This window comes from Amphibalanus amphitrite, unplaced genomic scaffold, assembly GCF_019059575.1.
Source record: "Amphibalanus amphitrite isolate SeventyFive unplaced genomic scaffold, NRLGWU_Aamphi_draft 000555F_arrow, whole genome shotgun sequence".
Lineage (NCBI taxonomy): Eukaryota > Metazoa > Arthropoda > Thecostraca > Balanomorpha > Balanidae > Amphibalanus > Amphibalanus amphitrite.
In genome coordinates, this window is record NW_024882049.1 from 153082 (window position 1) to 224836 (window position 71755).

The 71755-nt window shown below is 49.3% G+C and overlaps 2 protein-coding genes across 3 annotated transcripts; one reads left to right on the forward strand and one right to left on the reverse strand.

The window, feature by feature from the left end:
• Window positions 1-2220: 2220 nt before the first annotated feature.
• Window positions 2221-7196, reverse strand: LOC122393821 (uncharacterized protein K02A2.6-like). 2 transcript variants are annotated; one of them, XM_043390220.1, is made up of 2 exons: window positions 6837-7196; window positions 2221-5575 (listed from the first exon to the last, which is right to left on the reverse strand). In XM_043390220.1, the coding sequence occupies exon 2, from the start codon at window positions 5217-5219 to the stop codon at window positions 2697-2699; it is 2523 nt and encodes an 840-aa protein (XP_043246155.1). In that variant the 5' UTR covers window positions 5220-5575; window positions 6837-7196; the 3' UTR covers window positions 2221-2696. The 2 variants fall into 2 exon arrangements, with proteins under 2 accessions (XP_043246155.1, XP_043246157.1); XM_043390222.1 differs by having other exon boundaries at window positions 6787-7196.
• A 13769-nt stretch (window positions 7197-20965) lies between these two features.
• Window positions 20966-54106, forward strand: LOC122393823 (dynein axonemal heavy chain 1-like). Its single transcript, XM_043390224.1, has 23 exons — window positions 20966-21398; window positions 21825-21912; window positions 22379-22628; window positions 23140-24669; window positions 35494-38205; window positions 38517-38687; window positions 38943-39044; window positions 39303-39484; window positions 39827-40012; window positions 40345-42717; window positions 43032-43170; window positions 43407-43666; window positions 43927-44123; window positions 44348-44400; window positions 44580-44810; window positions 47308-48030; window positions 48265-48471; window positions 48687-51500; window positions 51680-51784; window positions 52052-52368; window positions 52519-52696; window positions 52993-53145; window positions 53377-54106. Exons 1-23 carry the CDS (start codon window positions 21239-21241, stop codon window positions 53800-53802), a joined length of 13557 nt encoding a protein of 4518 aa, XP_043246159.1. The 5' UTR covers window positions 20966-21238; the 3' UTR covers window positions 53803-54106.
• The last annotated feature ends 17649 nt before the right edge of the window (window positions 54107-71755 follow it).

The window sequence follows — 71755 nt, forward strand, 5'->3', positions numbered from 1 at the left end:
CACAGCCATCGAGGAAATCAACAGGCTTACGTCAGATAGATAGATCCGGAAGAGCATGGATTTATCACAGCAGTTTCGCCTTGGACGTCCTCTCTTGGGATTTGTGAACACTTGTATGAAAACACATTTCAAAGAGCGATTCTTTTTGCACTATCACCTTGCGTTTCATCAGGTCAACACTTATAGACGGTTCGTCGAAGTGAACCCTCACTTACTCTTACTTCCCTGAAACCACAGTTCTTCGGTATAATACGCTGCTGTCGCTTGCATGCAACCCCAACTCTCCACACCAACCAGAGATACTGGTAGCTGCGGCAGTTGAGGATGACACCAGTGAGCTCTGATTTCACCTGGTGATTCGGTCACCCACTCCCCCACCCTTATTTGACACCGAAAAGGCCCTCAGCCCATCCCAGGACCCCGCAGGCTGATCGGCGCGAGCGTGTGGTTACTCGTGAGGTCGTTTCGTCCCACAGTCGCGCAGCGCGGTGGGAAATCAGCATAACGCAATTGAAATTCTCGACGTGGTGCTGGGCGATGATCGGTAATGGCTAGGACGAGCAAGCGACGCCAAGGATGGCTATCATGCACAGATAGCAGACATTAGCGGCAGACTACTCTGGCCACGACCTTCTCTGCACGGAAACGCTGCGTCATCGTATCTGCATAATATTTGGGGGTTCAGTTTTGTTTATCCGTCATGACAGTCACCAACATCGATAGTTTCTTATCATACGTATCGCATCGCAGAAGAGGACATTAGCAAAGCTATTCAATTGGTGGCCGGTGGACTAGGATAACCTGCATCTCGACTGTTGAGGTACGGCAAAAAAAGGGACAGGGATGTCTGTTAGCAAATATATGTACTGTAAATTTCACTATAAAACTGTTGCTTTACACTTTAAAAATGTTTAAAACTATTGTGTGTCGTTTCTCCAAACCCACAAATGGAAAAAGCACAATCAAGTGATGGTGCCACAATCTCAGATGCGTATAAGCTAAGGAAATGTTAACGCTGTTTTTTTTTTTCTTTTTTCATACGAAAAGTAATTCAGTGCTCACTGCTCAGTAAAAAAGAGAAATGAATCTGAAATTCGCTAGAGTATCGACTAATAAGCTTTGGAATTTAATGAAATTCTTTGCTTTTCTCGAACACTTTTCTGATTTGGATGCATACAACCTTTGCGGAGATTTCGTCAGCCGTCACTTAGCCCTCGCCGGCCGAGGGGGGGGGGGGTGCCGCCCCCCCCCCATAGGGTTTTTTCGTGATAGCTCCGAACACGCTGGCGATAGAAAGCTGAAACTTGGCATACCTGACCTTTGATCCAAGCCGCATCTTTTGACATCAACCGCATTTTTTGGTCAGGTCAGGTCACTGACCTATGACGTCATAAGTGAACCTCTGCACGGTCTTCAGATGTCGCAACTTCGCAACGCCCTCACTGCCAGAGGAAATGTCACAGGGAAATGAAACTTGCAGGATCTAGTATCCATTATGAGTCTCACAACTTGTATATCTCGGATTTTTCCTAAAGGTCATATGAGGTCAGGTCATTTCCGTGACCTAACCATTATAAGTCAATGGGGAAAAATTCAAACTGCTATTCTGGCGCCGGGAACGATCTCCAACTATCTCAAGCACACAGAATCGTGATTTGATGCACTCCTTGCAAGGTTAGATGCGTCACTTTTGCAATGTTGACCTTCCGTGACGTCATTTATGACGTCATCAAGGTCATATTAGTTTTTCGTCAATAACTCCCGATCAAATTGAGCTAGCGAGTCGGGAAAGCCACCAATGGACTCAGGAAGACCTGCCGAATCGAATGATATGCGACATGACCTCTTTCGACCAACTTCGTGACCTGGGGGTGCTGACCTGACCTTGACCTAAGGTCAACACCCTAAGTTGACCTGACCCGAACAAAAAGTATATCATTCGACGCGCCTGATCAAGGCGAACACGATGCTGCCAAAATCGCGGCTCTGCGGCCGTTTTTTGCGAAGTTATTCACCAAAAACTGAACCGTACCCTGGGGCACTTGACCTGACCTCAGAGGTCACCGGTTGACCTAGGACCTTAAAATCGGGTACCAATCTCTGCGTCTCGTAACGGCGCACACGCTCGTTTTTTCCGCGACGCGCTAGCTCCACCAGGGGCGAAACGGCGAGGGGGGGGTGTTGTGCCCTCGGGGTGGGGGAGGTTTGGACAAACCTGCGTCCGCCTCACTTGCGGTTTATTCCCCCACACACACAACAGAAAAACACATGGCACTATCTCGGCCAAGGTCAAGAACGGAAGCGCTCTAGAGGTGACTCGACACCTCTTCGTCCTTACGACCCAAAACAGTTGGCAATCATAAAGAGAGGGGGTGAACAGGTTATGCGAAATAAAGGATCGAAACTGAACAAAGCCATTTCGAACCAAACATATTACTAACTAAGTGTCGATCGTAATATAAAATCATAATCACCGCAACGACCAACACTATCAACAAAGGCGTAAAACTCAAACGATAATTGCGCGTCCGCGCCAATCGGCTGCGCGGTCAGCGCCACTAAATTAGTTCTCGCCACAACACCACCCCTCTCTTTAATGGGAAACACTCCCGCTTCTTAAGCCTCCCACTATCCGCGGAAACCATTACACTCACAGCTATCAAACGTAACTTACGATGATAGCCCAATCCTAAACGCTACTCGCCCGGAGTGAACCGATCTGGGCCTCTGCGACCCCGCCTGCTACGGCGGGGCCCTGGCTCACCCGCCGGGGCGGTACACTTTGGGGTTGGACAGCGGCTGTGAGCAGGACTTCTGAGTGCCGAGGAGCGGGTGCGCACTGGCGTGGGGCGGGGCTCAGGAACTGGATAAGCACCACCGCCGGGACCACCCCGCGGCGCGGCCGCGTCCTCACCTTCTGGCCGGCCGGGCACCAAGCGTCTAGCGTGGACACGCTCGCCGCTGGTGAGCCGGTAACTTACCGGGCCAGTCCTCCGGCTGATCTGCACGGCCCTCTGGCCCTCCACACGTCCACTCACCGGCTGTCGGACCCGAACCCAGTCGCCGACGCGCCAGCGCGGGGCGCCGGTCGACCCCCGGTCATATCTGGCTTTGTAGGCCGCCTGATACTTTTCGTGTCGCGCACGAAGCTCACCGCCGGTGTCCGGCGAGGAAACCTCACCTGGCACGACGTCCAGCAACGTCCGTGCCTCCCGCCCCCGCATCAGCCGGAACGGCGTCTCTCCCGTACCTGCGTGCGGGGTAGCCCGGTACTCAGTGAGGAACCGCCTCAAGTACTCCGAGCGCGGCTCCCGGGCCAGCCGGGCCGACTGGATGGCGTCTTTTACCGTCCGATTCAGACGCTCCACCATGCCGCAGGACTGCGGAGAGTATGGTGAGCTGAAAGTCTGCTTGACCCCCAGTCGGGTCAAAAAATTACGGAGTTGGGCAGACCGGAACGCTGGACCGTTGTCGGAGACCAGCTCCAACGGCAACCCCTCGCGGCTGAACACCGCCTCCAGGAAGCTGATTATAGACGCCGCCGTCGCGTCCCGACACAGCGCCACCTCTGGCCACCTGCTGAACATGTCGCACAAGACGATGCCGTACCGCTCGTGCTGGGGCCCCTGCATGGGCCCAATCACATCGATCATGAGGCGCTGCCACGGACCGTCCGGAAGAGGAATCGGCTGGAGAGGGGGCCGCTCCTGCCGCACGTGGCCGTCATGCTGCGTGCACACCTCACAGCTCCGCAGGAGGTCACGTACCTCCTTGTCCAGCCGCGGCCACCAGAACTGCGCGCGCAGGCGCTGCTTGGTCCTTGTCTCACCTTGGTGACCCTCGTGGGCGTTCCTCAGGACGCGCTCACGCAGCGCCGCCGGCACAACCAGTCGCTCGCCGCGGAAAAGCAGCGGTCCGAGCTGGGACAGTTCGTCTCTCACCTGGTAAAAACCAGTCGCCCGAGGATCGACATCCCTCTGGCGAGGCCACCGTCCGGCGAGGTACCCCCGGATCACGTCCAGACACTCGTCTGACGCCGAGGCGTCCCGCAGCTCCTCCTCCGTGACTGCTGCTGCTAACGACAGAGCCGCGATCTGGATAGAATCATCATCAGGCCACCAGGTCTCGGCGACCGGCAGACGGGACAGGCCGTCCGCCACTCCGTTCCGCTCCGACCTGACGTACTCGACGTCGAACGCAAACTCCAGCAGCCGGGCCTCCCACCTCGCGACTCGCCGGCCGACGCGGTTGGAGCCCTTGACACCGAAAATGGTGCAGAGAGCTTGGTGATCGGTTCGGAGGGTGAATCGCCGACCCCACAGGTAGTGGCGAAACTTCTCGACGGCCCATACACATGCCAGCGCCTCCTTCTCCACTACCGAGTAGTTGCGTTCGGCCGCCGAGAAAGACTTCGAGGCGTACGCAATGACCCTGGGCTGACCCGAGGCGTCCATTTGCGTCACGCACGCACCGCAGCCGACGTCACTGGCGTCAGTGGAGAGCACCGTTCGTAGCTCCGTGCTGAACATGCACAGTGCTGGTGCTTCGCTTATCGCGTCCTTGACGCGGCGGACCGCGCTGGACAGCGCCGCCGTCCACTCGAACTGGTCCGCCCGGAGCGCGGCCCTCAGCGGCTCTACTGCGTCCGAGAACCGCGGCAGAAACCGCGCATGGTACCCTACGGCACCGAGGAATGCGCGCAGGCTCTTTTCGTCCCGCGGCTCGGCCGCCTCCAATAACGGCCTGATCCGCTCCCGGTCGATGCGGACACCAGCTGACGAGACCAGATATCCCAGAAAGGAGAGCTCGCTCTGATTCGTCACGCTCTTGGGCCAGTTGACCCGCACCTTGTGGGCATCGAAACGCCGCAGCACTTCCCTCAGACGGGCGTCGTGCTCGGCCTGGGACGGCGCGTGGACCAGGATGTCGTCCAGGTATACCTCCACGCCTGGCACCCCCTCCAGCATGGACGCCATCACTCTCTGGAAGCACGGCCCGGCGCTCGCGAGGCCGAAGTTGACGCGCCGGAACCGGTAGAGTCCCTGATGACTTATAAAAGTCGTTAGGTCTCTGCTGTCAGGATGGAGCTCCAGCTGGTGATATGCATCCTTTAAGTCCAGCCTGGAAAAGACCTGAGACCCACTCAGGCGGTCAAGGACATCTTCGATCCTGGGGAGCGGGTAGCCATCCGTAATCACAGCTTTGTTGACCCGCCTCATGTCTACACACAGGCGGATGGACCTATCCCGCTTCCTTCCCACCACAAGAGGAGAGACCCAGGTAGATGCACTGACCTTCTCAATTATCCCTTGCTCCTCCAGCTCCTTGAGCCTGGCACTCACCTCGTCCAGCACTGCCAAGGGCAGCCTCCGCAGGGGCTGGCGCACTGGCGCCACCCCTGGGTCGATGGTCACCCGGTGTTGGTAGCCCAGGATGGCTGGCTGCTCTCCTGACGGAGAAACAGGTCCAGTCGGAGAGGCAGGTCCGGACGGTGAGGCAGGTTGACCGGCGTGAGGGCTGGCAGGTTCGGCTGGCCCGACGGGCGAAGGGACTGGGCTGGCATGACAGGACGGGTCTGTGGACACAGAGCATACACTGTCACCAATGATGCACACTTTGAACAGTTTCATCATGTCCAGGCCCATCAGAGCACGACCATGCGGCACAACATACACAGTTACATCATGACACTCCCCCCTGCATGACACATTTACACTTTTTACCCCTAACACATCTAACACACTCCCCCCATATGAGCACAGGCGCTCTGCTGCTGGCTCAAGGGCCCCAGGTGCCAGGTGTCTGGGGAGGAGGGACACTGGGGAGCCAGAGTCTACCGTGAACACGACCTCCCTCCCCTCCACCTGGGCTGTCAGAGTCATTGGTGATGCCCCGATTGCCAGCACTTGAACACTGGACACCACTCGCTTCTGGACACAGTGCTGGGCAAAGTGATTCACTTTCCCACATTTGGAGCACTTCACATTGACAGCAGGGCAACACTGGTCCCCTCGCCTGTGTCCAGCACGCCCGCACCCCCAGCACAGGCTACTGCTACTCCCTGCCGGCCTCTGCTGCTGAGGCTGTTGCTGATGAGTGGAGACCCGACCAGCAGCACGGGTCCTGGCCCCACCACGCTGAGGCCGCCGACGCTGCTGCTGCTGCTGCTGGACAGCCTGAACAGGGACTGGAGCAGCTGGTGTCTCCATCACCCGAGCCTCACGTTCAGCCGACTCAAGTGTGTCACTGATGGTGAGGGTGCGCTCCAAAGTCAGGTCAGAGCCCTCCATAAGAAGTCGCTGTCGCAACTTGGAAGAGTTAGTACGCTCGATGACCTGGTCCCTTATGAACTCGTCGGTTCTGTCACCATATTCACAGGAGCTGGCCAGCTGGCGCAGTATCGACACCCACTGCTGGACTGTTTCCTCAGTTTGCTGCACCCGGCTCCTGAAACGGTAACGCTCCACACACACGTTCTGGCGAGGAGCGAACTGGGCCTCCAGGCGCCGCCTGGTGAAGGCGTACTGGTCCTCGCCTTCCTGCTTGACAGCAGCTGGGAGGGACTCGAAAATTCGCTGCCCCTCCGCCCCCAGGCACGTGAGAAGGATGGCCTCCTTGCGCGCAGCTGAAAATGAGCCGCCGCCCACGGCCACCAGGAAGTTATCGAACATCCTTATCCACCGCGGCCAGGCCGTACCGGGCTCGGCGCCGGCCGCCGGCAAAAACGGCGCAGGGGCCACCGAAAAATCCATGGCCGACAGTTATCACGGCCGCGTAAAAACTTACGCCTCGTCGCCACTTGTTGTGCCCTCGGGGTGGGGGAGGTTTGGACAAACCTGCGTCCGCCTCACTTGCGGTTTATTCCCCCACACACACAACAGAAAAACACATGGCACTATCTCGGCCAAGGTCAAGAACGGAAGCGCTCTAGAGGTGACTCGACACCTCTTCGTCCTTACGACCCAAAACAGTTGGCAATCATAAAGAGAGGGGGTGAACAGGTTATGCGAAATAAAGGATCGAAACTGAACAAAGCCATTTCGAACCAAACATATTACTAACTAAGTGTCGATCGTAATATAAAATCATAATCACCGCAACGACCAACACTATCAACAAAGGCGTAAAACTCAAACGATAATTGCGCGTCCGCGCCAATCGGCTGCGCGGTCAGCGCCACTAAATTAGTTCTCGCCACAACAGGGGGGTCGTACCCGCCCCCCACCCCCTCGGCCGGCGCGTATGTAGAAAACCAATAGGTCCGGCGAGGGTTAGGCCAGCTCATTATCCTTCTCCTTTGTTCTTCTCCCCTCAACTGACTGAAGCCTCCATAACTCCCGAATTCGGCAACCACGGCATATCAATCTCTGCTCCCTCTACAGGCATTTGAATGCCCCTGCTCGGTGAGCATCCGTTTGTCGCCGTCTGGCACTGCAACCTTTTGACCAGTGGTCAGGGAAATGGTCAGGTCAGTGGTCAAGCCGTCAGTGGTCACCACTCAGTCAGTGACGCCAGCGCATCAATCTCTCACTGTCTGACAGTCAGGCGGCGCGCCGCGCGGCGGCAGCCGGCGCTGCTGAAGCGCCGCAGCGCGGCAGTGCGGCGCCGTGCGCGTCAGGGTCGCGCGGCGGGAAGGGTCCTCCTGTCGATCTGTCCGCGATAGGCTCGCCACCCGCGCCGTCCGCACAGCACCTGGCTCATTGGACGCCGACGAAATGCAAAACTGCCCTTTGTGGGACGCGTCTGAGCCCCCGGGAGGTAGAGGGTTGAAAAGTGAGTGGTTTGTTTCCCTCTCAGCGGGACGGGAGACGTCACTGATGAAATGTCACCGGTAGATGACGGTGAGTGGGAGATAAGAAAACAAAGCATGGTCCTCAGACGGATTGGAATGTTGAGCGTTCCGAGGCTCTCTGAAGATTTCAAATGATAGTAAGTGAACCGCCGTCCTACCGGTTACCCGTGGTGCCCTCAAAATATCAAATGCCCTCCATTTGAAATTTCGCAGCACTGCATGACCTACCTCATTTAGTGATGACCTAAGCGATTGTTTATCCATTTCCTTCAAAACTTGGGAATACAACCCTCAAATAGATTATAGGTTGATCTCCATACTGCCGCCCCTGTTACCAGGACACAGCAATGAACGCATCCAGCAGGTTTCATCGCTTCATGATACCTACCATATCTAGATGTGAAATGTGACGGGCACACCCAGGAAACCACGCTCGCCACTGCCAGACCGTAAATATCAACAAACGCTCATATCTCTTGGCTCTGACGGATGAGCATTCAGTAACGGTTCGGATGGTCGGAACTCGGAAGAGCAAAAGACCGTCGTGAGGTCCGTATTCGGCCGGCCAGAGCCACCGGGCCCAGTGCTGACACCTGGCGGGCAGAGGTAGGGACACCTGCTGGGGTAATTTGAAGGGCCTATCAGTGCTTTTCCCGAGACGCTAGCGGTTCCTGCGCTAGTCGTGACTCGAGAGAGGCTAGGTCAGCTCAGTTCAATAATCAAGGTTCAACTGGACCCCTGTCTGGTTATCGGTTGTTGGCTCAGGAGATTGTTCATCAGCTAGGAGGACGGTGCGACGACACTTGCCACCACCGGTACCACCCTATTCCGGCCTTCTTTAGCTGTCCTCAGTTCTCACGTAAAGTTTAACTAGCTGGCCCGAAAAGAAGGGACTCATTCGTGATTTGAGTCTCATGACTTGCTTTATAGTAAAAGCAGCAGTTTTTTTCGCAGTTTGTTTTAATTCCGGCAAAGCGACTTCTGCGTTCATATGATGATATATCTTCGCCTCACCCTATGCTCCCAAACGCATTGTTTCGTCTTACCTATTGGCTCTCGCATTCCATCGACTCAAGAACGGCTCAATGGACTTCCAATGGAAACTATTCGCTGCATACCTGACTTTACTCAGATTTATTGAACCGACCAATAATGTACGAGTGAGGATTGAATGGTATTTCAGACAAAATGAGTTGTCAGAACGAAAGCAATGGATTTAGAGAAAAAGGAGTGAAAGAAGTGGTTGAACCATTGCAAATCTTTCTGGAAGACTATCAACTGAGTGTAATTGAGCTTAAATTCCTACGAAGCGATTGGGTTAAGCATAACTATCTACTTAAAGTTATCTACTTAAAGTTAGTTCAATGAAATATAAGCATCTCATAATGTTTTTCTACACACAAGTCTTCGTACGTTGTTGCCTCGATTGTTTTTTCGTTACATCAAAAACTTCAAGACCTTCAAAAAAAAAAACAAAAAAAACAATGCCCTGTCCGACAGAAGCACTAGGCACTGCAGCCTGGAATTTGCAGCATGAACGAGTTTAGATTGGCGACACTTGAAAAAATCAACAAATGAATTGTGATTTGTGCAAATAAAAAATAAACAAATAATTTATGAAAGGCAAGGATGGAGAAAGTAAAAAAAAAAACGCACATGTGAAGTAAAGCGGTCTAAACTTATAGGTAGTTTTACATGGAAGGCAGCGACACGATACTTCTCAGTTCTCATCCATCAACTCTTAAGAAAATGTAATTGAATTGTAATTGAATTGAAAATGTAATTGTAATTGAATTGACGTCCTTACACTAGCGGATCCAGCAAGGCGGTCTTGCATGCACCCTGCGTGGTCATGCTCATAGGTACCCCCAAAAAAACTTTTCCAAATTAAAAAAAAAACAAATCAGATTTCGATTCCCTAAGTTACAAGCTTTCCCTCATTAGAGTTGTTTAATTTTCGTTTTATTGTTGAAAAACCGCAAATTGTTGTCGATTTCGGGCGCAACGGAGGAGGAGGGGGGCATTTGCCCCAACTGCCCCCCCCCCCATCCTCCAGTAGTAGCTTAAGGCTCACGTTTACAGCTAAACATTTCCGCTAATGTGTTCAGCATTCGTCATGACTTATATTATGTTTGGCTATAACAGGTGAACTTTTTAAAATGTTAGCGCCATTAGCTGGTAGCAGCGTTTGCCGAACAACTCAGAAGACATAACCATGTTGCGCTTATGCACTTAGGACAGTCGATGTGTGCACTTATTCGTGATCGGAAACACCAGACCGTTATGGTCGTTTCACGCTCCAAGGCTTTGAAACTGCTCAATAGTATGCTCATTCAGCAGTTGCACCTGAAAGCAGTGCCGACGCACGTTTATAGGCCATGTCATAAATAGCAGTGACAATGGCAGTTACCTATGGGTCATCATTTCGAACAACTTCGGCCATTGGAGCCAAATAGTTTGACATTCAGTGTGCGCTGGGACTGATTCCCGTCGCATTGTGTTGTGCCGCCTGCCATGGTGATGCCATCAGGCAGGCAGACGGACGTTTAGGAACTGCTCGGGTCGTTCAGTCGTCAGCAGCAGCACCCTCCAGTCGTCGATGTCATGTCCGGAAGCTCCGGAGGCCGTTTTTGGCGCCTTCACCAGCTGCTGAACATGTCGCAACCCCTGCTGACCATGCCGCTGCCACAGCTGTTGTTGGTGCTGCTGCTGACAACCAGTGTTACCGTCCAGTTCACAGTTCATGTGGACATTGAAGCTGACAATGACGTCAACCGCTACCGCTTGCCGAAGGAAGAGAGTCAGATGCTAAGAACCGGTAAGATCACCCTGCCCGTCGAGGCGTACCTCTTCGACGACATCACTCTCTCCCGAGAGAATGTCCACTTCATCAGGAAGCTGACAGGCGTCAGAGCATGCGAATGCCGTCACCACTGTCTGGCCGACCCGACTTGCATGCTGTACGTGCACGAGAGGGAGGGAGACATGTGCTCGCTTCATGACTTCCTAATGCCTGAGGAGCCAGCGAATGCTTCAACAGAGGGGCGCACTGTCGGCCGGCGTCGCGGCATCAGCTGGCTAGGTGCTCCTTGCTCCAACAACGCCTCTTGTTCTCTCTTGACTCGTAACGCCGAGTGCGGCGCCGACGGTGAGTGTGTCTGCAGTCTTCCAGGCTGGACGGCAGCGCACAAGACTCTCTGTCGGCCCGACGGCTACTGGAAGACGAGCGGTCCGCTGAACGACACACAGCTTCTGGACGAGGTGGAGGCCGCTGCGGAGATCGGGTGTGCTTACTCTTGTCGGCGATCGAGCGATTGTTGGGCGTACAGCTACAGCGAATCGTCACTCCGCTGTCGCAGGTTCGCTGCTGGAGTGCTGACCGACCAGGAACAGGATGTCGGCACCATCTATGCCGTGTGGGTGTTCGGCCGAAAGTACGGAGCGCCGCCCGAGGGCTACGAAACCGTGTCCGGTCGGTTTTTCCGCTTGTCGCAACTCGTCACCGGCGATCAAGCAGCGGAGGCGTGTCTGGACATCGACGGCGTCCCTTATCCTGGTGACGATCCTCAGCTCATGACTGCGGTGGACCACCATTTCCAGTATTCGCCATATTGGGTCGGACTGAGCGACCAGCTGACTGAGGGTCGATTCGAGGCAGCAGATGGGGTCCAGCGCAGGATTTATTGGGCCAACGGCCAGCCAGACAACAGCAGTGAGGGCGACATCCAAGACTGTGTCTCCTTCTCCCACCTCGATAAAAGTCTGCATAACGAGGCCTGCTACTCCGAGCATCCGATGCTCTGCGAGTACATCGGGCCTAACCTGCTGACGTCCCCTCCGAGCCCGCCCCAAGAGGACCCCGCCCGCCAGCTGACCTGGTGGACGTTCGATCTGCAGGAAATTCTTCAGGTCAGCCGACTGCTCTACCTGGCTGGCAACATGACGGAACGTCTTCAACTGACCGAGGTTTGGATCGGACACCACGCTCATGCAGTGAAAGACTCATCTTCAACGCTCTGCTTCAGGCGTCAGGGCGCAATGGCTGCTGAAGGCTTCTCCCTCAGACTGGCCTGCGAGGAGCCACGTGCCGGGCGGTACCTTCACGTGGGCCAGCGACCAGGTGGAGATCCCCTCTGGAAGAGATTGGCCATCTATGGCAACTGAGCCGACGCATAGTTAAGGCGGCCTCAGCGGTGGGGGAAAATATGGTCTGGCACGCTGCTCATAGATCCATGAAGCATGCAGCTGGTAGAAACTCTTCGGGAGCTTCGAGTTGCGCCGCAAAGCATCCATCAGGCACTTTGTAGTTGACTTAAGCATTTTATTCGAGTTGTAATAGAATTTGCTTGAAACATCACGCAGTTATCTCCACATAATAGTTTTTACCATAGATAATATGAATCATGTTACTAACATGAATCATGTTATTATAACATGATTCATGTTATCCATGCTTTTACACATGATGCAAGCGACAGATTGTGACATATCGTCTAATGGTAATCGTGCATGACTGACTTTCTGTGCTCACCAAATGATTCGTCTACTGGACTATGGATTGAGGGTCGCTCCAGCTCAGAGGCTGTTGTTCAGCTTTGCAGTCGCTAAGAAGGCTGGACAAATTTCACGTCAACAGTAATTTGCTATAACTGCTCTATCAATCCACAGAATAATCGAGAGGAAGTACGATCGAAAAGGAAAAGAACTGTTGCCGTCCCAAAGCGACAAACAATGCACATCTCACTTCCTGATCTTACCCCTTGATGTACAAGTTCACGGGCAGACCGTGTATCACCGACGGAATAGTTGAATGGGGTTTCGTTTTTAACACCCAAATAAGATTGCAACAAGGCATGATATTCAATTAACGGTAGCAAATAACGTAAGACGTTAACGTAAGGTTATATGTGTCGCTGGGAAGAGAGAGAGAGGGCGGTCCTGGTCACCTGATATAATGGGTGACGGCTCAGAAAAAAAAAATCCAGAAGTAATTACAATAGATCATATGTAGAGTGATGCACGTCACACTTTCGTTGACGCCCGAGCGCATAATTCATCGTACATTAGCACGTTTGTAGTAAAGAGCCAGTAGTCTACGAATATAGGTATTAAAAAAAAAAACAATTAGAAATGAATAAGCGGACCGGTTTCGTCTCTCAGACTTCTTCAGCGCTTTTTCAGAAACGTATAACAAGAAAACTAGCACAGTGACAATCGTTTGAAATAAAATTGGATTCAGTAAGAAATAATAGGCATTGCTGAGCAAGGATACCTACTACCTAAAAACACACACAATCTACCATCATATTTCAGTGGTTACTGGTTATGCTCTTACACCAAACACGTTTTGTGGAGAGTATAGCGTTCCATATAGCGAACAAGGCTCACTCACTTATTCTCCAATGGCTGTACCATTATTGACAGCTATGAAGCCAGCGTTTTTATTTCTTGCACTTGGATTATCAAATGGTATAAGGCTTATCAAATAATTTGAGGTAAGTATTCAAATTTCAATCACATACTTGTGCCACGCAATATTTATCGTAAAATGGCACCAGCACGCTAAAGGCCTAGTACTCAATTGTTTGGCATGAACCGTCACATAGCGTCCCTGCATTCCTAGCCATCAATGTATTTTCATTTATTATTTTGCTCGATATATTATTATTATGCTATTATGTTCGGTGTAATATCCAAGGATAATCGAATGTGGTTGCGATATTTAAGTAATCAAAATGGGTGTTGGGTGATAAAATAACGCTATTGAGCCCCAACTCTCATTACCTTTCCCACAACTTTTGTTCATCAATCTTCTAAAAAATTTTGGTCGAGCTGTATGTCCTCCGATGCCATCTCGTCGTTTCGCTTTTAAAATTGAAATTAATCTAGCTGAATAAAAGGTGTTTGTTGTATACTGTTGCCAGACGAAGGGAATCGTGCCAACTTTTAAAGTTCCATGTCAGGCGGTGACCTTTGAGGTTATATCAAGTAGGCGGCGGAACGGGGAGGGCACCAGGGCACCGTGCCCCCTTTGATTTGGGCATTTCAACATTAGCCCTATGGGCGTTGCATGGAAAGAATGGGACCAAAAGTCGGCAGTGCCCCCCCCCCCCTGAAGGTGTTCCGCCGCTACTGATATCAAGGACCTAAATTCGGGATTCAGTTTTGTTTAACCCTCGCCCTGGCAGGGCATTTTTCATAACACGGCCTGGCAGGGGGGGGGGGGTCGAAGCGACCCCCCCTCGCGATTGGCTCCTATGGCACCTAGAAACACCAAATTTGGAAGGTAGGTGGGCCCCCTGGAGTTCTCGCCCCTGTGCAAATTTTTTTTGCTCTAGGTCAATATTTAGGGGGGTTTTGGGGCATAGGCGGCGGAACGATTTGAGACAAGGGGGGGCACCATGGCTCAAGGAGCCAAACCTAGGGTACCCCCAAATCCTGTTTTCTCATCGGATTTAGGCCACTTATTTTTCGTCACAGCCCTGACACGATGATTTTTTATTTTATTATTTTTTTTTTTTTACTAAACGAAAATGGCAGTTCACCCCCGTATGCAGGGGTGTACCTAATTTTATATCTCTTTGTGGGGGCACACTGAAAAAACAAAATGAGAATGGTTACGGATTGGGTTTCATGTGAAACCACAAGGTGGTCTATATAGTGAAATGGTGCTTGCTTGACCTCATTTATTAGGGCTGTCCGAGTCTCCTGTTTGACAAGCCTGATAGTTGGTCTCGTTTTGAACAGCGTTTGAAGCATCATGGGTGCGACTCTTTTTAGGACTAACCGTGAGAATGTTTGCCGGTCTCATCTCATATCCTGCGTCGGTGTGAGGCAGCGTGGTGGTTTCAGATAAGTGCAGTCTCTGGACTTGTTTACATACAGCGCATTGTCAGGCGCCATTTGCAAATTGTGTGCGTTGGTGTGCGCTGCGCTTGGAGTTATATTGTTATAAGTAGAGACATTCTTTAGCCTTATATAAAATATTGTGCATGATAACAGAGGAAACAACACACTTGCTCATCAGTCATGATCAGAAATCTTTTAATCTTTCGCTACAGTAAGATTTCGTTGAAATCAAGATTGGAAGGGGAGATGTCATAGTGACTTCGGCTTCTGAAGAAGGTAACGATCTTCCCGACCTCTACAAATTGAAGAACCAAGAGACAGTGGCGGCCGAGGAATTTCGCTCTCTAGGAGAAGACGTTTCGCACAACCGCGCGTTCACCACGGTGTAGCGGCGGCCGGGGTGAGTGACGAGTGTTCTTTGGTTGGGGACTGCAGCGCGGCACGACGCGACTGCTTTCGCCGCGCCCATTGCAACTGCATGAACTAGCTTTGTGTTTGGGAGGGCTTGGGCCTTTTGTGCCCAAGCCCTTTTTTTGGGTCGGCAGCGCGTGGCACGACGGGACTGCCAATTGTCTCCGCATATATGCTACTGCACTGAAATTTGTGTTTGAGAGGGCCTGGGCCTGTGTCGACCGGGCCGGCAGCGCGCGGCACGACGCGACTAATACGAGACTAATACATTTTGAGAAGAAAACATGGTTGTATTTTGGGCGGCAATATGGCCGCGCGGCAGGGCGGGGCTGCGCGGCCACATTCGAGGGTCCAGAAAGAAGGCTCGTAACGAGAATGGCTTGAGTTCTTCTATGAGACCATTTTCTGGTCTAATCCAATGGTGGCTGATGTTGAGACAGTCCAGCGGTATTATCGTAAACCAGAACGTGGTTTCATCCAGCTCAGAGTTTCAAAAGAGAACACACTTTGAGCATTTTGGAGACCAGTTTTGTTTCTCCGTGAGACCACTGAATGGTTTCGCGATACCGGTTGCTAAGCTCTCTAAAAGGGTTTCAGAAAGACCGCGCAGAATGGCTCAAAAAGTGTGGTCTGATTTGAATAGGGGAAAAAAGACCGCTTTCTGGTCTCTGAGACCAAAATTTGGCTGACTTTTTTTCAGTGCATATGCACCCACAATCCTGAATTATGCCCCCACAATGATGAAAAAGCACCCACAAGTCTTTTACAAGGCTGCAAGCGTCCTTTCGAAAGCACGGTGCCCTTCGCATGCTCTAACGGTGTCCTCCTGACCGTCTCGCGTTCATGGAAAGCGTTTTTAATCACTCGGCGCCCTTCTGGGAGAATGGCGCACTTTTGACAGCACCGCGCCATTCTCATGGTCTAACGGCGCCCTCCTGACCGCCTCGCGTCCTTAGGTCTCTGTTCACCGTGCATCCCTCGACTATTCGGCGCCCTTCTGGCCTCTCAGCGCCCCTGAACCACATATAGCGTTTTCAATCATTCGGCACCCTTTTACGAGAATGGCGCCCTTTTCATGATCTCAAGGCGCCCTCGTAACCATCTGGCGCCCCCACGTCCCCACCAACGTAGCACTACTGACTGTGCGGCGCCCTTCTGGCCTCTTAGCGCCCCTGGACCACATAGCGTTTTCAATCACTCGGCGCCCTCCTAAGAGAATGGCGCCCTTTTCATCGTCTCACGGCGCCCTCGTAAGTCGTAACCGTCTGGCGCCTCCACATTTGGTGCCCCTCCTACTGGATAGCGCCTCTCTACATATTTTTTACGTCCTTCCGGACTTCCGGTCAGTTTCCACTTTTAAGCGTGTATTTGCTTAGTCAGACACGTCACTTGAAGCGCCATTCGGCTAGCAATGTTATCAAATTCGGTGTTAATTTAGGCTCCCACATAAAGAATATCTATCGCGCCCCAAAACGGCCTGGCGCCGGGCGCCCCTACAGCTGGGCACCCACAATCATTTTAGGAAAATTACACCCCTGCCCGTATGTGTGGTTAACTTTAAGCTGATCCTCAAGTACTCAAGTACTGAAGTCCTCTCCGTGGCCGAGTGGATAAAAGCGCCGGAATTCGACGCCTAGCCGGAAGTGAGAGCCCGGTTCAAGCCCCGGTGCGGGCGGCCACATTTAGCTCCTACGTGTAATGGCGTGCGTGTCTGTGGCAGGGGCCGCACAGAAGCCAGGTAACGTGAGTGAGCGGAGGGGACCGTGTCCAATCGTGAGGGCACGTTAAACGTTCGGACAAAATTCTGCCATACAACTGGCATTGCGCGATCGGGTGGTGGGGTCAGGGTCAGCACAACAAGCTATGCTTAGTGCAGACTCTGATTCCTCAAATCCGCCCATTCAGCCATTCGGACTAAATTTTAAAAAAGTACCTATGTGTTTGTCTCTTCCTTATTGTCGTTTGATAAATTCCATTTATCCTACATGTATAATTCCCAAGAAGCCATCGCAATACTAATCAGTGGCGAATCCCAGGGTGGAGGTCACATGGGTCATGACTTAGGGCCTGGGGTCACCACATGCCTGCCAGGAGCACCACAGGCCTGACAGCCGACAGGGGCACCACAGGCCCGCCAGGGGTGCCAAAGGCCTAGCAGGGGCACCACGGGCCTGTCAGTGGCACCACAGGCCTGTCAGGAGCACCATCGGCCTAGCAAAAGCACTACAGGTCTTCCCGAGGCACCACAGACCTGCCAGGGGCACCAGAGGCCTGTCAGGGACACTATCGGCTTCGCAGGGGAACCACCGGCTTCGCAAGGGCACCATGGGCCTGTCAAGGGCACCACAAGCCTGTCGTTGGCAATTTAGGATTGTCAGAGGCACCACAAACCTGTCAAGGGCACCTGCGTTGTAACAGGGGCACCACAAACCTGCCAAGGCCCAGGGACACCACAGGCCTAGCAAGGACACCACAGGCCTGTCAGGGGCACCACGGGCCTGTCAGGGCCCATGGGCACCTAAGTCATGTCAGGGCCCACCGTAGGCTTGTCAGGGGGCAGGGTAGGTAGGTACCACAGTCTTCCCAGGGGCACCAGCGGCTTAGCAGGGGCACCAGTCATCACATGACTAACCAAAAATAAAGAAAAAAACTGAAAATAGGCCGGCACCACCAAAATAAAGTGGCCGAAATCCGTTGAGGTTTTAATTTTGGGCATAGGTAGGGGCACCACTTCGATTCATGACCCTCTCCTTGGAGTTTTCCCGAATCCGCCCCTGGTACTAATACATCAAATTTAAGGGGGGCACCTTGCTATTGGTGCCCCCCTTGCAGAATTCAAGGGGGGGCACGGTGCCCCGGTGCCCCCCCCCGTTCCGCCGCCTATGTTTTGGGGGGTATAAATGTAAAAATTTCGCTAAAAACAGGTCAAAAGTTTTTCGCTTATAACTTTTGATCTAATTAAGATAGAGCAAAAATAAAAGCACCAGTGAACTCAGCACGTCAAGGCGCGTCGAATGATATACTTTTTAGCTTGCTTAAGTGTACTTAAAGTTTTTCTTAAATTTTAAGTAAACTTAAATTAATAAATTAAGTTAACCCGGCACCGCCTGGGCTATTTCCGTACCCACATCAGCCTGGGGGGGGGGTCGGATCCGACCCCCCCCCCTGTTATCTCGAGAACCAATGGTCGTATCGAGCCCCGCGAGGCGGCGTTCGAAAGGTCTCTACGACACCTTCCCAAAGCACTCTTAAGATTTTAAGATTGAGGTCAACTTTCGGGTCAAGGTCAGGTCAAAAGTCAAATTCTGGGGTTTTGCATGATTAGGCTTACGGACAGCGGAATCGACAGCTGCTGCTCGAAACTCACCAAAAATGACCTCAAAGGCCTAGTGAAGGTACCATGTGCGTATAGGGGTCATACTAAGTACGGGTCAAGGTCAGGTCAGGTCACGAAAGGTCACGGTTTTCACTTTCTGCTACATGGGCGTGCGACACATGTTTTATGGCTTATTTTTCACGCCGAATCCGATGGTAATGGTTATATGTGACCCCAAGTCACTGTGCTTGGTGATAAGTGTGCATTGAAAGCATAAAAAGTCGTTTATACCATACATAACTAAGAGAGGGCTAAGAAAAAAGGTCAATTTTTCAACTTTTTATTTTTGACATAAAAATACACTTTTCTAGACGAGCTTTGTCCCAGGAATCTAGTGGTGCCATTTGTTTTGACATGCGATGTTCAGAAGTGCCTCTAATTCACGAAAATGCTTATGACGTCACCATGCCCTATGCATATTGGAGCTATTTTTTACAATTTGGGGGTCAAAAATCAAGATAGAAAGTTGAAATTTGGGACATCTAATGTTCTAATAGAGCTCTATAACATATATTCCGTTTTTTTTGGAAATTCTCAAAATTTTGGATTTTATGAGCTGTTTTCCCAAAAATATAACTTTTTGAATTTTTAGGGGTAAAAAACGCATTTTATGGAAAATCCGAGATAGCCGTTTTAAAGAACTCGTTGAGCTGCATCTATTCATGTCATTAATTTGCAATATGCTTTAAACCCTGATTTTTGGCGATTTTTTAAACATTTACCACTTTTTGACTGAAAACGCCATGTAGTTACATCACTAAAATCGATATATCTAAAAAAAAATTAAAAAAAGATTCTTCAAAATTGCACAGGAGACGTCAAATTGATGGGGGAGAAGGTATGCCAAGTTTCAAGTCGATAGCGTCAGCGGTTCATAAGTTATTCAAGAAAAACGGAGGGGGGGGGGGTCGGATCCGACCCCCCCCCAGGCGGTCGCGGGTTAAAGTTAACCAAATTGCATCATATCGCATATCATGCGATTCGGCTGATCACCAGGAACACAATGATACCATTTTTTAAGCTCTAGCGTCATTATGTGCCAAGTTATTGGCAAAAACGTCATTTGACCTCAGTTGACCTCATTTGACCTGACCCATGGATAAGTACACCAAACAAAGAAGCACCAAGTGACCTGCTGTTAAGTACTGTGGTTTCAAAGCACCAAAGTGATAGAACGAAGCGGATATCTCCAGTATTTTCCGAATTTAGTATCTTCCCATAGGCCTAACATTACGACGTAATGACCTCTAACTGACCTCAGGTTAGTGACCTCAAAAAACCCGAACTATATGTTATACAACTCGGTGACCTTAGCACATCCTGAAAGTTTGAAGGAAATCAGTGCAAAACTGTGAGTTGGACAGGTGCAAAAAGAAAATTGAAATTTGACCATGACCTTGTACCGGTTTTTCTGACCTGGTGACCTGACCCAAGGTCACCCGGACCTGAAATTTTTCAGGTCATATGTAAAAAGGTTGCTCCATAGGCTGTGCCAAATTTGGCGGCGCTGCGCGCCGCCGTTTTTACGCTATCTTTGAAAAACCTTAGGGGGGGTCGCATCGACCCCCCCCCACCTGCCAGGGCGAGGGTTAAAAAGGAAAATGGTCACAGAACAGCACGTTTGCTAGTATCGTACTCGTGTCATATTCAATCGCGTCCTTCGTCGACTGATCTACTTTTTATGGGAAATACGTTTATTTGGACGAAGTTCAAGGCTGATGGCTAAATCGACGTTAGTCAAATCACAGTGTTGATATGAGAGGTCGTGGGTAACATGGTTAACTTTGTATTCAATGGTTTTAATAGAAATTATAATGCCAACTTTTATGACATATCCTAGAAGTTGATTTCGAAATCAAATATTTTCCCTTCCAATGTTGTGCTTAATGATGGCGACACTGTTTTTAATGAAAAACACGGAACAAATAGTGAATGGACGCGTTTCGATTATTAAATCTTCATCAGCATGACATAATCACAGACAAAACAAGATATAGCACACAAACATTCGAGCTCGTCACAGTGCCATCGTCTTGATTTAAAAAAAATTCTTGCATATGACATATTCACTACTAATCCACCTGTAGGAGAATATCCACCAGGAGAAATGGCCTTTACTTTTCATTGATTATGATCATTCAATTTCTAAGATGTTCAAAAGGTGCCTCGGTAAAACTTTTCCAGCGCTGCCTTGTGCCAAGTCTCACTGTGGTTATTTTTGGAGGCACGCTATTATTAAATGCTCACCCTCCCCCACCCCTCTTCAGTCAATGACTTTCGGCAAGCTTTCGGCTGGCATTTACGTTATGCGCAGGTCAGCAACCCAATATATATTATGCAGATAAGCAGGACAGATAAGGAACTACTATTTCAATAAGATGGAACAAAATACTTATATTTCACTGTCAGGGCATCGTAAACGAATATCTATTGGTAGAGCTGAAAGATCTCCATACGTTACATGCGCGAGCGTTCAAACGTCTACGTATGGTCAGAATGGAAGACCCGGAAGACCTATGCAAGCAACTGCGCAAGACAGTCGGAGAGTGAAGCTTATAAAATAACCCACGCCGAAGAGGAATGGAAATGCAATGGAAACGTTGGAAAAGTCGCAGACAAGTCATGTGCGTTTTCGAAAACACCAGTCAAGCCGGCCTTGGTCAAGTCATTAGCTTGATGCCGTCTGCATAATTTAATGTTTTGCGGTGTGTGACGAGTGTTGCCATTGAAATGAGGTAGGCAGGTTGAAACAAGCCAGGGTAATGCTTATACCCATTTTGACGCAATCTGTTTAGTTAAAGTGCGGTATCATGGAGCATTCTTATTTTTCGGCTCTTGTTACTGATACAAATGCTAAAAAGGAAGACCAAGATGACCCTTATTCTAAAACAGGAGCATTTCAACACCTTCAGAAACGCTGGGAAAGCAAGGTTGAGACAAGAGGCGCATTGGCTGAAACATTTCGTTGCAGTAAGTACTTGGACATTGTAACAACTATCAATTGATTTATGCATTTCACCACACGCTGATTGCTAAGGTCCCGGAAAAAGAATTAGATTTTAGGATAATTGTAAGATCTTTATTCCATCAACATTAGGTAAATATATATTACAACTGCCTATAATATATTTTTACTAGATTTTAAAGTCACTTGCGATCACGAGATGAACGTTATTGAAGTTAATATCGTTATCAACTCTAGTGGAATTTGACATAAGGAAAATATCAATAATATTAAATTGCTTTGAGCAAAAAACGTGCAAGCTACCAATTACCTTCGAAACAGGTACGATAGAAAGTGTATGTTTTTTTTTTTTTTACAGAATATGCTGCCTTAGAAAATAAGGACAACCCAAAACCTGTAATATTTACGTCAATATTTTGTACACTTTTCAGAGGACGACAATGTACATCCCAACCAAGATCTTAACGAACAGGAGAGTGACTTATTTCTGGGAGAGTATGTCACAGACGATACTATCAAGTAAGTAGCAATATTAGTACCTTTTGATATTTCAAATCACGATATCATTCGATATCGTGGTTTCTTGAACTGTTTTTTGTTTTGTATCCCGATATCAAGTTTTGTTGATTGTTGACTAAAATTTTGAAATTTTCGCCACCAGCTCTCTTTGAATTTAATTGGCTGTCAAGCAAAAACCTATGTGAGCTGGTAGCCATGTAATAACTGTTCGAGCACATATTCACCACCTAACACACTAATGAAATATCATCCACGAACGTCATGACATTTTCAAGTTATGATGTTGACAGATATGCTACGAAACAGTGTGCAGTTTGGTGTTTGCTGTTGTGATGTGGTGCCGTACGTAGCAGCCCATGCCAAATATAAACATTTGGCGTTGGCTGATAAGAATAATGATAATGCGTGATGTAAGTACGCTTTATGCCAGCCATATGTAATATGATTCCACCACTCCTACCACCAGATACTTCCCGGAGAGTTCGTTCCGTCCGAAGCTTCAGATGGCCTACCAAGTACCTCCCGGTTCGTGTCCGAGGCGGGTGGCCGTCGAGAGGCGTCGCCGTCAGTTTCTCTCACAGGACATCGGCCAGCTTCTGCAGGAGGCTGGCGTCGACACCGACCTGCTCACCCCGGACCTGAACTCGCCGACCGACCCGTGCGCCGAGCGGCCGCCGCCGCCCCGCATCCTGCCAACAGTGACTCCTCTGGAGGAGGTGAGAGAAGGAGGTCGTGGGATGGTTTGGTGAGGGGAGAGGCGCTGATGAAAAGGACACTGGGGTGGCAAACGAAACGGGTAGGAAGTTGAGGAGGTTGAAAGTAGATGAATTATGAATGAGGCAAAAGCAATAAGAATGTAAGCCACCACATACATGCTTTTTGCAGTTAAGGGTAGGAGAAAGATACTGCCGGGGCTTATGAGGCGCGTCAAGAATGAACCTGTGTAGGAGGGAAAATGAGGCTTTTAAAAGGTGAGTTTTAGAAAAGCAAGGGAGAAATGACGAGGAATAGAGAGGGAGAGAAAAAAGCAGGGAGAATAAGAGAGAGGTGGAGAGAGAGAGAGAGAGAGAGAGAGAGAGAGAGAGAGAGAGAGAGAGAGAGAGAGAGAGAGAGAGAGAGAGAGAGAGAGATTGGAGTGCAGAGTGGAGTTACAGACGTAACCCTTGAGTTCGAAGTCTGTGAGCATGAGAACTTGAACATGCAAACCACTTAATGCCGTGTTCACAGGTGATGGCTGGGATGCTTGCTGATGGTGGAGTGGAAGAGGAAGAAGACATGTACATATCAGACGAGGAAGAAGAGGAAGAGGAAGAGTACTACAGTGGTGAAGAACTGCCCGAGTTCGGAAGCGACGAGGAAGATGAATCCAACGTTGGCAGTGTGAAGCGACAGTCCATGTATGTTCCCAGACGGGGTAGTCGAAGAAAGTCGCATCGGAAGTCCGTGAAACCACCTACCGGACAGGCCGAAAAAGAAAAGGAGGAAGAAGAAGAAGGGGCTGGTGTCGCCGACGAAAGGGAAGGCTCAGCAAAGAGCAAGAGCTCCGACAGCAAGGAAGGTTCAGTTAAGAGCAAAAGTGATAGTAAAGGTAGTTCTGGTGGAAGCAAGCGATCAAGCAAAGAAGGCTCAAGTCAGAGTGGTAGCAAACAAGGCTCCGCCAAGAGCTCTGGCTCTAGCAGAGATGGGTCCGCGAAGGACAAGATCAAGGACGGTAAGTCAGCGAGCCGTGAGGGCTCCGCAAAAAGCAAGCATTCCAGTTCATCAGGATCGGCGAAAAGTAAGCATTCTGGATCAGGAGGCTCGGCTAAGAGCAAAGGGAGTAAGAGTTCTGGCGAGGGATCAAGTGGTCGAGGATCTGCAGACAAGGAGGCATTGGCCTCAGACGAAACTGGTGAGAAAGAAGGAAAGGGTCGCACCAGGGGAAAGTCTATTCTGAAGAAGAGAAAAGAGTCGCATGGCTCCTCCCTCATCCGTAGAGCCCCAACTCCGAAACGATTCTCGGTTGGCAAGAATTTGGCCATCGAGGTGTACACGATGACCAGGGACGATCCACTGCGCAAGTCACTTGCTGTTGAGGAGCTCGGCAAGGAACATCCAAAACCTCCATCGGCCGGTCCCGAAGAGCAGTCCGAGAGAGCCGAGCTAAGTCCGGCCCTCGACGAAGGCGTTGTAGAAAACTTAAGCGACATCAGTGAAAGCGATATCGACAGCCTGGAGGAGTTTCTTGGACTGCGACGGATGCAGGCGCTAGACCTGGAGCCGGACGCCAACGCTCGCACGGCACGCACACTGCCTCTGCATTGGTTCGACGACACCTCCTTCGACGACAGGCTGCCAGAGGAGTGGCTGACCATCGCTGTCGAGAACGGCTTCCAGCACCCCGTGCCGGTCATGGCGTTCCTGCCGAAGGAGAAACAGTCGCGTCGACTCTCTATGGTCGTCGACCCGCTGTCCAAGGCGCTGACGGCTCGACACATCATCTTCACCCTATCATCGGGACCGCACGTCTGGACACCGGCGGCAGTCATCGGCTACCACCCGGCGCGAGCTCTCTACATGCTGCGACGCATCGACGTCCGCGAGTACTTCCTGCTGCCGCGCATCTACGTCATGTTCTGCGCGGAGGACCCAGCCAGGTTTTGTGAGCGCGTCCAGGCCGCTGTCCGTCTGCGTCAGATCATGCAGGACCTGCTGCGGTATCACCTCTACGTGGACTGCATGCCCACCTCCTTCCTGGGTCAGCTCAACATCGAACAGGTAGGTGGAATGTGTCTTGCTCTTTTAGCCGTATGATGCTAAAAAGGAGTGTTATGTCACTTTTTGGTAGTCATAGGCGCGGGAGCCGGGGGGGGGGGCAGTGGGGGCAGCTTGCCCCCCCCCCCCCAACTCTGGGGCCGTGGGGGCGGTGTCCCTACAGCTTTGAGACGGATTACCACACTTTTTTTGCAAATGTTTTCTTTTTTGTTGGAAAAGACGAGGGGTGAAAAATAAGTGGCCTAAAACCGGTAAGAAAACTAGATTTGGGGGTACCCTAGGTTGATCTCTATTATGGTGTGCCCCCAGTCGGAAAGTAGTTCCCGCGCCCCTGTTGGCAGTTTCTATAACGGTAGGTAATGGATTTACATGAAATTTAATTAAAGATTGTTAGTAATCTTCTTAGTTGTTAATCTTTTATCTTACAGCCTGACCGTTGCGTAAATTCATTTTTATCTGGGTGGAATATAGGTAATGGTCGATATTCAGCGATCGGCGATGGGCATTTTTTGCAAATGCAAGAACATGATTAGCTCTAAATGTATTCATGACATAATTAACATTCAACTGAAAGTGTACAATTTTCTGCGCCCTAAGCAGGGTCATGAACTGTAATCTGTCAGAGGCAGTGGTGCGTGTCAACCATTTTATTGTACCTACCTACGTTCTTACGCTTCCACGTTAAGTTCAAATTTGTTGGTCCCGTTGCAACAGCTGGTGGCGTCAGAAAGATGAAATATATACATAATGCTTCGATTGTTCTGGTCATAACAAATGAAAAATCTTCCGAACCTACCAATGGCGCCACAGGCGGTGAGTAATGGGTTAGCAAAATCTAGTAAAACTAAACGATTCCTTTTTGGTTGCTATTTTTACAACGCGTTATCAGATTTTTTCTCAAACCCGAAGATGCGCCTTTACAGGTTTACTTCAAATGATACTAATCAATATTTTTGTTTTCAAAATGGTAAGGACGTAATCAATTTAATGCCTTAACCCTATTCCTGGCGGGGGGGGCCTCAGGAGCCCCCCCCCCTGAGGTTTTTTGGTTATTTCTCCCAAACGCGTTGAGCTAGGAAGCTCAAATTTTCTGACTTTTCCTAAAAGGCTTCTCCGCAACATGTCTGAAAATTTTGAGTTGATCTGACCTCAGGTCAGGTCACCAGAGGCGGTTTGGTGACCCTACCTCAGAAAAGTTTGCAATCACGCCAGAGCTAGAGTTTTTGACCGATCAATTTCTTCTCTTCAGGGTTTAGTTAGGGTACCAGTATGTGCCATTTGTATATCTCGGAATTTTGATATCGGTGACCTAAGGTCAGGTCAATTTCGCGACCTCCCCATTATAAGTCAATGGGGGAAAATCAACTCCCTGTTTTTACCACTAAAACGGGTCGGAATGGCCCCATATACCATACATGACTTCATATACGATCAACCTTCACTACCTTGAGGTCTGTTTTGCTGTTGGGCAGCTGTGAGGTCATGTGACGTCATCAAAGGTCACCAAAGGTTTTTGGCCAATAACTCCGTACAGGAACAAGATACAGACGCGTGGATGGTCTCATTGTGTTCAGCTCGTCAAGACGCATCGAATGATATACATGATGACCTCGAGGTCACGTGACCTGAGGTCAACCTTTGACCTTGACCTTTCGAGGTCAACATATATATCATTCGATGCGGATTGACGAGAGGATCACGATGATGCCCTTAGTTTGTTCCTATCTTGACTAATTCGAAAGTTATTCGAAAAAAAACTCTCTCCATATCTAGTGCCGCCATTTTGACTTTTTCGACCCCTGTGACGTCATCTTTGACCTGACCTGAAAATGACCTTTGTAAAAATTGTAGATCTTGGCCGTGCGTATCCGATGCCGTTTACCGCTTGTCGCTATCTTGCTTCGTTCTCGAGATCTCAGGGGGGGGTCCGAATCGGCCCCCCCGCCAGTTTCTTGTCCCGGCGGAGCCCGCCAGGAATAGGGTTAACCCTCACTGGCCGAGGAGGGGCGGGGGCGGGTGCCGCCGCCCTAATTGTTTTTTTCGCGATAGCTCCAAACACGCTGGCGATAGAGAGTTGAAGCTTGGCATACCTGACCTTTGATTCAAGCTCAGGTCAGGTCACTGACCTATGACGTCATAAGTGAACCTCTGCACGGTCTTCAGATATCGCAACTTCGCAACGCACTCGCTGTCAGATGAGCTTTCACAGGGAAATGAAACTTGTAGGATTCATTACGAGTCTCACAACTTGTACATCTCGGATTTTTCCTTAACCCGCGCCCCGCTGGGGGGGGGGGGGGCAGAATCTGCCCCCCCCCCTCCCGTTTTCCGCCAATAACTTCTAAATGCGTTACGCCAGCGACGTCAAACTTTCAGTACTTTATCACACATCAATTTGACACGTGCCCTGAAAATTTGAGCGAAATCCATTGGAAATTTTTTGAGAAATTGACGTTTTAGTCACGTCATGTTCGCCATTTTCGGCTCAAAAACGGCAAAATTTCAAACGCCGCTTACATTTTCATTTTTAAAGGAATCAAGACGTTACAAAAAGGTTATACGTTATTCTACTTTGTCTATCAAATGGCTATCTCGTTTTTTTAAAGTTTGGATTTTGGCCCAAATTATTTAAAAAAAAACTGACTTTTTGGGAAAATAATTATTAAATCCAAAATTGTGAGTGTATCGAAAAAAAAAACGAAATATATGTCAGAAAAGTGGTCTATGTGCACTTACATACTAATTTTTAGAAGAGTTGGTTCAAAAATGTGGGAGTTATTCAAAATTTTATGACGTCACGACACACAAAATTTTTGAAAAATGACTTTTTTGGAAGTTCTAGACCTCGCACGGAAAGAAAAAATACTTAACCTGACCTTGACCTGACCTCGACCTGGACTTCATCCAGAGGTGGTCCATATCACTTATTGAGTGTGCCTATTGAATTCTATGAGTAAAATGACCCATAAAACATGTGTCGCACATGCCCTTTTCTATATTTTGTTTTTGGTGACCTGACCTGACCTGACCTGACCTTGACCTTGACCTTTGAATGACATTGTATGCAACGAATATTGTCTTGGTAGTCTAAGAGCACGTTTTGGGCAATCAGTCTCAGTCCATTCTTCGGCAACTACGGTGCAAGGCCGATACTGTAGAAACTTGCATTTTGTACCCTTGACCTGACCTTGACCTGACCTCTGACCTACTTAATAGAGCACTTCATGGGCCGGATAAATCCGTTATCCACGGATAAATCCGCGGACCGGATAGGATTGGATTCTAAATTTGTTAAAAAAGAACGGATATGGGCGGGCCGGATTTGGGAATTGAAGGTTGAACCCGGATCAAAACGGATCAAAATTTTAACATTCAACATTGAAGTTAAAAATTAGCCTAATGTGTTAAGCGGCAGCAGAGGTTTGATTAAAGTAATAGGCATCATTTTATGACACTCACTTGTCACAAGACTTGTATGGCTGTCTGGTCCCTTAGATTGAATTTGTTAGTCCAGTTTTGGGTGAAACCAGTTATTGGTGAAACGGATTATTACGGATATTTTTTGGAAGTTTGGCTGCAATACGGGCCATGGGTGGGCCGGATTCTGATATTCAAAGAAAGGCGGATAATGGGCGGATCTGGATATGACTTGCCGGATATGGGCCGGGCCGGATCCTAAAAAGCCTATCCGTGAAGTGCTCTACTACTTAAGCAAAAAAATTGGGCTCTTAAGATCCGCCTTGTTGAGAGCTTTCGATTGCCGTTTTTCCCGTTTTACTACGATCATCGGTTCGGAAGTTAGACAGGGGGGCAGCATCTGCCCCCCCCCCCCCAGCAGGGCGCGTATGGCTGAATAGCCCAGCAGCGGGGCGCGGGTTAAGGTCAGGTCATTTTTGTGACCTCACCATTAGGTATAAGTCAATGGGGAAAATGAAAACTGCTATTCTGGCACCGGGAACGATCTCCAACTATCTCAAGCACACAAAATCGCGCTTTGATGCACTCCTTGCAAGGTTACATGCGTCACTTTTGCAATGTTGACCTTGTGTGACGTCATTTATGACGTCATTAGGGTCATATTAGATTTTCGTCAATAACTCCAGATCAATTTGAGCTAGCCTAGCGAGTCGGAAAAAAACACCAATGGACTCAGGAAGACCTGCGGAATCGAATGATATGCAACATGACCTACTTCGACCAATTTCGTGACCTGGGGGCGCTGATCTGACCGTGACCTGAGGTCAACACCCTAAGTTGACTTCACCCAAACAAAAAGTATATGCTTCGACGCGCCTGAGCAAGGCGAACACGATGCTGCCAAAATCACGGCTTTGCAGCCGTTTTTTTTTTTTTTTTGATACGCTTTAGATACGCATTAGATACGCTTGGCAGCTTTTGCTGCCAACGGACAAAATAGCGCCGCATTCCTAAACGTTGCGGTGAACTTTCAAAGTTCTCACCCGAACGGAAGACCAAAACAATGCACGTCATGTGCGCTCCGAATTATTGATCGAGAAAGCGAATGTGCTGAGAAATAAACAATTTATCGCGGGGCTTGATCGCGGGGGTGCAAGGGGCGCGCGATGGCGGCCGTGCGGCGGACACCAAAGAAGTCAGTTGCGAAGGTGGTGTGAATAAATGTTACCTTTTTATTATTGATTATTGTAAAGAAATGTGTGATTATCAATGGGAAGAGCTTAGGTGCGACATGAATTTCTCTAAGTATCGCCAGTCGTGCGTTATATTTAGGTGGCAGCAAAAGCTGCCAACCGTATCTTACGTAGTCAAAAATGGAGCAGTTACGTCCTTTTTGCTATGCCATTCGTAAGTGAGCAACCATGTCTGGCTTTATGGCTCATAGTGTAATGCCCCAGTTCTTTGCCTTTCCAAAAATGGTCATTACCGGGGTTTCTGCTATTTATTCTTGTCTGCAGAGCATTGCATACCAACACACTACCAGTCGTGTAATGTACTCCGCCATTGCTGAAGCAGGGACGTTGAACGGAGTGGTGCGGACAAACTGTCATCAGAGGCACCATCCCTCAAGGGGCGCGCCGTCGCCTAAGGGAAGGTGGTGCCGTGGCTCTATAGATGAACGGGAAGAGGGGCGCCTGCTAGACCTGTTGGGGCGCCTTTGAGGCCTAACTATGGGGTCGCCCCCGCCCCGCTCGCGCCCCCATGCAAAAGAGGGGCGCCTACGAAGGTCATGGCCATAATGGCGCATCTGCACGAAAGAGGGGCGCCTGCATGCCAAAGAGGGGCGCCTATGAAGCCCAATGGGGCGCCTCTACGAGAAAGAGGGACACCTGTAAGGTCTATAGGGGTGCATGTAATGCCCATAGGGCACCTTTATGCGAAAGAGGGGCGCATTGCATATGAAAAAGAGGCGCATTGCACAAGAAAGAGGGGCGCCTCTGAGACCTATAGGGGCGCCTTTGATGACCAAATGGGCGCTTACATGGGACAGAGAGCCTATAAAGCTTAACCCGCGCCCTGATGGGGGGGCCATTTTGGCCCCCCCCTGTGGTTTTTCTTAAATAGCGAGAAAACGGCGGCGCGCAGCGCCGCCAAATTTTGGGTACCTTACCGGACATCAATTTGACACCTTCACACAAAATTTCAAGTCACAGGTCACCTCAGGTCAGGAGTTATTGAGGTCAAACTGAGGTCATGTTCGAGTAAAAATGAGCAAAAAACATGACATCTTGAAACGCTCACCAATTCTACAGTTCACAAGCAATTTTAAAGTTCTTTATGTGGTTGTGTAGAGAAAAGACGGCGCTACAAAACTGCTATCTCGGATTTTTGACATTTTGGGATTTTAACCCCCAAAAATAAAAAAATGATTTTTTTTAGAAAAACTCAAAAAATTTCCAATTTCTTTTTCGAATTTCGTAAAAACCGGAATGTATATGATAGTCCTTGCGCTCTTTGATATACATACCAAATTTTAGATCGATAGCTCTTTTTTTGGCCAAGTTATAGCGAAAAAACTGTTAAAAATTGATGACGTCAAATTTTTGAACTCAATTTTTAGCCATTCTAGACCTCGTAGCGCAAAACGGAGACCACCATTGAACTCCCCGTGACGAGCTGCATCGAATCGATACCCATTTTATGCAAAAATATCAACTTTGAAATTTGACTTAATTTGACCTGACCTTGACCTGACCTTGACCTGACCTTGACCAAAACGTGACCTAAGCTGGCCCTAAAGTCTGTCTGACCCACATAATCGCATTTGTCATGTAAAATGGACCATAAAACATGTATCACACGACACTTTCATATTGTGACCCCCCAGTGACCTGACCTCTGTGACCTGACCTGGTATCAGTGACCTCAAATAGCAAAATATGTGTTTGAAGAACATATCCCCATCGATGATTTTCAATGAAATGCATTTTACACGATTTTACAACGCATTTCTTGAAATGCCTGTAAACGGTGAAAATTCGACCTTTGACCTGACCTGTGACGTCATCGGTTTGACCGAGGTCAATGAAATTGGGTCACAAGGTAGTTCCCTGTTGGGGCTATCCAACACCGTTTACCGCTTGTCGCTATGTTGCGTGGTTCTCGAGATCTGAGGGGGGGGGGCCAAAATGGCCCCCCCCCCCATCAGACCGCGTTGCTCGGCAGACCCCATCTGGGCGCGGGTTAAAGGGACGTCCTCCATGTGAAAAAGGGGCGCCTGGGACTTGAGCGCCCTTCCGAGCTGTCCGAGGTCGCCGGAAAGTTTGTATATGTCCAGCTCCTGCTGCACTATCCTCCAAAATAATTCGATTGGATTTAGGCCAGGACTGTTCCCTAGCCAAGTGTCCTTCCCCCAGATATCGGACAGACGGTCCTGTCACCGCCTAGTTCCGGAAGATCGATGAGATTGAGTACCGTCCAGCATGAAAATGCTGTCCGACCTGCGGGACACCATGCGCCGTTGGAGCACGGGGTAGTGGTCTTTTAACCCGCGCCCTGGTGTGGGTCTGAGCCACCTTCGCCCTGGTGGGGGGGGGCCAAAATGACCCCCCCCGTCTAACTCGAAAACGAAGAGGGCTAGGAAGACGCGGAAAAAAGCAAACGAAAGCCCATAACAAGTACGTTCGAAAGTATTTCGGTCATTTTTTCGCTAAGGTCAATATTGAGGTCGCTAGAGGTCATCATAGGTCAAATTTCAGTGTTTTCGGTGTTGCCGGACATATTCCGCTGTAGCTCGGAAACTAGAAGAGCTAGAGAGCCGCGGAAAAAAGCAATCGATAGCTCTTTTCAAGCTCTTTCGCCAAGGTTCGTCAGATTTGACCTCAGCTCAACGGTTTGGCCTACAGAGGTCATGCAAGGTCAACTTGGCAAATTTCGTTGAAAATGTTTTTAACTATAGCATGCATTCACGAGAAAATAGAGAAACGATTCATGCACCATCGTGCTTGGCTCGTCGAGACGCGTCGAATGATATATAGTTTGACCTCGAAAGGTCATTTTGAAAATTTGACCTCAGGTCAAGGTCATGACCTTACCGAAATAGGTCATGCTGCATATCATTCGATCCGCATTGACGAGACAAACACGATAAACGTCGAATGGAGTCTCTATCTCTATTCAATAACAAGTAAGTGCAGAAAAACCGCTGGTGACCTCTGGTGACCAGGGAGATGACCTAGCGTGACCTCAGCGAGGTCACAAGCAAATGGTTTCACATGGGCTGTGATTTGCTGACCCAAGACACTTCAATAACGAAATATAGGAACAATCACGCCCGATTTAGCTGAAAAACAACTACTTTTCGATTCTCCCATTGACTTATAATGGGGAGCAGCGATGACCTGACCTGACCTTAGGTCACATTTATAAAAAATCCGAGATAGCCATTTTGTAGAGCTGGGTGACATCTTCAAGTACTGTAAATTTTACATCGATCGGATAAAAGCTGTGCCTTTGAGAGAGCTTTGAACTTTTTTAGAGGTGGTGTCAGTTTTGGTGACCTTGTGACCTGACCTGACCTGACCCGAACCCCCCAAAAAAGGACATGATGTAAAAATGTTGAATAAACAGCTATACAAAGTTTCAGGGCGCTAACTCAAGTGGTTTCTGAGTTATCGCTGAAAAACCACAGGGGGGGCCAAAATGGCCCCCCCCCACCAGGGCGAAGGTTAATGCCAAATACACGCTTTTTCAGTATGTTTTCTAGGTAGTAGTCGGGATCGACTTCGTCTTTTGCTAGATCACGTCCAGCTGGTTCAGCTCAGGCCCTGCTAGGACATCGTGATCGTTCGACATACCATTGCGGCGAGAATTTTTCGCAGAAGTCTGTCGGAACTTGAGCCGCGTTTTCAGACCATACTCGTTTTGGGGGTCCGTGTGGTGAAACCATTGAAACGGAGACTCGTCGCCGAACTAGACCCGCTTCTACATACCTACCTACTCCGTTTCCACTCTTCTACCGGCCAGATTCTCCGTTTCGTGCAAATCTGAGGGCTCTGGGCTTGCTGATTTTCGTTATTTTGGCCGCACCAATAGTCAAGCGCCTTCAGTCCAAGGGCGTTCCTCCCTTATCAATGGACAACATTATCCGAGTGATCATTATGAATAAGACTTCAGATTCTCCGCAGAATGGTCAGACTTTCCAGGCGCTTTCTTCATGACGATCTTGGCGACGGTTGAGACGCAGGAGGACCATGCTGATTGGGGCTTATGCGTGACGCTACTTGTCCCTAAACTTCTTCCACCAGCGCTTGTTGGTGAAAACGGGGGCTTAGAAGTGTGAGGCAGTGTCCTTCCATGTGTTGCCACTTGCCAGCTTGGAGCATGCCAACAGCGCAACTACGAACCTCTGAACTGTAAAGCTAAACCTTCATGCTTAGACGTTCAGTAAATGCGCCGTTCAATCATGGTTAAACAATTACCCATGCCAGTGACCCCCATTGGTAAAGGTCAGATTTTCAGATAATCTCCGCTTCAGAGAAAGACTCAGGGACACAATTCGTTGAAAGGAACGCGATATTTAAGAGCACATTGGAAACACGCCAAGTTGCTTTAAATAAACGGTCGACGGAAGTCATCAAAACCTTCGTCGCATCCTGTATAATATTTTGTGGGGAGGGGAAGCGCGTGTGAGCTGAAATAATGAGAGAAAGAACATGATCTCTCAGAACGAGCTGAACTGTTAGCTGAGGTCTGGATTTTGAGTAACTGAGTTCATTATTCTTGAGAATTATTGGCTACGGTCGTTATTTGCAGGCTACGGTCGAATGGAAATCTTAACAATTACACATATTCAAGATCATATCTGGTACGTAAATAAAATAGTTCGTGAAAATTGTACATGCACCAACAGGAGACACTCTGTGGCAAAGGTTGTTGGTATCGAAAGATCATTTCCTCGCAGTTTTGATATGTTTGTGCTTTGAAATGTGACAAACCACTCCATTTTTGACTATGTAAGATACGCTTGGCAGCAAAAGCTGCCAGACCGGAAACGTACACTTCCGGTTTCGTGATCTGGCTAAAAATGCACATGTATTCTCCTTAAGGGTGCCTGACAAACATATGCTAAAATCGCAGTGAAAGTCGACAAAAAAAGTTTTCGGCTCTAATGGGTTAAGTTATTTACCAAAAACGGAATTGTACCTTAGGGCACTGAAAACGGCGAGGGGGTCGTACCCGCCCCCCCCCCTCAGCCTATGCACCTAGTATGAAGAAAACCGATAGGTCCGGCGAGGCTTTATTGAAACTTTTCTGAATCAAAATTTGTTTGATATGATATACCTACATACGTGTACACTCCGCGAATTTACTTAGCTTGCGCGTTGGCGTTTATACGAACTTGTTAACATGCCTTTAAGAGTTTTTTGCGGTCCTTCTAGTGACCTCTATTATAAGCGTAATGGGAGTTGACTTGAGTGTCGTTTTTAAAACTATTCCTCAGGATGCGTAATTAACGTTTAAAGTTTTCGGAGTTGTAATGGGTCGTTATTTTTTAATATTCTAGCGGCAACTGATAGCTTCCTAACCCTCGCCAGGCGAGGGCCTTTTCCATAACACGGACGGCGAGGGGGAGAGGGTAGGTACGACCCCCCTCACCCGCTATTGGCTCCTATGGCACTTAGAAACGCCAAATTTACAGGGTAGGTGGGTCCATAGGAGATTTCGCCCCTGTGAAAGTTTGGTGACTCTAAGTCAATATCTAGGCGGTTTTGGGGGTACCTATGAGTGCAAAAATTTGGCTGAAACATGTCAACCGTTTTTCGCTTCTAAGTTTTTACCTTGTAAAGATAGAGCAAAAATAAAAGCACCAGTGAACTCAGGACGTCCGTGCGCATCGAATGATATACTTTGTTACCAATTTAAGTGAACTCTGGAATTCAGTTGCCGCTATGCTAGTCCAATTTTCCCCTGACCTTGTACCGGTTTTTGTGACCTGGTGACCTGACCTGAAAAGACTGTGACTTCAAATTTTTAGGAAAGGTGCATAAAGGTTGCCCCAGAGGGTATGCTAAATTTGGCGCCGCACCGCCGTTTTTACGTTATTTGCGAAATACCTTAGGGGGGTGCATCACCCCCCTCGCCGGGTGAGCGTTAAATCAATACAAGGAAAACTATTCAATGATTCCCCGGTCATAGCTGGCTAGCTGCCACGAATAATGTTGCAGATGGGCAAAAAATGCACTTTTTTGCAAAGATTGTGTATTATTGCAAAGCATGTTCGCACATATGGAATAGGAAGTATTGGTTTGGTCATGCTTTGATTTTAGGTGAAATGATAAGTAAACTAAGACTTATTTATCAGCCGAATAGTTAGTCTCGTCCCTGAAAATAATAAACTCGTTTTTTCAGGTAACTCGGATCATGGGATTCCTTCGCTCGACCCCTGGGAAGCCACTGAAGGTTCAAGAGTGCAACGAGCGCATTTTGAAGCTGCAGGACGAGCTGCAGCTGGACTTTCTGCGCTATCAGAACCGTCTGATCCTGGACACGGCACTGCATCGTGACCAGAAGCTGCGTGAGATCGTCAAGCTGCGCCCTCCGCCGCAGGACAACCCGCTGCAGGGTCAGCGCGCCTTCGACCGCAACGGGGTGTACCACATTGACTTCGCCGAGACCTTCCGCATCGTGAAGGTGCTCAGCATCCTGACCCAAAAGGAAGCCATCTTCGCTATGCAGAACGTCAACATGGAGTGTCTGAAAGTGCGCGAAATGCAGATGTTCGTGCTAAAAGTGGCAAAGCCTCTCAAGATCGACGACTTCGAGACCATCCAAATGAACCTGCATGAACAGGTCCTAACCCACCTCCAGACTCTGTGGCTGGCACGATTCAGAGACCACCTCCACAACAACCTGCGCGATGTGGGTAAGGGTTGGTTTGATCTGTTCGTGGCAAAGTGGGAGATCTTCTGCATGTCAAAACTATGCAAGATCCTTGCTCTGATTCGCGTCATGATGCAAGACTCTCTCCGGTATCTGGCAAGAGACTCCTGCGCTGCACTGGTGGACACCATGGACAGCACTTGCGGCAAGTTCTTGTCCTGTGAAGAGAACTTTGAGTGGGGCGAGGACTTGGTGCAGCACCCGATGATCGGCCCAGCTCAGCCGTTTTTCTACGTAGAGCTGCAGATTGACTCAAACGGGCCTCTGTACTCCACACCCATGGAACGGTTCGTCAAGGTGATGCTCAACGTGTTCGAGCATGGTGTGACAGTGACACACGACGTGCCACCACTCGAGCCCCTGGTGCTGGACAACATCTTCTGGCCTGACCGCACGCCACTCAGCTCCATAGGGCTGATGAATCCAGAGATCACGGTCCTGAGAGATCGTCTCAAGAAGACCATGGAGATGATCGCCATTCCCATGAAGGCGTATGCCAAGGCATACACCAAGTATGAGTGGATCTACAACTTGGATATCCCGAAGTACCTGGCAGAGAAGTATGATGAAGAGGCAACCGCACAGACCTTCCAGGACGATGTCGCAGTGCTCCGCGACGACTATGACGAGGCCGAACGAGCGCTCCCATCTCATGTCGTCATTGGACCGTTCTACGTGAACACAGACCTGCTGCGATCGGCTATCCTGAAGAAGAAGCAGGCTCTGATCGATGCCACACTGGATCATCTTGCACAGATACTACTCATGCAGGCCGAAGAAGTCAACCGTGCTTACATGAAGATGGTGAGCAGGATGACCACGAAGTGCTCCAAGATCGAAGACGTGACTGAGCTCAGGGAGTTCATGGACACGGTGCCAGAGCTCGTTCGCGCTGAGAAGGACAACACGATTAAGTTCATCAAGGACTATGATGTGCTAGACTTCTTTTATCATCCTCTGTCTAACAGTGACTTTAGTGCCAAAGGTGACATGTCTATTTGGCCATACAAGATCGAAGTTCTACTCGAAGAAACCACGGATCGTCTGATCGAGGAGGAAGACAAGTTTAAGGAGCGTCAGCTACAAGACCAGGGGACGCTAAACGACAAGATAGACAACCTCACCATGCTTGTAGCCGGAATGACGGCCTTCAACGACATCACCAAAGCACACGAGGTCGCTAACGAGGTCAGGCGAGTCTGGAAGCAGCTCAACGAGTGCAAGGAGCAAGGCCAGCTGTTGAACCAGCGACAGAGACTGTTCGGCATGGACTTGACTCCATATGACAATCTCGCAAAGCTAATCAAGGACTGTGAGCCATACCGTGCACTTTGGCTGACTGCGAGTGACTGGCTGCGCTGGCAGGAAGCCTGGATGAACGACCCTCTCCAGGGAGTGGATGCCGAAAGCATCGAACGAAACGTGACAGAGGCGTTCAAGACTATGCACAAGGCCATCAAGAACTTTGAGGAGATGCCGGCAATCATGAAAGTAGCCGAGGAGATTCGTGATGAGATCGAAGCGTTCAAACCTCACATTCCGCTGATCATGGGTCTCCGCAATCCGGGCATGCGACACCGTCACTGGGAGAAGCTCTCCGATCTGATCGGTATCAAGATCGTGCCGAAGGCCACGCTTACCTTCGCAAAGTGTCTGGAAATGGGTCTGCAGAACTACACGGACCAGATCGCCGAGGTAGGTGAGATCGCCGGGAAGGAGTACAGCATCGAGCAGGCGCTCGACAAGATGGAGTCAGAATGGAGAGCGATGGCGCTGGAGTTCCTACCCTACAAGGACACTGGCCTCTCGATCCTCAAGTTCAGCGACGAGGCCTACCAGTTGCTGGATGATCACGTGGTAATGACCCAGTCGATGGTGTTCTCACCGTTCAAGGCTCCATTTGAAGAGCGAATCGCCCAGTGGGAGAAGAAGCTGATGCTGGTTCAGGACGTCTTTGACGAGTGGGTGGCCTGCCAGAGAGCGTGGCTCTACCTGGAGCCCATCTTCAGCAGTGATGACATCAGTAGGCAGCTGCCGGTCGAGTCCAAGCGGTACAACACCATGGAGAAGACATGGAAGAAGATCATGAAGAAGGCCCTAGAAAACCAGCAAGTGATGGAACTCTGCCCCGATCAGAGACTTCTGGACAACCTGAGGGACTGCAACAATCTGTTGGAACAGGTCAGTGGACGGTGCATGCACACATATCGCTGGTGACCTATCTAACTTAACGCACTGTACCTACCAAGCCAAGCCCAGAGTGATAGGTGGCTTTGAAGTTACTCACTCACTTGTCAGTTTATTGCAGTCTGAATCTGTCCGAGCGCTTTGCAGCTTTGAAATCGTAGCCTTATATATATCTGAATGAAACGTGCATGATTTACGCATTTTCACATAAACTCTACAACATACGCACACGAAGATGCGTTTGGCATCACACGCACCATGCATGCTTTCATGTTATATAGCAATGTTTTATTGTTCTTCCACAGGTTCAAAAGGGACTGAGTGAATACCTGGAGACCAAGAGGATGGCGTTTCCTCGGTTCTTCTTCCTCAGCGATGAAGAGCTCCTGGAGATTCTCTCGCAGACGAAGAACCCCAAAGCGGTTCAGCCTCACCTCAAGAAATGCTTCGAGAGCATTTCTCGTCTCACCTTCGAAGTAGGTGTAATTGCACATATGGCTGAATGTTTTAAAAAATTTACGCACACAAGGAGCACATATGCAAAATAAAACAAATGTATAAATGACAACCAATGGAGACAACAGATGAAAAATAGGAAAGTTCTGAAAAAACTCACACTGTTTGCTTTGTCCATTTTAGACGTGTGTAATGTACATGGAAGCACATTGATCTTTATGACTCACAGCTCTGCTTAGTGCTTACCCTGGGACATCTCGCGTAATCTTTTCCAGGAAGATCTGCAGATCACGGCTATGTGCTCAGCAGACGGTGAAACGGTGCCCTTCCATGAGCCGATGTATCCTCGGGGCAACGTTGAGGACTGGCTTCTGATGGTAAGATCTTCTCTTGGCCCCTTCCTTTGTATCGTGAAACATCAGGCGTCGCTTATGCTTGAACCTGAAACACGTTTTGATTATATTGGTGACGTAGTGCAAGGGGAGCCTGTAATTGATCACTGAGATGGTTTATAAGTGAGCAGGAGCGGCGCTGGATCACTGTCTCCTGCTTCAGTCTTGAATCACAATGCTTATGTACCAACTTTACCAACACAGTACTATATATAGCGTATTACTATGGCTCCTCCATTTCAGGTGGAGTCAACGATGCGCGCCTCGCTGCGGGCCCAGCTGGCTCAGGCACTGGAGGCCTACTCGGAGCCCCAGAGGCCTGAGTGGGTGCTGAATTGGGCTGGACAGTTGGTGATCGCGGGATGTCAGAGTGTGTGGTCAGCCAACACGGATCGCGCCATCGCTGCCGGAGCTCTCAAAGACGGGTATGAATAAGTGTGACTGAGGATAACGGTACTGAAAGACGGGGGAGGGATGTGGGCAAGGGTGCAAGCGGTAAGTGCAGCGCGGGCTTGATATGGCACTGACGACGCAAGTTGAGTTGACTAGCTTCTTATCATGGCTGCAACGTCCAAGTTGTAATCATTAGTGTCAATGCATATGCGCATTGCTAAATGTCAACTGAACTTTGAAGTACTATTGAAACTTACCGAAGCAGTTTACTTGCCCTTTGACACTTGCAGTAATGACACCCCACACTGAGTGGTCCACTATATTTTTCAACACAATTATAATTGACAATTATAATTGTCTTTCTGTGTTTTCAGCTACGAGCTGCAGCTGGAGCAGCTGGACGACCTGCGGAACCTGATCCGTACTGACCTGACGGCACTACAGCGTAACATCCTCTCTGCGCTGATCGTCATCGAGGTGCACGCCCGAGACGTCGTACAGGAGATGGTGGCCGACGGTGTCACGGACGTCAACAGCTTCTCCTGGATCGGACAGCTCAGGTAGCCATATCAATTTTATCTCAGATCATGAATATTGTTGTCTTGCATTTAGCCATTCAGGCCGTTCCAAAACCAGATATCACTGCCTCACAGTGATATCTGGTAACGGAAAATATTCCATTTATACCTATAGACTTTACAAGCGGCAATGCATCTGATTATTCTGTGTTCAACTACACCGTGATTATCCCTTCATATTATCCAATCTATAGCATGCAAAATTATGCCTAACTGTAGCCATGCTATGTAAAACAACAAGTGCTCATGTTTTAGGACAAAACATGCGAGACAAACGCACGCTAGTATCATACCCTTTGTTTCAAATCCCACAGGTACTACTGGATCGAGGAAGACCTGCGTCTGAAGCACGTGAACGCTGAGTTCGGGTACGGGTTTGAGTACTTGGGCAACACTGGACGTCTAGTGATCACACCTCTGACAGACCGTTGCTACCTGACGCTCACCGGCGCTCTGCACCTTCAGTTCGGCGGTGCGCCAGCAGGACCGGCAGGTACCGGCAAGACTGAGACCACCAAGGACCTGGGCAAGGCAATGGCCGTCCAGTGCGTGGTCTTCAACTGTTCCGATCAGCTGGACTTTATGGCCATGGGGAAGTTCTTCAAAGGTCTGGCGGCAGCTGGTGCCTGGGCCTGTTTTGACGAGTTTAATCGGATCGACATCGAGGTGCTGTCGGTGGTGGCACAACAGATCAGCTGCATCCAGAAGGCGCTGGTGGCCAAGATGGATCGCTTCCTGTTTGAGGGAGTCGAGCTGCAGCTGAAGCCGACCTGTTCCGTGTTTATCACGATGAACCCCGGATACGCAGGGCGCACAGAGCTGCCTGACAACCTGAGTGCGCTCTTCCGGCCGGTGGCTATGATGGTACCCAACTACACGCTCATCGCTGAAATATCACTGTTCTCGTTTGGCTTCAGCAACGCGCGGGCGCTAGCCAACAAGATCACGAGCACGTTCAAGCTGAGCTCAGAACAGCTGAGCACCCAGGACCACTACGACTTCGGCATGCGTGCTGTGAAGACGGTCATTGCCGCGGCCGGAAACCTGAAGCGGCAAAACCCCACGATGGGCGAAGAGCTGATCGTCTTGAGGGCGCTGAAAGATGTCAACGTTCCCAAATTCCTACAGGAGGACCTGAAACTCTTCACCGGCATCATCAGTGATCTTTTCCCGAGAGTGCAAGAGGAGGAGATCAAGTACGATGAACTAGAGGCATCTCTTTTGCGGGAATGCAAGCGGAAGAACCTGCAGCCAGTGCCCACCTTCATCGGCAAATGCATCCAGCTGTTTGAGACAACTATGGTGCGTCATGGTTTGATGCTGGTTGGACCTACCGGCTCAGGCAAAACACGCTGCTACCAGGTACTGCAGGGAGCCATCAGCCGCATCAAGGGCAAGTCCGGTCCAGACGGTCTTCCCTTCACGCCAGTGCTTGTGGACGTGCTGAACCCGAAGTCCATCACGATGGGACAGCTGTACGGAGAGTTTGATGAGATGACACACGAGTGGACAGACGGCATTCTGTCGACGCTGATTCGTGTGGGCTGCGCTGCCGAGAGTCTGGACAAGAAGTGGTACATGTTCGACGGTCCGGTAGACGCCGTCTGGATCGAAAACATGAACACCGTGCTCGACGACAACAAAAAGCTGTGCTTAAGCAGCGGCGAAATCATCAAGCTGGACGCCACGCAGACGATGATGTTTGAGGTGGGTGACCTGGCCCAGGCGTCTCCAGCCACTGTCAGTCGCTGCGGCATGGTGTACCTCGAGCCCAGTGGACTGAGGCTCAATGCCCTCGTCGAGTCTTGGCTAAGCACGCTACCTGACTCTATGAAGCCGTACTGGGACACACTTCGCTCGCTGTGTGACTCTTGGTTGGAACCAGCTATCGCTCACATGCGCGCCAACACGAAAGAAATAGTAGCAACGGTGGACTCGAACCTGTGCGCCACCCTGCTGCGCCTGATGTCTGCCAACTGTGCTGTGCTCACGAAGCGGCACTACTCAGTGGAGCGCCTACAGAAGGTGCCGCCGCTGGTGACGCCCTGGTTCATGTTCTCACTCGTGTGGAGTGTGTGCGGCTCCTGTGACAACGCCGGAAGACGTGTCATGGATCGCTGGGTGAGGGATAAGATGGCGGAGGAAGGCCAAGAGCTTCTCTTCCCGGAGGAAGGACTTGTCTACGACTACAGGCTAGTGGACGGAGGCATCTTCAACACGGATGTTGAAGAATCGGCCATCGAGCCGCCGCGATGGCAGAACTGGCTGGCAGACGGGATTCAGCTCTCCCTCACCCCAGCCACGCAGTTCACAGACATCCTCATCCCAACTATGGACATTGTGCGAAACGCTCATCTGATTGGCATGTATCTCACCAACTCTATGCCGGTGCTCTGCGTGGGCAACACCGGCACCTCGAAGACGGCCACGGTGAGCGAGAAGCTGATGACCGGCATGCCGGCCAACTTCCTCAGCGAGTTCATCACGTTCTCGGCGCGAACGTCGGCCAACCAGACGCAGGACCTGATCGACTCGAAGCTGGACAGACGTCGGAAGGGACAGTTTGGACCGCCAGCCGGCAAGAATCTGGTGTTCTTCATTGATGACCTGAACATGCCGGCACTGGAGACGTACGGAGCACAGCCGCCCCTGGAGCTGCTCAGACAGTGGGCCGACTTCGGCGGATGGTGAGCTGCTGTTTTGGGCATTTTTTGATATTTTTCACAGTCATTACCGCCTTACATCAGGTACTATTTTTTTTCAAACGACAATGATGAGATGCAAACAACGCTCGTGATTATGCCTGCGCCGCATCCCAACAATATAAGTCGGCGTATTTTTGTAAGTCACTCAAAAAGCAATTATTTCAGCGAGCGAGTTGAAATAACTTCATAACAGATAATTTAGCCATTATTACAGCGACGCTTGGGTAGCATAAATGTGTTACAGTGTCTTGACTATGTGTATCACTTTGTTTTTAACCCAAACTTAATATTGTCAGGTACGACCGAAAGCAGATCGGCGATTTCCGTACTCTCGTGGACGTGACGTTCATCGCTGCGATGGGTCCTCCGGGTGGCGGACGAAACCCCGTGTCCGCTCGACTCCTGAGGCACTTTTGCACCATTTCCTTCCCAGAGGTAGGCATTAGCAGCTCATCAGTATCTTCTCATATAGCTAGAGCGTTTTCTTTCCTTTTTGTACGTTTATCAAAATCGCTGTTTCCAACAGCTTTTGATTGACCCGAACGATTGGCGCCATAAATATTTTATCATCGAATCCTTAGATTATGTTTCGGACTTTTGGTATCCAATTTTTATCTCTCGTATGCGCATTATAAAACAAAAATGAAAACATGCCGATAATCGCTTATCAGGTGGAGGATGAGAGCAAGTGCCACATCTACGGCTCGATCCTGAACGTGTGGCTGACTCAGCTGCCCAAGCTGGACGGATGCGGCGCTGACATCGTGGCCTCCAGCGTCGACATGTACGCCCAGCTGACTGCGCAGCTGCTGCCCACGCCGGCCAAGTCCCACTACACGTTCAACTTGCGCGACCTCAGCAAGGTGTTTCAGGGCATCTGGATGGCAGCCGCCAACAAGATCGAAGATCTGCCGACCATGCTACGACTCTGGTGAGTGATCTCAGCTGGGAGTTTACCTTTTCTTCATCAGCATGACTCATCAGTGAGCGCTGCTGATATTTGGTTGTCACCACTGGTGAAGAAAAACTTGTTTATGCAATGCCTTGATCTTGGAGATGACGTCTAATATCCAAGACATATAACCTATATCGGGTCCGTATTTTTACTGACAATTATTCTTGCCTTATTTTCAATGAAAAGCTGTTTTTGAGCTTATGTAGTGAACTTTCTGTTTCTTTTTTTGTCACCAGGTACCACGAGACTTGTAGAGTATTCCAGGACCGGTTGGTCTGTGACGAGGACCGGGATTGGCTGGACCAGCTGATCCGAGGGGAGATTCAGGAGAGGTTCAAACTGAAGCCAGACGAAGTGCTGAACCACGACCCCATCCTCTTCGGAGATCTCATGTACCCCAACTCGGAAAAGAAGCCATATTCTGAAGTCACCGGTAAGGACGTAATCTGAATGCGTATCAAACGATTGTTTGGCATTCAGATCCATTGCAGCAGGGGAAGTATATGCTAGGGAACCCTGTAGATTGTAGATCCAACGTCATGTTGGCCTTATTAGCTTTTTGCGCATGGTGTAAAAGTTTGCTATTTATTTTATTACTAGGTACAACAAAAACGCTAAAAAACAATGACAACAACCTTTGCTGATATTTTTTTACAGACCACGTCCAGCTACGCAAAGTGCTCAAAGACTACATCGATGACTACAACCAGGTAAGTAAAAAGGAAATGTGTTACTAAACTATTCCAACCCTGTCTCGGGGCCTCCCAGCTCGATACAAATTGTTGTTTGCCTTTTTTAAGAGTGTAGGAAGGATATTATTAGCCAAGAGTCAAGCATGATGCCAGCACCAATGATTTGTTTGTCGACAGCTGCTCGTTCTTTTCTGCAGATAAGCAGCACGCCGCTGGACATCGTCTTCTTCATGGACGCCATCAAGCATCTGTTCCGCATTTCTCGCGTGCTGCGTCAGCCGCGCGGTAACGTTCTTCTGCTGGGAATGGGAGGCAGCGGTCGTCAGTCTCTGACCCGCTTCTCCGCCCACATCGCCGACTGCAACTGCATGTCCATCGAGCTCACCAAGACGTACGCCGTGCCAGACTGGAAGAACGACCTGAAGGAGGTGAATAATGTAGCATTGGGCGATTGCATCTGGATGTACTAGGCGACATATCTTGAATGCTCTGTTGTGGTTGTATCCGATTCATCGGGTAAACGATAATTACGAGCGAGCGAGCGCAGCGAGCGAAGCGAGTCTTTTCAATATAACGGAAAAATCTCAGTATGAGCGGCCCGGCCCGGCCTGTAACGCTTTTGAGAGGCTTAGGATCTCAGCAACCGCTGGACCGATTGGCCTGCGGTCTTTTTTGCTGGGTAGCCCCATCCCTTCTACCCCGTAATTGACTACTTTTGATACATCTCAGTGACCGTCGTGGCACGTGCCACGTGAAAAGTCAAGGGTGTTCAAGCTGCTTTGCAAAAGTAGTGATTTTGAGAGGCTCGTATCTCAGCAGCCGCTTGGGCGATTGACTTGCGGTAATTTTTGTAGGGTAGCAGCATCCCTTCTACCAAAAATAGAATACTCTCGATGCATGTGGGTCACCCCCAGTGCACGTGCTAAATACAACAATAAGAGGTGTCAAATTTGTTCCCATTTTGATAACTCGGTAATTACTGGGGCGATTTCGCTGAAACTTGGCATACAGGTAGGCACCCACCAGGCAATGCATTCCCATGTGTTGCGGTAAGGGTGCTACCAGGGGGGTACGCTCCGGCTGTTAAGCATTACGAAAAGTGGTGACAGACGTTTGTGGAGGATTGTCGACGAACTCTTGTTCCGCGAGCAGTACTTACGCGCTAGCGGAAAAGCCACCAATCAGCGCTCGGCAGTACTCGACGCTGATTGGCCCGACGCTCGTGACGAAATTGCGGGGGACCGCAGTTATTCTCTATGGATCCGAATAGGCTTTTGTATTTCGGAGGAGTTTCTTTAAGGTTATATGCTGTTTCGAGCTGTTTTCGAGTTGAAATATATTTCTTATGACTGTTAGCTATATAATGGCACCAAAAAATCATGATTTTAATGAACATTACCGATGTAATATCGGCCGAAAAGACATGCTGTCATGGCACGGACTGCCCTGCGGCTGATGTGGAGCCCCTAGTGCCAGCGTATGGTAATAATGGGTTGACGAAGGGTCATTGGAGACTCTTAGAGCCCCACCAGGATTCAATATAGGGTCATCAGAGGCCGGGAACGTCCATCAGTGGACTGAGTAGGCCTGTCATAGGGGAATACATGACACATCATGGAACATAGGTCAATGTAGATCCCAAGTAGATCCATTAGGGGCCGTTGAAGGGCCATCATTGTTCAGCGTGGGCCCGCAATCACCTCTGATGGGTATATGCCGTGCCCCGATGGACTAACGCTGGCACCTGATAGGTCTACAAAGCCCCTGCTGGCTCGAAATTGGTCACTGATATGCCCAAATGGGCTACAAGAAACCCGTACAACATCCCCTGACTGCACCTGATGGACCAATGCCGTCCCCTCATTGGCCCACTAAGGCTCTTGAATGGCCTCTTCAAGTCCCCTGAAGTGCCTTTATTGGCCTAAATGGACCCCTGATAGGCTTACGTGGTCCCCAATGGTCCTATATAGCCCCCATGAGCCCTCAACGTCCCTAGACAGCCTTACATTATATGCCACTGGGCCCTGTTGGGTCAGCACCAGCCCCTGGTAGGCCTGCACTGGACCCGATGGGCCTATACCGACCCATAAAGGGCCTATGTCGAGCCCTCATGGGCCTCCGATGACCACACACCGGCATGTGCGGCCCCATCAGCAGTGGTCCGTCTATCCCATGTACTTACGGTCTTTTTGGCCGTTGTGACACCGGTAGTATATAGAAACGTCATGATTAAATGTCGTTATTACATATTCAAAAGTCACGGAAATAATATCCAAACTCAAAAATGGCCTAAAAACCAACAAAAACTGATAAAAATCCCCTTCAAAAGTCATAAGTCTATTAAACGCCATAGGGGAATAGCTGCAGTCCCCCGCAATTTCGTCACGAGCATCGGACCAATCAGCGTTGAGTATAGCCGAGCGCCGGTTGGTCGATTTCCGCTAGCTTGTAAATGCTGCTTGCGGATATAGCCTTGAACAAGTGAGGGTCGCGGCAACTAATTATCGCTTGTCACCACTTTTTCGTCGGGAGCGTTCTACCTGGTTTATATAGCCTTGGGTGCTACTGCACGTGCGCACGTGCAGGGGGCGCTTCCAGATCTCGAGAACGGCTGGGCCGATTGCGCTCAAATTTGGTACACGGTTGGGGACCAGTTAGTAGGGTGCAGTGCAAAAGTCAGTTTGGACCCCGTTTGCACGTGCGCACGTGCAAAGTGCCGCTTCCAGATCTCAGGAACGGCTGGGCCGATTGCGTTCAAATTTGGCACACCGCTAGCGACCGGTTAGAAGGGTGTTTTGCACAGGCCCCGTTTGAAGTACCCTCTCGCCCTTCCGCACGTGCAGGGCTCACTACCTCGCTCGCTCGTTCTTCGCCCAAAAGGCGTTTTACTGGTGTAATCTACCAATGATTTCACTCTTCTGTCAGATCCTGAAGAAGGCAGGCATGCTGGACCAGCAGACGGTCTTCCTGTTCTCGGACACACAGATCAAATCTGAGATCTTCATGGAAGACATCAACAGTCTGCTCAACTCGGGAGATGTGCCGAATCTCTTCGCGTCCGATGAAGTGGAGGAGATTTTCCAGTCAGTACGCGGCCTGGTGCAGGAACAGGGCCTGCCACCGACCACAGCTAACCTGTACGCCGCCTTTATCCGCCGCGTGCGCTCAAACCTGCGTGTCGTGGTGACGATGTCTCCGATTGGCGAGGCATTCCGCTCCCGTCTGCGTCAGTTCCCAGCGCTGGTCAACTGCTGCACGATCGACTGGTTCGCTGACTGGCCACCCGAGGCCCTGGACGCCGTGGCCAGACATCATCTGGACGATGTCACCGCCATGCCGAATGACAATGCTCTGCGCGAGGGCGTCGTCGCCATGTTCTCAGCCATCCACACTGATGTGGCTGATGCGAGCCAGCGCTTCCTCCAGGAACTGTCGCGCCACAACTATGTGACACCAAAGTCGTTCCTCACGCTTCTGACGTGCTTCGCGTCGCTGTTGGGCCGTCAGCAGGAGGCGCTGACCCAGGGGAAGAACCGGTTGCGCACAGGTCTGGATAAGCTCCTGCAGACCGGCAAGGACGTGGCAGTGATGCAAGTAGAGCTGGAGGCGATGCAGCCCGAGCTGGAGCACGCAGCCGTCGTGGCCGAGGTGAGAGCGCACCATCCTTATGGTTTTTTACACCCGTTCTGTGATTTAGACTTCAGGTAACTCAGCTGCATCATTGAAATACACTTCATCCGTGAAATCACTCTTTCAACTAGTCATTAGTAAGGTGCATAATGGATGCAAAGTCATTGACTTGGCAAATCATTTTAAGTTTTCAATATACCAGCAACTAACGACCATACCAAATCACAAACGGGACTATTTTCCGGTCTACAGGAAACGATGCGCAAGATCGAGGTGGACACAAAAGTTGCTGAGGAGACACGCACTGTGGTAATGAAGAAGGAGCAGGAAGCCCAGAAGCAGAAGGACGAGTCCTCAGCAATCGCTGCCGATGCACAGAAGGACTTGGATGAGGCGATGCCTGCTCTGGAAGCTGCCTTGGCTAGTCTGAAGTCACTGAACAAGAATGATGTGGTTGAGGTCGGTTTCTTACTTAATTGTTTGTACCGCATAGTCGGGCACTAGGACGTACCAATCGTATTTGTTGCTTCCCATAGTTTGACAAGCGCTCTGGTTTTGCACATTTCGTTTCTTTGTTGATCATCATTGATAATTTACTGGTATCTAAACACGACTTTTGTCCGTCATGGATGCGTATTTTAACCATTTTCTGACATTTTTATGTACTGTTCCAGGTTCGTGCAATGCAGCGGCCACCGGAGGGCGTGAAACTCGTGATGGAAGCGGTGTGCATTCTCAAGTTCATCAAGCCAAAGCGAGTGGCGGGCGACATGCCTGGTCAGAAATTTGACGACTACTGGGAGCCAGGAAAGTCCCTGCTGCAGGACCCTGCGCGTTTCCTCTCGTCGCTGTTTGAATATGACAAAGAGCACATCCCAGACGACGTGATCAACAAGCTCACGCCCTACATTCAGAATGACGCCTTTATGCCGCAGGCCGTTTCCAAAGTGAGCAAGGCTTGCACGTCATTGTGCATGTGGTGTCGTGCCATGTACAAGTTCCACTTCGTCAACAAGGCTGTGGCACCAAAGCGGGCGGCACTTGCTGAGGCTCAGGCATCACTAGCAGCCACCGAGGCGGTGCTGAAAGAGGCTAAAGGCCAGTTGAAAACTGTGGAGGATGGTTTGGCACAGCTGAACGCCGAGCTAGCCGCATGTGTAGCGCATAAAAAGGAGCTCGAGGACAAGTCTGAACAGTGTCAACAGCGTCTGGTGCGTGCTGACAAACTCATTGGAGGCCTAGCTGACGAGAAAGATCGCTGGGCCGAGACGGTGGCCACATTCGACGGCCTGCTCGACGCTGTGGTCGGCGACATTCTGTTGGCTTCTGGCGTGGTGGCGTACCTCGGCCCGTTCACTGGAGAGTTCCGCCAGGACCTCATGACTCGCTGGGAAAGAAAACTGACCGAGCTGGGCGTCAACCACTCACCTAGCGCTTGTCTGCAGTCGACACTTGGCGACCAGATTGTCATACGAAACTGGCAGCTGGCTGGTCTGCCCAAAGATGCCGTGTCCACTGACAACGCGCTAATCATGAAGTTCTCCGACCGCTGGCCGCTATTCATTGATCCACAAGGGCAAGCAAACAAGTGGGCTAAGAGCATGGAGCTAGAGAACGGCCTCGAAGTGACACGTCTCTCAGAAAAAGACTATCTCAGAACTATGGAAAACAGCATCCGCTTTGGCAAGCCTTGCATGCTGGAGAACGTCGGTGAGGAGCTGGACCCGGCGCTGGATCCAATATTGATGAAGCAGCTTGTCAAGCAGGCTGGCTCATGGGTCATCAAGCTCGGTGACTCCATGGTACCCTACCATCATGACTTCAAGCTGTACATCACCACCAAGATCCCCAATCCACACTACTCTCCAGAAGTGTGCACCAAGGTCAACATCATCAACTTCACGTTGGTGGAGAGTGGACTCCAGGACCAGCTTCTTGGAGTTGTCGTTGCAGAGGAAAGGCCGGATCTCGAAGACTCGAGGAACAACTTGATCACATCGAACGCTGCCATGAAGCAGGAACTGAAGGAGCTCGAAGATAAGATCTTGTACAAGCTCAGCTCGTCTGAGGGATCACCAGTTGACGACATCGAACTGATAGAGACGCTGGATGTTTCTAAGGCCAAATCAACAGAGATCAAAGCAAAAGTGGAAGTTGCTGAGCAAACTGAGAAGGACATCAACGTCACTCGAGCGTTGTACATTCCCGTCTCCATCAGAGCCAGGATTCTCTTCTTCTGCGTCTCAAGTCTCTCGCAGATAGATCCCATGTACCAATACTCCTTGGAGTGGTTCCTCATGACGTTCCACAACAGCATGCAGACAGCTGACCAATCTGACAGCGTGCCGACCCGCGTGGAGAACATCAACGAGTTCTTCACCTACAGCCTGTACCAGAACATTTGCCGGTCGCTGTTCGAGCGTCATAAGCTCCTCTTTGCATTCCTCATGGCCATCCGCATCATGACTGAGCAGGGCGCCATCAACGTGGAGGAGTACCGGTATCTCTTGGCAGGAGGAACACCAACCGGAGAAATCAAGGAAAACCCGGCCACCGACTGGCTGCCTGAACGATGCTGGCGAGAGATCCTGGCTGCCGGTGATCACTTGTCCGTGTTCAAAGACCTGCCAGCGGACTTCGCTGACTACAAAATCTCGAGGAAGTTCAAGAATGTGTTCGACAGCACTCAGCCACACCGTGAGCGGCTGCCAGGAAAGTGGGAGGAGCTGCAGGACTTCCAGCGTCTGGTGCTGCTGCGTTGCCTCCGCCCAGATCGCGTCACCAACGGCATGCAGGACTTTGTCGCCAACCACCTGGGAGTGAGGTTCGTCGAGCCTCAGACGTCCAGTCTGGCCGAGATTTTCAAGGACGCCGGTCCGATGACGCCACTGATCCTGGTGCTGTCAGCCGGCACTGATCCAGCAGCGGCGCTCTACAAGTTCGCCGAGGAGAAGGGCTTTGCGAGAAAGATTCTGTCCATCTCGTTGGGCCAAGGCCAGGGGCCGATCGCTGAGGGTCTGATGCGCCAGGGTGTTGAAAAAGGCCGCTGGGTGTTCTTCCAGAACTGTCACTTGGCACCATCATGGATGCCAACGATGGAGCGGCTGATCGAAAACCTGACGCCTGAGACGATGCACAAGGACTTCAGGTTATGGCTGACATCAACTCCCTCCAGTTCCTTCCCACTGTCGGTGCTGCAGAATGGAATGAAGATGACCATCGAACCACCACGCGGTGTCAAAGCCAACATGCTCAAGGCCTACATGAGCCTGATCTCGCCGGAGATGCTGGACTCGATCGGCGACAAGTCCAAAACGCTACGACGGCTGCTCTTCTCACTGTCACTCTTCAACGCTGTGTGCCTGGAGCGACGGAAGTTCGGACCGCTGGGCTTCAACATTCCCTATGCGTTCACCGACGGTGACCTGCGTATCTGCATATCGCAGCTGCAAATGTTCCTGGAGGAGTACGAAGACATCCCCTTCCCGGTAAGCCGTCAATATATTGTCTTTTCTAGCATGCACCATATGTTTTTTTTTACGAATCACCTTCCAGTACCTAATTTTGGTCAACGTTGTCCCTTAGGTATGATATTGTATAAAGATTTCCTAAATTTGAAACGAGTCACATTCCATGGCTTGCAATTTCGATCCTGTTCTGCTTGTAGGTTCTACGGTACACGGCGGGCCACATCAACTACGGTGGTCGTGTTACCGACGACCAGGACCGTCGCTGCATCCTCACCATCCTAGCAGACTACTATCGGAGCGAGGTAGGTGACAATTCAGCTTAACGTCTTCAGTGTCCTTATCTTAAAACAATTTAAGAAGAAACCTTGCTGCTTGAGCTTTGAGAAAAAAAGATCAAGCCTTTTTGCATGAGGTTATGCTGCTCACTGTTGTCAGGGCATGCAAACGCGAATCCCACAAGTAGCTTCTGGTCTGATCATTGCGGAAATTAACGCCATTGTTTTACACAACGACCTGTATGCTGCCTCATCCATTCCACGCCGTTATATCTTTTCTCCACACATTCCTAGGTTCTGGCGACTGAACACGAGTTCGACGCCAGTGGCGTGTACCACCAAGTGGACGCGGATGTCGCACACGACGAGTATCTCGCCTACATCCGCAGTCTGCCCATCAACGACTCGCCGGAGCTGTTCGGTCTTCACGCCAACGCAGACATCACATTTGCCCAGAACGAGACGTTCACTTGTCTGAATACGCTACTGCAACTTCAGCCTCGCTCTGGAGGACAGCAGGGAGCCTCAGCTGACGACGTGTCCGAGCAAGCGGCCAGACAGATCCTGGGCAAGCTGGTCGAACCGTTCGACATACCCAGCATATCCGCCAAGTGAGAGTCTGATGCTCATGCTCACGCAAACCACTTACTCCGTTGCATAAGCTGATCTGTCTGATGATTCACTGTCCATGCTAGCTGATGGCTTGCTACGTGTTTTTGTGTAAATGGTCCAGCCACTCCTTCACCCGTCCGTGTCCCCAGGTACCCAGTGATGTACAGTGAGTCCATGAACACGGTGCTGGTACAGGAGGCCATTCGCTACAACGGTCTGCTGAGTGTCATCAAGACGTCACTAAATGAGCTTCTCCGGGCCCTCAAGGGTCTTGTGGTCATGTCGCAAGGTCTTGAGCGAATGGCCACGTCCTTGTTCAACTCCAAGGTGGGCCTTTATATTTGTGTAAGATGCCTTGATTTATGTGTGCCGTTTATGGTTGGCTGCTGCAGTATTGTTGAAGACTCGAGGAAGCTTTTAGCACTATGCAATATGCTGTGTGCATGCATGCCTCTAAGCGACAGAACCAATCGAGTTTTGTGTTCACGCATGAGTTTATAATTCCAAGAACATATTGATTTATAGCTCCAGCCTCCATTCACTCTAGCAGTGAACTATCGTCGTAAGAAAAAAAAAACAGTCGTCATGAATCTCTCGCCTATTCCTTTGCCTGTGTCTTGCAGGTCCCAGAGATGTGGGCAGGGAAGGCGTACCCGTCCCTCAAACCTCTCGGTGCCTGGGTGGAGGACCTGATCCTGCGGACGCAGTTCATCAGGGGCTGGATCGAGGACGGCATGCCGCCCGTCTACTGGATCTCCGGCTTCTTCTTCCCACAGGTAACGGTCGGAAGATCTGTCTCGTGGACGTGGACAGACATACGTGCATGATAGCTGGGAGACTGTGACTAGCTTTAGATCTCACAGATGCATATACGAGACCGTACCTGTGTCCCTGCCTGGATGTGGGTACGTACTTTGATGCATGCCTGCTGACTCCGTTTTTAACACATCCTCCTCCCTCTTATCCTGCCCCCCTCTTCCATAACCTCACCTTGGGGTCGCTCGCAGGCGTTCCTGACGGGCACGCTGCAGAACTTCGCCCGACGTCACGTGGTCAGCATCGACACGGTCGGCTTCGGCTTCAGCGTGCTCTCCAGCGAGCCGACCTCAGCTCCCGAGGACGGCTGCTACGTGCGCGGCCTGTTCCTCGAGGGCGCTGGCTGGGACGCGGCCGCCGGCGCCCTCGGCGAGTCCCGGCCCAGGGAGCTCTACACCCAGCTGCCTGTGATGTGGCTTCTGCCCGTGGAGAACCGGCAGCCTCCCGACGGCGGGTTCTACCTCTGTCCCGTGTACAAGACGCTGACACGCGCCGGAACGCTAAGCACGACGGGTCACAGCACCAACTATGTCCTGTCAGTGGAGCTGCCGTCCGAGCAGCCGCAGTCGCACTGGATCAAACGGGGTGTGGCGCTCATCTGCGCGCTCGACTTCTGAGTGTGCTGAAAGAAGGGATGGATATCGAATCGGGCTGTTTCTGAGGCTCGATAGTGCGTCCAAGCGGGATGCCGCGCCGAGCGAGGTGCTTCTCTGCTTGGGAAGCGTCTTGTCGGGAAGAGTTGGTGCGAGTTCTGTGGTTTTAGGCGGAACTTGAGAACGTTTTCGGTGGGGAGCGGGTGAGGGTTTACCATATGTTGGTGTCTAGATCAGTGAAATACGTTGCAATATATTGTTTGTGTGATAAGTGAATATATACATACTGTGAGTTTCGTTACCTTGCGCCTTTTTGTTTTTGACCCGGAAGAGTCAAGATACGAGTAAGCACTCCCCGACTGCAGGGTGTTATAATAGTGCCACCACAGACGTCCTTTGCGACACAAAATGCATTGCAGATAGAAGGTTGAATCTTTTCATAACTGACCCTAACAGGCGAAAGTTTTTTAGCCCTCGCTTTGGTTTACAGCCTAGCAGTTACATCCCTTTCACCAACAGATATCATGTACTTGGAAGGAATGCTCATGCGCATTTACCGTCTCATCCAAGGTTTACCAACCAAAACGCAAAAAATGGTGACATATGTGATGTTGGGTGCACCGACATGCACAAGCCTCGTAATGAGAACCGCACTCCAATTCATAGGTTTCCTCCTGAGAGCTGCGAAGGAACACACTCTAACCAGATATATCATCACCCATGGAGCAGTCAATGCTGATCGAACCACGAGTCTTGTGCGCCAATGGGACACATTGCTCCAACATCTGAACTTACCAAGCCTCTCTATTCTGGCTAATCAAAAAATAGACCAACCGCGGACAGCATGGAACAAGTTAGCATCAGCATCAGTGGATCAAAGTATGACAAAAATCATCAGGAACACAGCAGAGAATATGACAAGTTTGTTTTGGCTTTCGCTACTGCCACAAACCGAAAAGTACGAGGCGCCGAAAACATTTTGGCCGGCAAGCAAGTACAGCGCAATTACCAGACAAGCGACACTAACCAAAATTGTCCTACTAACGGGCCACTCTTTGGTGGCCACAAGCATGGTTAGAAGGCACAAAGAAACTGTTGTCTGTCCATTGTATCGTAATGCCATTGAAACTCTGGAACACATGCTCTTTGAATGTGACAAACTGAAAGACGATAGAGTAGCTGCTCAAAAAATATACAAAACTATCTTGAACAGAACGCTACCAGCAGCAGAACTTATCATCATCGCCGATAAGCCACAAAGCTGGATCATCCATTATATCTACCAAGCCCGTGTGCGCAAGGAACTCACTGAGAATATAACCAAGAAGAGTAACTGTTAAAGAGTCCTCCCAACTATGATGTCCTGAAAATTGATATCATCCAGACAGCTAACATAATTGGAAGACGATCAGAAATGATCCTGCATCTACTAGATGGAGTCGACGAAATAAGTCTAAGTAAGTTAAGGTGGGGCTAAGTCCATATACTCGTATGTCGGTGGGTTTTGCCCTATTTGGGCCAAAACGTTGACCTGAGGTCAGATTTCAGAAGGGCATGTCAGCAGAAGAGCTTTGAAACAGGTATCAAATGCGCTTTTCTGCGACTCTAGTTCTTCTGTTTCACAAGGTATGGGCCGAATTTTCGTTATAGTTGATTTTTTAAACCTCCACTGACCTCAGTGATGAAGAAAAAATAACCTTAACACTTTTGAAAGAACCTGTTGCGAGATATTTATTTTTGCAACTCTGTAACGCTCTCATGGACCAGTCAGTGCCATGATAGTCAGCTTATATCGTAGGAAAGACTAAAACAAATCAAGAAACAAGAATCAAGATAAAGGTTGTTTGGACTCAAGAGGTCTGGATTAACCCGCGCGGGGCTGGGGTCTCCAGCCGAACGCGCGGGGCTGGGGGGGGGGTAAATTTTACCCCCCTGTTATCTCCCGAACTAATGGTCCGATTTGGAAAATTCAAACGCCAATCGAAAGCTCTCATCACGAACTACTAAAAACATGTACTTAATTTAAAGTTTGAGGTCAAGGTCAAGGTCAGGTCAAGGGTACAAATTGCAAGTTTCTACAGTATCGGCCTTGCACCGTAGTTGCCGAAGAATGGAGTCATGGACTGAGACTGATCGCCCAAAACGTGTTGTTAGGCTACCAAGACAATATTCGTTACATACAATATCATTCAGAGGTCAAGGTCAAGGTCAGGTCAGGTCAGGTCAGGTCACCAAAAAACAAATTATAGAAAAGGGCATGTGCGACACATGTTTTATGGGTCATTTTAGTCATAGAATTCAATAGGCACACTCAATAAGTGATATGGAACACCTCTGGATGAATTTCAGGTCGAGGTCAGGTCAAGGTCAGGTCAAGTGAGGTCAAATTTTGAAGTTGGTTGTTAAGGCCTAAAAAGGTGTCTATCTGATGCAGTTTTTCACGGTGAATCGAATGGTGCTATTTTTGTTTCCGTACGAGGTCTAGAACTTCCAAAAAAGTCATTTTTCAAAAATTTTGTGTGTCGTGACGTCATAAAATTTTAAATAACTCCCACATTTTAAAACCGATTCTTCTAAAATTTGGTATGTAGGTGCACATAGACCACTTCTCTGACATATATTCCGGTTTTTTCGATAGACTCAAAATTTTGGATTTTATAATGATTTTCCCAAAAAAATCAGTTTTTTGAAAAATTTTAGGCCAAAATCCAAAATTTTCAAAAAACCGAGATAGCCATTTGATAGACAAAGTAAAATTACGTATAAACTTTTTTGTTACGTCTTGATTCCTTTAAAAATGAAGATGTTAGCGGCGTTTGAACTTTTGCCGTTTTTGAGGCGAAAATGGCGAACATGACGTCACTAAAACGTCAATTTCTCAAAAATTTTCCGACGGATTTCGCTCAAATTTTCAGGGAACGTGTCAAATTGATGTAAGAAAAGGTACTGAAAGTTTGGCGGCGCTGCGCGCCGCCGTTTTTGAGATATCGCAAAAATTCGCGAGGGGGGGTAAAATTTACCCCCCCCCAGCCCCGCGCGGGTTAAGAGGTCAAATCGAGTCGAATGCGGCACAAACTCCCCAGACCATACGTGGGGAGCTGAGGACGTATTTTTCACCTTACCGTTTTTGACCTGGCCTTGGCGCGAGATCGACACCCAAGTCGACCTCTCTGAAGCAAACTTAAAAGGTGTGACCAGTGACTACTGCGATGACAACAACGATGGTAGCAATTTTGCTACTCTGGGACCAATTTTTGCCGAAGCTTTTTACCAGAACTAGGCTGTTCATTTTGTCATTGACCTGAGATCGTGAAACCGGAAAACAATCACATCTCGTTACGTAAGCCCAGCAATGCAAGCACTTCTTTTTCTTTACAATTCTAACTATAAATTGGGGATATGTGGCATCCAGGACATTTATTTCATCTTAATATTACATTGAATTAATTGCAATAAGAATGAAAAATTAGGATGGTGCAGGGAACTAGGTATGATTTCAAACTTTCCGTTTCGGATAGTATTGGAAAGGATCTGACCAAGTTCTGCTTTCCGTGGGCTCCAACTTTCGTCACTTTATCCCGCATTCACCAATAAAATTCGAGAAATATAAGCAAATGAAGGATGTTGAAATTTGCCATCACTCTTCATATAGCCTTACAATGAATTGTCTTATTAGATCCGACACCCAAAATGCACATCTCCATACCAAGCTCTTTTGAACTGAAACTGCTTATTGGATCGATGATGGTTTCATAAATACTGGGTTTGGTTTCACGCCTACCCGGGGTGTCTAAAAAACGGGTTTCCCATACCGTCATTGCACGCTCGCCTTTGCTACTGTACCGTCTCAGTGTTTGTTCAATACTTGGATGGTAAATTGGGCTTCACCGAGCTCGAATAGGGTATGTTTTCACGTCATGTAAAGTGTTCAATGTTCATGCTTGTAGATGTCCAATTCAAGGCATTGGCAAGTGTTCACATGCCAAGAAGCAGCTCAATGTAGAAAATATCTCAAGTGGTATGGTAGCGACATCTACAAAGCCGTAGTACTCAACAACTTCACCAGGTGTCAGCAGCAGACAGACACCTTACCATAAGTCTGACTATAGTGCTGCCACCTACAAAACTGTTTCTCGACACCTAGAGGACAGAAAATGCTGGTTGATGAGCCTTGGTATATGATAGATGAGTGTATGCCAGATCATTTCCTTGTCTCCAGGCTCTAGCTATCATATCGCGGCGGGCAACAAGGCTGGTTAACGGACTGTCTCACCTTTCATATTCAGATCGCCTCAGGAGCCTTAATTTACCTACTCTGGAATTCCGACGGAAACGGTCGGACATCATCGAGACCTTCAAAATTTTGAAAGGCTTCGACAAGGTGGACTTCCAAAGAGAGTGCCCGTGTTGTCACAACAGCATGTTCAAGAACTCTCTCAGCCGTGTCACCCGAGGTCACGATCAAAAACTTCAAGTTCAGCATCAATTGGGACCCAGAAAAGCCTTCTTTGCGGCACGAGTAACTCAGACATGGAACAAGCTGTCAACCCACACCATCGATGCTCCAAATGTCGATGTGTTCAAGTACAGACTGGGGAAGGAATGGAAGGACCACCCTGAAAAGTTCAACTACAAGTTCTCATACTAATGATCATCGTGGCCATCAATGTATGGCCTCACCTAGCATGGCAGCCTACTCGTCTTCGTCAGAAGAAGAGGAGGCATCTCTTGAGTAAAGGGTCTGATTACTCGAAAGGGTACCTAATGACCTTTACTTAAGGTAAATACTTAAGGTAAATATCCTTGATAGCCTGACTGATCCAGTCACACGAAAAATTGTGTTGCCTTCTGTCATGAGCCCAGCCGGACTCCAAAGGGTCCAAAGGGATTAGGGAAAGAGAGAGAGAGAGAGAGAGAGAGAGAGAGAGAGAGAGAGAGAGAGAGAGAGAGAGAGAGGGAGAGAAAGAAAGAAGGAAAGAGAAAGAGATAGGGAGAGGGGAGAGAGAGAGAAGGTGGGGAGTGTTGAGAGAGAGAGAGAGAGAGAGAGAGAGAGAGAGAGAGAGAGAGAGAGAGAGAGAGAGAGAGAGAGAGAGAGAGAGAGAGAGAGAGAGGGAAGAAACAGAGGGGAAGAGAGAGAAAGAGCGGCATTGCACCTCTGACTACACAGTACACATACAGTCACGTTTTAGCAGGTTCTGCTCTCCCATCCCTCTCTCAGTCTACCCTCGTAATTTAATGCCCGCACTCATAGGTGTCGTCTGGGATAGGCTTGGTAGAGCTTTAGCCCTAATAGTAATTTCAGAACTTAAACATTGTATGACGCTGCATGGTAAGAATAGCTTCGATAATTGATATCCTTAAATTCACCATATAGAGCCCTTCCAACAATCTTCGGAAAGTGACGCCTGTGCCCGCTCCGTCCATTTTCTCTATGCGCCAGGTACATACATTTGCCCTTTTCAACGTCACTAGCGGCGCCCGGTTGTTGAGTCAAATAGGCCGTTTTTCTGGCACACAGCGCTGCGTCGCCCGTACTTGTTCGCTCTGGCAGAACAGCATTAAACAAAATTTAAACCCATAAAGAAACGTTTGTTGCAAGAAGCATCTGCCATGCAGTCATGATTATGAGCCCCATGCGTGATAATATCAAGGAAACGCTCGGCATGTCTGTTTCATGATAGGTCACCTTATCACCTGCGTCTCGGCATTATATTTTGCGGTTATGTAAGATGTCAGAAACCTGAAACCAGTCTCTCGTGACATTTCACCCACGTTCTAAAAGCCGTGGAACCTCGAGGTAAGCATAGCTCTTTTTAATTGGGCACCTTTGCTGAATTGTGTGCATTTTTGCCAATCCACATGAGACAATCATGGTAAGAGCCACGCATAGGTAAAACAATCACTAAAGAGTGTTTAGATATGACTTTATATTTTTCACTTTTTTTATTCATGGATTAATGTATATGTATGCGCCCAGTGCCAGCTATCCAAATTTTTCTCAGTCAATAGAGTCTATACACTTGAAAACGTGTTCATGGTATGATGGCCGCCAATGTCTACGATTATGGGCACCGTGATCGTCGGCCGCCAAAGAGCAGGCTGTTCGTTCTTTTTTGTAGCTTGTGTAATGTGCATGTTCGCAATTGCAGAAGGTATACGGTCAGTGATATTGCAGAAGGTATACGGTCAGTGATAGACTGTATAGACATCCTATATGGCGAGCAGCCGGCGAGATTTGTGTCATTCACTCGCACTATTTAGATCATATGGCAAAGTTAGAAATGGCCGACCTCGTCAGACGTCAGCCGCCGGTCAGATTATAGTCCGTCTCTTCTAACCGCGGGGCAGAGTCGGACCGGATGCGACAAGTTTCCGGTGTTCGTCTCATCTGACTGCGTTCTGTTCCGTTTCTTTGGCTTTTGACCCGCCCTCTCTCACCTTTTACCTCGCCTAACGACACCCCTTTCTTCCCCTAACCCCCGCACCTGACGTGGTACCGACGCCCAAAATCACGCCACCGCCGGAGCGGGGGAGGGGTCAGGCGCCGACCCCTCTGGTCAGGAAGTGACCGGTTATACCAACGGGCTGCGGACGGCGGGGGAGGGGCTGCTGGCAGCGTTCACACTTCAGCTGTCGCTCTGAAGGGGCCGCCGACGGACGCACAGGTAGGGGTAATCGGAGGGCGACAAAAAAGAGTGGTGGGGGTAGTAATTAGCGGGGCTTGGAACACCAGGTGGGCACCATGGGTTCAGAAAGGACGTGTGACCTCTGAGAAACGGGATAAGGCACACCCAACTGCCTACAGCGTAAGATAGTTGTATAAAACATGTTGTACTACACAAATGATCAAATATAAAACGTAACGGCACTTGAGCTTGGCAGCGGAAAATTTATGCTGCAACTGGTAGCCGCTTCTCTTTCAGTTCCACCAAACTCCTGAGACCAAAACAAGGGCTCCTCTCCCGAACCCCCAAATGAGGTCAGCGTTGGAAGGATTCCTGGGGCAGCATATGAGAACTGGGCTACATATACCAATGCCGGTGTGTGTACTGTGCGCTACCGATAAAACACAGCCAACACGCGGCCCGGCACGCCCATCCCGACTCACCCCAGGGTACCGGACGATTTATGTGATTTGAAAATGGTCGGACGGAAAGGCGGAAATCCGGCACGGCGAGGATATGGTTTTGTTGCAGGCACAGTGGGATATTAGCTTAAGCAATATCGGATTAATTTAACGGATTATTTCTGTTCGCACTACGGAAGACCTATCGAAATGAAACTTATCCAGAAAATTCACGCATAGATTCCATAGACAGACTAGAATATACATGGCGGTGGAAGGATTCGCAGCTTGACATGGTTTCTGTTAGTGCTCAGGCATGGTTATACAGGGCGTCAAATGATGAGTCAAGGAGACGACAGTACATACTAGGAAAAACTTCAGCCGTCTGTTGATTGCGACTTACGCAAATGTGCTTCGCTTTACTAACATACCTATCATAGTAAAGATTATTTTGCTAATATCTGCAATATCATAGAAGTAGCTAACGCTCTTCAGGCACCTCTATCAGCATCGTTCCCGTGTCACACAACCAGCATCTGCTTCTCTGTAAATGACGTACAACTAGTGCATGTCGCTGCCGTCCGGGATCCTCATCTCCCGCGCGGCAAAAGACCTAACGAGCCGAGCTCTCCACCGCCCGCGCAGCCGAGCTCCGTTCGGGCAAAAAGGCGACACGGTCAAAATTTCTGGGGCGTCCCGAAGCCCTCGGCAAAAACGGCAATTAAAGTCGGACACGATGTCAGTGCTAGCGCAGAGATGGCGAGCAAGCTCCGCGGGCAGGCGTTTTTGCCGCTGTTCAAAGAATACAGATCACTGCAAGTCAGACAAGTGTAGCATTTCTTGCAATAGTGCTTCCTCATCTACTGCCTTTCATACGTGGTAAATGAGCTCCCGAAACATGGAGCTGTTTTTCGTGCAGAATTTTGAGTGCGAGCTTTTTCGACAGCCCCACAGGAGCGGAACGCTAGCCTGGATAATTAGAGAAAAATGTACCTTCGCCGAGCGCATGATTGCATGCCATTTCCTGAGGACGCGCGATGTGTTACACATTGAGCTGGATGTAGACATCCAATAGCTGAAACGTGCTAATATCACGTACATAAATCTGTTCAAACTTCAATGCCATGCACTGAAGAAACTTGCGTCCGCAATGAATTTCAATTATTGATTCCTGTCCATTGCTAACCCGATCTTAAATATCTTAGGCTAAGTTTTTACGACGATTATATTAACAATATTTTGCATTATCATCTGAGCTATTATTGATAAGCGCACAAGATAAAGCTCAGGAGCGGGGAAAGATCTAGAGCGCACGCACTACCAGCGTCCCTCAGAAACCACCGAGCCCTTCCATCCCGGTTCCTGTTTACACCACCTTCCTATCCTCCCCATCATCTCCTCTTTCCCTCTCCTCTCCATCCGTCTGCCTCCCCTTCTGTCCCACAAATGCGGCAAATGAGGTCGGCCGATGAAATCAGTCCGAAAATCAGCGTCTTCTTTAGCGGCCGGCGTCGGCCGCCTTTCATGGTCTGGGTCAGCTCGTGAGAACCGGGTTCACCCGGTACCGCGGCTGTCAATGCTTCATCATCTCGTCAACACGCCGCTCACAATGGAGGCTCTGTCACCTGACACTCGCTAGAGCGGGGTGCACTTGTTGTGACCGTCCCGCACGCATTCCGTACACGCTTTCAGGTGCTCGGGGGCTGCGCGGGCGCCCCTTGCGGAGCCCGAGGGGCTGGGAGGTCTAGCCTGCCCCTCTGTGCTTAGAGTGATGTGGGTGGGCGGTGTTGATGCCTGGGAGACTCACGGAATGTTCAGATACCATGCGGATCATCCTGCATCACTGGAATGCTTCTGTGAGCGAATTAAGCGCCGATTAACCCGTTTCTGAGCTGAGAATTCAAGCTGGATTCGGGACTTTGCAGACCCACCCAGGGCGGTGGCTGGCCGGCGGTGTATCGCTGCTGGGTGAAGAAAGAGGTAAATAAGACCACCGAGCTATCCGGCAACCACAATACACTGGTAGAGCTACGCACCACCGGCACCGTCCCATAGAGTAGCACAGAACACAACTGAGCTGGAAACATGCGTGATTGGTTAGGTGTGTAAGCGGTGGATTACTATCGCCGCCGCTATTTAGCAGCTCTGCGAGCGCCAATCACACCGCGAAAATACAACAAAAGGCTCGCGGCGAGATCGTATCACCGTTCGTGAGAGGAGTGAATGAGCCCGTCTGCATAACAGGGCGGATTTACCTGCCCCTTTGGGTCCGACGGATAACATCGGCAGAACGCTGATCGGAGGCTGGTCGCGGCGCGATTGGCATGTCTCATACTGCGTTGTGCCAGTGTGTTCCCGTTCGTGCGATACCTGAGGGCGACACACTGAGCTGGTGTGAATGAAAGGCCACAGCGGGGATAATTACTCAGAGAATCGGGCGTTTAGCGAAAAAATGGCAAACCGTTTTGGGGTTGGTGAAGTAAAAGGCGTAAAAATGTCAGCAAGATGCCGGTATCGTCAGCTTTCTGTCAGAGATGATGTAGGTCCCTGTAATGGATGTAATGGTCGTGTTTGACTTTGAGCTTTCGTTTTGCTTTCATATTTTCCAAGTTTTACGGGCCAGGCTGGGGTCCATTGCGTGTTGAGGGCACAGTGCGACGATCTAGGATACATATATTTTTATTCAGCAAATATCCATCATTTCCTGTTTCCATTATTCATGAACGTCCTCTTTTGCAGACGAAAAATAAAGGTTTTTTATCTTTCACCCACCTAGTTTTGTACCTCTTCATCGTTTTTCTTTTTATTAGAGGCAAGCCCAAAACAGCTTCTCTTTCCAAATCAAACCCTCATCTGCGGGCTTCACTTTCAATAAACCGCTACATTTCATTACCGTCAACTCTTCAAACTAATCAATCGGAAAATATTTTCATTTGATGTGCTATGTGCTATTCATGATATCAGATATCAGACTCGAAAAAAGTGTGCAGAAATAAGTCCGGGATATATATAATATGAAACCAACTGGAGAAGCAATCACTCATCATATCATTTTGCCTGCATGGATTCTTGAATCTAGCACAAGGCACAGATCGAGCGAAATGTAACTTTTGTCCTTTGAGATCCAGATTTCTTAAGGACCACCTTCGTAAAAAGCCGCTCGCGCAGTTCTCATTGTTACCTTCTACGTGTGAATCTGCTGGGTTCAGTAGAGCGTTCACAGAGCGGTTCGCGGCGACTGTCGCACGCCGTTTTCACGGGGGTTAGAGCTCTGTTCACAGGACCACGGGGTCGCGGCCCGGTTCACAGGACATCCCTCGCTCCCCGCCCCTCCCACCACCGCAATCTTGGCCGTGTGTCCTGCGGTTTCGGTGCTGGGGTGTCCCCGTTCACTCCCGCCTTCCAGGCTGAACCCGCACTCCCAGCAGAAAATGGTCCTGTGAGCGGCCTGGCCAGCCGGCTTCACTATACTGTTGTGCTCGTCCTGACCTATCCCACGCAGACTTTCCATATAATGTGCTGACCTTGCCGCCTGAGGCTTGGAGAAGTTGGACTCGCGTCTGACTAAAGACGCTCGAATTGGCGGTTAAAATATGCATACCTGCTCACGCTCTGACCGGGGCCTTTTCTAGGTTCCATTAGACGCCGCCGCCCCAATGTGGTGTGCTCCGCTTCGTCAGGAAACTGGCCAGGGGTCAGTGACCTGTGTCCAGCAAACTGCCGCTCCCGTGCCCGCCACCGCTATCCGCAGCCGAGGTAATCACCGCCCGTAAAAAATGCCGCCCCTCGGCCACAGACATATGCGCTGCGCACCGCTGACCCGTCACCACACGCATACTATTTTTTATGATATATGCCAAAAAGCGGCCAAGATTACCGCGTCTGAATGAATTGTCCACTTATGAGGTTTTAAATGGACGCCGCCGGTAAAAAGGCGAAAGGTTCGTCTTCATTACGGGCAGGACGGGATAAATGACGATATTTGCCGAATTCCTCTGTCATGTCTTTCTAAATAAGACATATTTAGGATGAGTGACGCGCTCACCACTCCAACATCAAACATTTTCGCGTGTGGCCACCACCTGCGGTAGCTTCTTCGGTGCGCATTTCGGGGTCACTTCGAGCTGACCAAGTGAATGACCCGCCGCGCGTCTTCTGCGCTGTTGCTATGCGCGCTCGAGGCCACCCTCCCCTCCCCCCTCCCCTGCCCTGAGCCCCTAACGAGAGGCCGTAGGGGCGGTCCAGCGCCGCACAGGAGATGTCCTTCATCTGCCAGGGAGCCGAGGACCCGCCGATCGCCTATCGGGGCAGCGCTATACGTCAACGGATGTTTGTCATAGGAAGCGGCTACAAACGACGTAGGCAGCGAACGCGTCCCGCTCGCAGCATTTTCAGCCGTTATGTCATAATAGAGTGGAAGTTTGCTACAGAAGACAGCAGTTTTACGTTTTGTTATAGGTACTTATTCATTGTTTGTTGTTATGTAAATAAAAAATCACCAAACAATTGCACTCGTGGCAATCCACATTTAATTTTTACCGTAGATAAGCAAATATGTAAATGTTAGGCTAATAAATAAAACCCTGATATCAACCCTTAGTCAACAGACAAGGCATTGACTGAAAACGGAGTTCAATGAACGCCGGTATTCGTGGGGCAGGTTTGGACTAATGCGCATATTCCGATCGTGCAACTGGTCGAAAATTAGAGGCTTCGATTTAATTTGATGATTAAGTGCACACGGCGTGCAATAAATTCGCATTGGAAACGGCCTCGTGGCGGCGGTTGACATGACTCGTGCTTTGGCAGCATAAATATATCATTCCTTCGACATAAAATTTGCAAATCAACTGGCAGCAGGTTGGCTCGCTATGCACGGGTATTAACTGCGCCTTGTTAGTTTTGCACTAATAAGTACTATATTTTTGTAGACGTTCCATAACTGTATCGTCTTCATGCTCAAACATCTGAATGTCTGTACAGCCGTAACAGCGTTTTACAGGCGTGATAGAATAAAGTTTACAACACTGCTAAATAATTAATTTCATGTTCCAGCAGCCCAGAGGATGGCTCCTCTCGTCTCTGTCTCTGCAGGACGCATCAACACCCCTATCTTGAGACTCTTTGGGTCTCTTCTGTGACCTGTGCTGTTGTCTATCTGTGCAGTTTCTGCAGTCTGATACAGGCACAGGACGGGGCAGGCCAGCCTGATGAACAGTCTGTCCAGCTGCCGAGACGAAACGTCGCAATTGTGTATGTTACATTTCGCAATGCTTAGTAATTGGTGTATTTTATACAGAACGTCTTTGCTTTCAATGCACACCTGCTCGTCGTAAACCAATACGACTGAAGATAAAGATCACACCATTGTAATATGTAAGCTGATTTGATAGGAAATACGCCAGTCCGAGTCGTCTTCAGAGAGTTAATATGAAGACACGAAAGCCTAGGGTCGCCGACTGGTGACTACAGAGCATTTATTACAAATTGGCGCCTTGTGTATTTAAACAAGACAGACATGATTCCGTGTTAAAAATGAAGCAAATCGAGGGCCCAGTTATGAATTGTGTACAAACACTTCAAAACCGCTAGGAAAATGCAGCCAAATAGTTTCGCTGTGTTGTTATCAACACCAAAGACGTTTCGCTGCATATGTATCGCTCTGGGAACCTGGCGGTTCAGTAATTATAAGGTGGTCGGTAATTATCATAGCCATTATGTTAACCACTAATCCTCTAATACATCTCAATCTCTTGACGTGAGGCCCACGTTTGTTATTTTGCTCTCTTGAACAACACATAAACATTGGACTGCCAGAACTTCTTCAGGCCTGCAAAGGTGTATGCGATTTTTAGCGCAAACGAGGCCAGAACCTATGTATGGTTATCTATTAAAAACAGAACCTACATGCGTGTAAGAGTTAAGTTCTATTTATATTTCCTACATCTTACGCCATCATTTACTTCTTTATTCACCGTTCCGTTGGGCAATGACTGTTTTTAAGTCTATGTTCAATGCTCGTAAAAATGTAGTGAGGGACCTCTGCTACATGCGCTACATTGTCCATTTCCAAACACACTTTCCCGACACCTGAGTAAACCCGTGTCACTGAGAGCGGCGGCGGTCGCGTGCAGTCCTGGCTGACCCCTCCCTCCCTCCCTCTCCCTTCCCCTCCCTCTGATGACACCCTGCTCGTCCGCCACCTGGCGCACCCCTCCCCCCCCTCCCCTCCCCCAGACTGGCCAGCGGTGGGAGGCCCGCCCCTCGGGCTCTCGGCAATAACACCGGTGAAAGGTGCGTTTGTTTTGGACGAGTGTCGGAGCAGTCCGGTATTTTTACAGTGGCAGTGATGAATGTCGGGTATCTCTGTCTTCTTTTGACGGCGCTGTGTATGGAATTCAGAAAGAAATATCCACTTTTGTAAAAAAGACAACAGTTAGGTATAACGCTTAAAATAATCCATACGGGTGAAGTGCAGCCCTGGTATTGAGTCACAAAATGTGTACACAACTTATTAGGCATGTGACGTGCTGCTATCGCCACGCAATTTAAGTACCTACCTATGTGGATTGTGGATCGCTCATGATTGTGCAATGCAATACAATGCAATGCAATTACAAGTAACAATTAAAGCAACACGTTTGATGAACATTTAGTGTAACTGCATGTAGGTAATCATATTCGGATTCTACAGAACCATACCTGCAAACAGAACTAAAAATGAAGTCTGTGACAGCAGGCCCACTTTAAATCAGTGCCGCCTGGCCCTGAGAGTCAATTTTGAGTATCACTGACCGCCGGTAGTGTTCACAATCCCCCTGACATTGCCCCCAATGGGCGATTTAGCGGTCACCCTGGGTGGTCCATGACTGTCGCCTGTATCAGACCCTCACACCTGCCCCGTGAAAAGCGATAAGTGTTTTGCTAATTCACTTCATCTGCGCTCAATGTTTCACAGCGGCCATGCTTCAAAAGCCCGGCCCGTGTAAACAAGTGATAACAAGCGTAAATAGATATGAAAGGCGGTATCCTTGAGAAGCTCGAGACGTGATACGCCTGTCATGTCATGAAGTATTTTATTAGTGGGACAGGAAGTCGAAACAGCATATATCCAAGAGCAAACTCGAGTGTTTTTTCTTTTTGAATAGTCACACTCTCATTCTTTTTCTGCGCGTGAACATGTCCCGCTCAGCTTTCTTCACCGTCGCATCGTTTACCTTCTTCTCCGCCGCCTCCCATGTCCCACGGTCCACATCCTCCTGTTGTCCTTGGTCCATCTCCTATCTCTCGCCGTCCGTTTTCTCCTCGTGCCACTGTGTTCAATGTCAGACGCAGAATCGAACCGCATGCCCACCTACCAATTCCAGCCCATTTCCATGTCGGCCCATTTTTCCAGACCAACCACGCGTCAAGAGGTGCTCGAGAAGGCTCACCATCACCGTTACTACCATCCGCAAACAGTGTGTGTGTGTGACAACTTCGTCTCGTCTTCAGCGCTCGCCACAATCGGGACACCCTCGGCGACAGCCTTGGTGTGCGCGGTCTCTTCTCGCGCCCGGGATGGGAAGCGGCCCCTCCGCTGGTTCTCATGCCACAGCGCATGAATGAAGCTGACCGATGAATTGGCAAAGGTCCATCTCTCTGCGCGGGCAGGCGGAAAGGCGGCTGAAAGGCGCCGAAACAAAGCCGAGGTTCGACAGACGGGCAGACGACAATTAAGCCGACACTCGATACCGGGGAGGAGCTACGCCGGAGCTAACCAGGACAGATACGAGCTCCATTCGCGGACAGTGCGGCTCCAACATCAGACGGCGGTTGGAGAGTCTGTTTTAAAACACGCGGATCAAATTTCACCACATTTGTGTAGAAGATAGTTTTTGAGCCAATTTCTCCCTGCTGCGGGTATTTCAATTTGGAGGTTGTATCGATACCCCACTAAATGCCTGGCTGCAAAACGCAATGTGCCACAAAAAGACGCTCTTGTTGGACACAATTTAAAGCGTCTCGACTCAGCAGGAAATCTGTCTATTTTAGGTTGGGATACTAACTTAAGAAACGGCCTACTAAACTTCTTTTTAATTTCATCTCATTGACCATTGAACGTCTCTAATTGTCGATGAACAATGTTTTCATGCTGGTTTTAGATATGTCCTCTAAATGTCGTAATTTACAATTTTTATCGTGAATGTGATATTTATTTTATTATGCTCACCGAGTTGGCTGTATGCTCCCACTAGCCCCCCCCCCCCCGACAATACACATTGCTTTGGGATCATTTATCGAAATGAATAGGAAGAAGAATGAAATTAATTTCAAAACATCCGCATGAAAGTTAAAATTGGCACGGTGGACAAGCTGTGAATAGTTTCGCTTCTGTTACCAGCGACAGTAAAGTTCGAGTAGGTAGTCGCATACAGGTCGGGTCGTCGGTTCCACAGAAAAGCCGTTGACGCTATAAGGTCGATGCCGGTTCTGATGAGCACTTACAACCTATCCTTCCTTCCCTCCCTCCCCTCCTTTCCCCCTATAAGTCAAAAAGTCCTCAAAGAGGACGGCAGGACTGCCCTGAGCCAGAGGGGCAGTGAGTCCGTTGTTTGTCATTGTGCTTCTATAGTGTGGGCGGATCGGTCACTGGAGGCGCATTCACTGAGATCACTGGGGTTACTGGGGTACCTGTGCCCTCAGTGACCTCAACATTCAGGAGTTTCAATGGCAGGTATATTTATTTGGACCGAGCGGGAATTCTGATATCGTAATGTGTGGCCACGACGGGCGATGATAAAAGACGAAGGCGGGGTGGGAGAGAACGTTTCCTTATCATATTCCTTTGAAAAGCAAAATTGATTGTTGGCCGTGCACCCAAACGAAATGATCATGCCCTCTTCCCTCGCCCATTGAACGTGACTCTCAATGTGACCGCGACTGATCATAGGGTACATATACTAACGCTGACCCTCCAGTAATCTCTGGTTGTGACTGGATAGTGTGAAAATGCGGAGGCCGCTCAGTGATTGGACTGCCCCGCTCGTCAGGCACTAATTACATACTCTGTGGCGGCGACCCGCGGTAGTCCCCATGCCTGATCGGTGTGTGGTTGGGCAGACAGCGACAGCGGCGGTCTCCTCAGATCCTGTCCTGTCTCTGTGTCCCCGAAATATCGCCGGCCGCCCTCTGTCACCCTCGGTTGGTCTTTATTGACCGACGCCACTGGCCAGGTTTATGGCCACACGTGAATAGTGGTCACAGTTGACCGGCACGGAATAATGCGTAGAGTCTAAGTGGCCCAAAAGTCGGCAGAAAAGATGTAGATCAAAAGTGAAAAATGTTTTTAACAATGTTTACATAAGAATGTTTTTAACAATGTTTATATAAAAATGTTTATATTTATATATGTTTATAGTCGAACAAAATTGTTTTGGGATATGAAGGAAAGTTATATGTTTTATTAGTTGTGAAAGGTCGTCACGCAAAGGTCGAGCCATCGGCAATCGGCACCGGTGGCAATTGGATTTGAATCGACCAAACGCGGAGACACAAAAAGGCCCATGCCGTGCCGTCTTGTGATACCATACAATATCATTACCGCAATATCATTTAGCAGCCGCTTCTTTGTGTCAGTTTTTTTTTTTTCGTCCCTGCGTGTTATTAACATATATGTGGTTGTTCTGTGGTATTGTGGCAATAAAAACTAAGCCTGATTAACCCTATTAGTGGCAGGCTCCTGGCTACCCCCCTATTAGTGGCAGGGGGGGGGGGGCTGTTTACGACCCCCCCTTGATATCTCGAGATCTAACGGGCCGATTTTCAAAATTCAAACGGCATTCGATTTCGCTCAACGTGATCTACATTTCTAAAAAATAAAAATTGAGAAATGTCAATAGGGGGGGGGGGGGTAGAGGGGGGTAAAAACGGGCAAATTGCAGATACATTTTAGACTGTTTATCACGGCCAGGTTTCTGAACCAATCTTAACGCAACTTTTGCCGATCGATAGAGAATGAACCAGGAATTCACATGGATCCTAAAAATATGCATTTTCAAAAATCATAGGCGGATACAGATCATTGAGATTGGGGGTACACAAAAAGTATAGTAAATAAGGTTTTTGTTGGTACTGTTTCTAAAAAGGGTGGTAATGGTCTTGTTATGTTATAATTTTCTTATGAGAGAACGACTAAAATTGTATTGGTAATGCATAGGCGGTGTCAGGGCACCTATGTTGGGAGGTAAAACATAACCCCCCTTTTTGGACGCCTGGATCCGCCTATTATAGCAAAAACGTGTCAAAAGAGGATGCACAATAACTGTATATGTTATCACATGATACCTTTTATTCACTGTTCGTAAAACTGGTGCAGCATCGTGATCTTCGCCCAAATGACTCGCTTCACGAATAGGACCCCCCAATTCCCAGTGCTCTGGAGCCGCCCCTGGTAAAGTTATGAACTTGAAATTTTCAGGGAATGTGCCCAATTTAGTTTTAGGAAAAGTCAGAAAATTTCAGCATCGTAGCTTCAGCGGTTTCGGAGATATTACCGAAAAACCTGAGGGGTGGATAAAAACAACCCCCCCCCCTGCCACTAATAGGGTTAACTTATCATCGACAACCCTGTTTCAATTATCGTGTACTGGATGAGTGCCTTTGTCTGTCACCTTGTTACTAGCCGCCGCAACGTCAACAGAACGCGAACGGGACAACTGTCAATAGAACCGTCCGCCTTTGTCCTGCAGCGCTATTATATATACCTCAGGCGATCCGCTCTATATTTATTCAGTTCCGGTCAATGAATACCATGTGTTTTTGCATTACTCATATACCTACTTCGTATTTTTATCTTTTTATCCATGCAAGAAAGGCATTTGATTCCGTCAGTCACAACATCTTGCTGAGTAAACTTTCCCAATATGGCAT

Excerpts from the sequence above, each read along its gene's own strand:
- LOC122393821 (XM_043390220.1), bottom strand. The coding sequence starts at position 5,219 with ATGAGGCGGGTCAACAAAGCTGTGATTACGGATGGCTACCCGCTCCCC.
- LOC122393823 (XM_043390224.1), top strand. The coding sequence starts at position 21,239 with ATGGAGCATTCTTATTTTTCGGCTCTTGTTACTGATACAAATGCTAAA. Across the intron at positions 22,629-23,139 it reads CAGTGACTCCTCTGGAGGAG|GTGATGGCTGGGATGCTTGC; the intron begins GTGAGAGAAGGA and ends CCGTGTTCACAG. Across the intron at positions 42,718-43,031 it reads TGGGCCGACTTCGGCGGATG|GTACGACCGAAAGCAGATCG; the intron begins GTGAGCTGCTGT and ends TAATATTGTCAG.